Source organism: Trichomycterus rosablanca, chromosome 13 (assembly GCF_030014385.1).
Source record: "Trichomycterus rosablanca isolate fTriRos1 chromosome 13, fTriRos1.hap1, whole genome shotgun sequence".
In the NCBI taxonomy this organism is placed as follows: Eukaryota; Metazoa; Chordata; class Actinopteri; order Siluriformes; family Trichomycteridae; genus Trichomycterus; species Trichomycterus rosablanca.
Genome location: NC_086000.1, coordinates 16,990,055 through 17,051,002, shown reverse-complemented (window position 1 = coordinate 17,051,002; position 60,948 = coordinate 16,990,055). Strand labels below are relative to the sequence as shown.

The 60,948-nt window shown below is 37.8% G+C and overlaps 5 protein-coding genes and 1 non-coding gene across 8 annotated transcripts; 2 read left to right on the top strand and 4 right to left on the bottom strand.

Moving 5' to 3' along the window:
- The first annotated feature begins 2,711 nt into the window (after window positions 1-2,711).
- LOC134325424 (dr1-associated corepressor) lies at window positions 2,712-6,214 on the top strand. 2 transcript variants are annotated; one of them, XM_063007608.1, is made up of 7 exons: window positions 2,712-2,835; window positions 2,931-3,003; window positions 3,101-3,188; window positions 4,135-4,251; window positions 4,595-4,694; window positions 4,830-4,888; window positions 5,276-6,214. In XM_063007608.1, exons 1-6 carry the CDS (start codon window positions 2,794-2,796, stop codon window positions 4,869-4,871), a joined length of 462 nt encoding a protein of 153 aa, XP_062863678.1. In that variant the 5' UTR covers window positions 2,712-2,793; the 3' UTR covers window positions 4,872-4,888; window positions 5,276-6,214. The 2 variants fall into 2 exon arrangements, with proteins under 2 accessions (XP_062863678.1, XP_062863677.1); XM_063007607.1 differs by having other exon boundaries at window positions 3,095-3,188.
- Window positions 6,215-6,314: 100 nt separating this feature from the next.
- ahsa1b (AHA1, activator of heat shock protein ATPase homolog 1b) lies at window positions 6,315-17,360 on the bottom strand. 2 transcript variants are annotated; one of them, XM_063007606.1, is made up of 9 exons: window positions 17,095-17,360; window positions 13,507-13,697; window positions 12,125-12,207; window positions 11,889-12,006; window positions 11,221-11,309; window positions 10,945-11,070; window positions 10,742-10,843; window positions 10,279-10,330; window positions 6,315-7,077 (listed from the first exon to the last, which is right to left on the bottom strand). In XM_063007606.1, the coding sequence occupies exons 1-9, from the start codon at window positions 17,097-17,099 to the stop codon at window positions 6,905-6,907; spliced, it is 939 nt and encodes a 312-aa protein (XP_062863676.1). In that variant the 5' UTR covers window positions 17,100-17,360; the 3' UTR covers window positions 6,315-6,904. The 2 variants fall into 2 exon arrangements, with proteins under 2 accessions (XP_062863676.1, XP_062863675.1); XM_063007605.1 differs by lacking the exon at window positions 17,095-17,360 and adding an exon at window positions 14,685-14,948.
- gpr132a (G protein-coupled receptor 132a) lies at window positions 12,986-19,518 on the top strand. Its single transcript, XM_063007932.1, has 2 exons — window positions 12,986-13,016; window positions 18,413-19,518. The coding sequence occupies exon 2, from the start codon at window positions 18,418-18,420 to the stop codon at window positions 19,516-19,518; it is 1,101 nt and encodes a 366-aa protein (XP_062864002.1). The 5' UTR covers window positions 12,986-13,016; window positions 18,413-18,417.
- A 4,534-nt stretch (window positions 19,519-24,052) lies between these two features.
- si:dkey-229e3.2 (uncharacterized) lies at window positions 24,053-28,317 on the bottom strand. Its single transcript, XM_063007428.1, has 7 exons — window positions 28,261-28,317; window positions 27,124-27,231; window positions 26,291-26,994; window positions 25,285-25,442; window positions 24,677-24,815; window positions 24,400-24,468; window positions 24,053-24,289 (listed from the first exon to the last, which is right to left on the bottom strand). Exons 3-7 carry the CDS (start codon window positions 26,531-26,533, stop codon window positions 24,170-24,172), a joined length of 729 nt encoding a protein of 242 aa, XP_062863498.1. The 5' UTR covers window positions 26,534-26,994; window positions 27,124-27,231; window positions 28,261-28,317; the 3' UTR covers window positions 24,053-24,169.
- A 2,705-nt stretch (window positions 28,318-31,022) lies between these two features.
- Window positions 31,023-54,705, bottom strand: eprs1 (glutamyl-prolyl-tRNA synthetase 1). Its single transcript, XM_063007058.1, has 35 exons — window positions 54,581-54,705; window positions 53,301-53,385; window positions 52,484-52,583; window positions 52,224-52,380; window positions 51,910-52,052; window positions 51,653-51,753; window positions 51,426-51,552; window positions 51,137-51,329; window positions 50,834-51,005; window positions 49,339-49,572; window positions 49,154-49,238; window positions 48,996-49,055; window positions 43,832-43,942; window positions 43,428-43,564; window positions 43,015-43,222; window positions 41,081-41,193; window positions 40,783-40,900; window positions 39,667-39,801; window positions 39,356-39,568; window positions 38,298-38,510; window positions 37,620-37,832; window positions 36,618-36,848; window positions 36,149-36,417; window positions 35,558-35,609; window positions 35,230-35,439; window positions 35,069-35,141; window positions 34,900-34,979; window positions 33,958-34,059; window positions 33,711-33,866; window positions 33,349-33,546; window positions 33,013-33,186; window positions 32,739-32,899; window positions 32,553-32,631; window positions 32,398-32,462; window positions 31,023-31,558 (listed from the first exon to the last, which is right to left on the bottom strand). The coding sequence occupies exons 1-35, from the start codon at window positions 54,621-54,623 to the stop codon at window positions 31,408-31,410; spliced, it is 4,962 nt and encodes a 1,653-aa protein (XP_062863128.1). The 5' UTR covers window positions 54,624-54,705; the 3' UTR covers window positions 31,023-31,407.
- LOC134325888 (small nucleolar RNA SNORA47) lies at window positions 35,803-35,935 on the bottom strand. Its single transcript, XR_010014400.1, has one exon. It is a non-coding gene; the product is annotated as a small nucleolar RNA SNORA47 (small nucleolar RNA).
- Window positions 54,706-60,948: the final 6,243 nt, after the last annotated feature.

The window sequence follows — 60,948 nt, the reverse complement described above, 5'->3', positions numbered from 1 at the left end:
AGTTGCATTACGGCAGCTGCTGAATGTAACTAATAAAGTAACTTGTAATCTAACTTAGTTACTTTTAAAATCAAGTAATCAATAAAGTAACTAAGTTACTTTTAAAATCAAGTAATCAATAAAGTAACTAAGTTACTTTTTAAAGGTAACTATGCCATCACTGCTGGGCAGGTTTGCTGATTTGCCATAAGTTTCAGTTTGTTTATGTTTGTTTGTTTATTAGGATTTTTAACGTCATGTTTTACATTTTGGTTACATTCATGACAGAAACGGTAGTTTATATTGAACACAGTCCTGGACAATTTTGTATCTCCAATTCACCTCACTTGCATGTCTTTGGACTGTGGGAGAAAACCGGAGCACCCGGAGGAAACCCACGCAGACACGGGGAGAACATGCAAACTCCACACAGAAAGGACCCGGACCGCCCCACCTGGGGATCGAACCAAGGACGTTCTTGCTGTGAGGCGACTGTGCTAACCACCGAGCCACCTTGCCGCCCCAGGGGTTTGTTTATGAGTTCTTAATGTTTTAATCTTGTATCCAGACTTTGGTCTTGTATTACAAATTAGCTGTAGGTTTTAGGATATTAAAACCTACAACTATTATGTAGGGGTTAAATATTTGTGATATGACAGTATTAACTAAATATCCTGCTACCCTAAAATACTAAATTTTCTTAGGTCATTTGCGGCATTACTGAACTGATAAAGACTTTATTTAAGTCTAGATGTCGCTAGATGTCACTAATCCTGTATGTGTCATTTCACTGTAACACATTTCTGATTAACCGCTCACTGTAGTTATTCTGCCATCTGGCGTTAATAGGGCCAGTTGTAGCCTACTGGTTAAGGTACTAGACCAGTGATCAGAGGGTCGCTGGTTCAAGCCCCACCACTGCCAGGTTGCTGCTGTTGGGCCCTTGAGCAAGGCCCTTAACCCTCAATTGCTCAAACTATATACTGTAACTGTAATGTAAGTCGCTTTGGATAAAAGCGTCTGCTAAATGCTGAAAATGTAAATGTTAATTAGAAATCCGAGTTTGGGTTTGGTTGTCACTTTAAAAGTAACACAGATTTAGCACAATGTGTTTAGTGCTGAACACACAGGATATGCTGTGTATAATTAGCCATATCGCAACATTAATAAACTATACTTCGTGGAGCATTATGTAATGGCTGAAGGAAACAAGTGCATGTTACCATGTGGTCCAGGTACACCTTGGACAGGACACCAATCCATCACATGGTTTTAAAGTAATTCCTATTCAACCACATTTTATCACCTTTGCTATATAAAGTGACCTTGGGTTTAAAAAAGTCGATATATAAATCCAACTTATTATTATTATTACATTCAATTTGTGTCTTGATTCAGCAGTTAGCTATGTAGTATAAACTTATTAATATTTGAATCATAGTTTTACAATTTTTATTTTTACAGATACTTTGTCAGTAAGGATATTTTGTAGAGTCTGTACTGCAGAAAACAATTTTCTTGCTCTTAAAGCGTTACATTTCAACCTCTCTCGGCCCCACAGTGGATCATTCGTCTTCATTTTGCCCAGTCCTGAACATCCTCTTCTGTCACATCAACCACATTCATGTCCTCCCTCAATGTCTCCATAAACCTCCTCTTTGCCTTTCCTTTCCTCTTCCTGCCTGGTGGATTCATTCTCAGCACCCTTCTCCTGATATAACTCTCATCCCTTCTCTGCACTCGCACAAACAATTTCAATCTCTCCTTCCTATCTTTATCTCCTGCACTTCTTCCTATTCTTGTCCATGCTTGCCACCTCCTGTCTTTTTGTCAGTGCCACCAACTTCAAGCCATATAACACAGCAGGCCTCACTATGTAAATGCTACATTAACATTTTTGGCATTTAGCAGACGCTCTTATCCAGAGCGACTTACAGAAAGAAGTGCTTCCACAGTAAACATTTCCCTACTCTAGTTTAAGCAGACAACAGTACAATGAAACAAATCTGCTGAAATTGTTAGAACAAAGGTGTTGTTTTTTTTTTTTTTTAAATAAAGATGTTATAGAAGGTTAGTGGGGCAGCACAGTGGCTCAGTTGGTAGCACTGTGGCCTCACAGCAAAAAGGTCCTGGGTTCAATCCCCAGGTGGCAGGGATTGGGGTCTGGGTCCTTTGCATGTTCTCCCCGTGTCTGTGTGGGTTTCCTCCGGGAACTCTGGTTTCCTCCCACAGTCCAAAGACATGCAATGAGGTGAATTGGAGACACAATATTGTCCATGACTGTGTTTGAAATGAAAGACTTGTGAACTGATGAATTTTGTGTAACAAGTAACTACCGTTTCTGTCATGAATGTAACCAAAGTGTGTAAAACTTGACGTTAAAATCCTAATAAATAAATAACAAATAAATAGAAGGTTAGTAGGTGCATGTTACTGCTCAACCTAAGTGCTTAGTAAAGATGTACGTTTCATTTATGTGAGCACATTTGAATGAATTTAAACACTTTTAGTACACTAACCTTGTCGCCTTCTCATTGCACGTTTCACAAAATCACACTAAGTCACTTTATTCGTTTATGATAATAATATGATAATAAACCTGAACTGAAACGGTTCAGAATAGTTTACCATTGACGGCATGAGATGAGGGCGTGGTGTAGTGGGCGTGGTCTTTGTGCACCTCTACTTATCCGCTTTTTTCCTTACTTGAGCGGCACGACTTCCTGTCAAAGGTAAACAAATGGAACACCAAACTCCTCCGAACTGTCAGATTACTCAAAATGTAACCCGAAAACGGGGATTTAAAGGATCGAAATGCCTGGACAGAAAAGAAAGTACAACGTCCGATTTCCACCTGTGAGTAATGCGTGTAGTTTGTCGGTCATTTGTTGGTAAAGTTGATAGACAGTAGCGTCTGTGGTGCATCTCTTACTGAGTTGGTGTCTAAGCAGGGTCGCATTAAGAAAATCATGCAGAAGGATACAGAGGTCGGACGAATGGCCACTGCTGTTCCTGTTATCATATGTATCCTTTATTATTTACTGATAATCTACAGAAATGTAATTCAAAGTTAGGCTGTTCGGTGTACTGTAATGCTTCTTAACTTTAAGCTAAGCTAAAGCTCTGGAAATGTTCTTGATCTCATTGCTTACCAAAACCAGCTTAATCACCCAGTCCAAGAACAGCAGAGTCATTTCTATCAACCACATGTAAGTGCTGAATATTCGTTTAATTAAGTGTGATTTAAAAATTAAAGCAATTTAAGTCAGTGTGAAATTTTATCAGTAAAGCTATAATCAGTTAGTCTCTTCTAACTTTATCTGCACTTTACCACAGAAAAAAAGCATTTCACCCTAGTCCTCTAGTGCATAAAAAGATAGTCATCTCAAAAAGTCAAAGTAAAAGCCAAAATGCATGTTACATTCATTAAGAAAGATGTTATTATGTGACAATTTACTGCAAAGGTACAACCACTATTTAACAGTAGGGTTTTGTGATGCAAGTATTTACAAAAAAAAGTTATTGTCTTGCCCAACACTTTCATTATACTGTGAGTTTTAATTTAATATTTTTTCCCCTCTTTCTTTCTCCCAATTTTTATCCCCCAGTCTAGTCGTGTCCAGTTACCCTGAATGCGTCCTCTATACTGATTCGACCCTTCATCGCTGACTGAGGACGCCTCTCAACTGACATGCGCCCCCTCCGGTACGCACAGTCAGTACAGATAGTGCATTTTTCACCCGCACGAGTCGAGTTCATATACTTGACAGGCACTGTGCACGGAGGGCCACACCCCTATCAGCATTATTCCTCAGCCCTGTGCAGGCGCCATCAGTCAGCCAGCAGGGGCCGCAGTCGCACCAGTTATGAGGACCTACGATCCGACTTTCTTACCCCTAAGAACAACAGCCAATGGTTGTTCATACTGCCGCCCAGCCTAGTCGGAAAGGCAGAGCTGAGATTCGATACGATGTATTCGAAACCCCAACTCTGGTGAGCTAGCGTACTTTACCGCTGCGCCACCTGAGCGACTAGTTTTAATTTAATATTTAGTATTTTGGACATTACAACTGTTCGAAGTTTTACATAACTACTGTAACCAAATATGTGAAGAACCATCAAGTGTCCTTATTCAGTCTTGTATAATCTCAATAGGAAACAGTGCATTGAGTCTGAGAAGCTGTTTGATTTCCTGAAGGAGCTTGCAGAACAAGCCTCTGGCTCTTCAACAGCTACAGAGGTCAAAACCAAAGGGAAGTGTAATGAACACAGGTACAAACCCACACAGCAGCAGGAGAGCTTTGCCCGTGTATTTTTCTCCCCACAGCACAATGCATACTGGTCTTCTGAAGATGCAAACACAAGGGGTATGAAATACTGGTGATTTACACTACATCAGACTAATAAACAGAGGTTCTCAAACTGTAGGCTGTGACCCATGACCATATTATATGATTATACAATGATCAATATATTTGGTTTAGGAAACATGCTTTTGCTCACTGTCATAGTCCAGCTGATTTAGATGTTAAGAACTACTGCCGTGGATGTGCTTTTAGTATGTTTACCTTCATTCTAGAAAAAAGTGCTTTTAGTATGTTTAACTTCATTGTAGAAAAAAGTGGAACATGTCCATCAAAGCCAAGTCACCAGAGAAGCAGATGCTGTCCAGGAGACATAATGCTGAGCCTGAAATCAACAGTGACTCCTCTAGCGTAGGAAACCTTTTCATACCTTTTATTAGTAAATATCTTCATGTGATGATTATTCATGCTTTTCACGCTGTACAGGTGGGATAGGTTCAGTTTTGCCTCATTGTGAATGTGTAAATTTCTTTTTTTTTTCTTTAGGAGTCTGAGCTTGTCATTTGCTTGGAGACCCAGTCATCGTAATAATGGGTACTGGAATTGTAAGTTTCTTAATCTTAACAATTTCAACTACACTTTATGCTAATTAGGAATGACAGGTTTTACATTATCGTTAAGCCATCCCTGGAAGTTCCAAAATTATGTTTAGGTGGCTTTGGTAAAAATAAATTGGAAGACTAAAGTAATTTTGATGTAGCTGCTACTTCTGGTGGCCGTGTATTTGCTCTTAACTCAGGCTAATAGTCACAACACTACCAGTGGTGTTTAAGTGCACTTAACTCGTAATTATGCTACTTCCAACGGGACTTAAAGGCAAGTCACTTGATATGTTACACCCTTAATAGATATACAAATGCTTAAAACATGGCAACGGTGTTCATTATCACTGACCACATTTAATTGCTCATTTTTTGTTCATTTGCTCTTAGCTCACCTTATTGAAAACTGCAGCAATACTTATGAAGACCCAACAATTTTTTTTTTCTTTTAATATTTCCCACAGAAATAATTTTAATTTGGAAATTTATTTTTGCTACAAAGGCAGAATTAACATGTGAAGAAAACTAAAATGTAGAAAAAAAAGCAAGTTATTAAGTTTGTGGTCTTAACTGTCTTGTGTACCTAATTTTTTGCACTTTAAACTGTACATGGCAGGGGGTCCCCAAGATTGGATAGAAGAACCCCTGAAATTGATGATAGAAATTGTTATAAACATAGGTTTTTGTGAGTGCTGTGTAAAAAAATTGTGAATGACCATTTTAAATCCTTGTACAAGAGTGTTTACTTTCTAAGAGATAATTATATATTAAGAATAACTGCTGTCTTTTTTTTCTTTTTCTGTTGGATTCATAACTGTTGTTGAACATAAATGTTACAATGGCTGACATTTAATAATTTCACTATGACTCAAAGTTTATACATCTGTGTTAATTCACTAGAATCACCCCGATGTAATTCAGAGGAAATGTACACTTTGTTTATATGCACAGAGGTGAAGAGAGTTTTATACATGAATAAGTAATGTTTTAAGATTTAAAGTAAAAATGTTCTATGGGTGTTACAATGATCAATACAAGGAGATAAAACAGAAATTACAATTAGCTGTTGCAAATAAGAACAAGTAATACTGTTGCAATGGGCTTTATTTTAAGAAAGTGAATAGAACAGTTTCACCTGTATTTAACTGGTCTTAACGCAGAGGTAAAATAAATATCAGATTTCTAAAGGTTTAGGGTATATCATTGTTTAAACAACAATTTACTATTAATATTGTGAAATTATTTTGTGTACTTTAATGTTTCTATGTACTTTTGAATGTGATCTTGACAAAAAAACATTTGAATAAAGCCTGCAGCTGGGAAAATGAATGTAGTACTTAAAGCCTCTGTGGATACAAATGCAGTCGTATGAAAGAAATGCCCACTTGTGCCTTTTGACACATATTTCAATACAATGGTCTATTTTAAGCTTCCGTTGTCAAATAATAAAAGTATCAGTGAAAATTTACATTGTAATAACACAGATCATGATGTTGACAAACATACAGAAATTAAGCTTAAATTTACCAACAATTTTAACCATCACATCCAATCAAATAAAATCTGATTAATGTAGTGGTTTAACAGTTCATTCATTTTTTCTTAGTCCATACAATCATTACACCTTTGACATGAATCAGTTTGAGAAAACGGCCATAACATATCAACTCTCAAACCAAAAAAGCACCATTCTGTCTGCACGTCATTACAGGAAATTAAGAGTGCCAGATGGAATTATTATATTATCATGCTACAATAAAAACTCTCATTACACACATATGGAGGTAACACACAAAAAAAGCTTCAGACCTTTTCTCTCCTTCTCCATGTCAATTATTTTACCAGTTCTTTTTCTGTTCCGATGTTTGGATTTTAAAAACAGAAACCAGAAAAAAGACATGAAGATGAAGCAATACTAAGTCTGCTATTCAATAGAGTCAAGTTCCGGTCCTCTCATTTGTACATGTGAACAACAAAAAAAGTTAATGAAAAACAGCCAAAAATTGCAGTGGGTGAAACTCAGTAGAGTCGTGCACCATAGCCAAATGTCTGTTTAATGGCTTGGCAGTAGTACCTCTGCCAGCCTTCCCGTGTGCGGTCCTCTTCGCTCTCGGGCACGCCTCGACAATCGATCTTTAGCTCTGTCTCATTCACCTTGTCTGTAAAGGTCAGCGTCACTGTTGCGTAGTGCCCTGTTTTCCCAAACAGACATACATACAGAAAAAAAGAGAATAAGATACAGTGCTGTAAAATAAGTGACTGCCCATACTGTTTCTCTTTGTTACTGCAAATTTGTGACAAAATTAATGAATAACATTTAACAAAACATTTTACACAAGAGGCACTTTAGAGTAAAAGCACGGTGTTCTAAAATATAATTTAATTAAGGGACCAAGTTATGCCTATATTAGTCTTATGGAAAAAACTTGTTCTCTGTTCTTAAATCTTCTGTGCAGCCAGGGATTACTTCCTTTCACCCATCTTAAAAAATACAGTATCATCTGTGCAAAGTCATGCACTGCATGATTAGCCGCCCCCCCAGTGCAGTCAAGTCAACTGGCCAGCAGAGGTTGTGATTGCTGCAGTGACAAGGAACCATGCTTTGACCACTGTCCCTCCTCCTTTAAGTGTAAACAATATCTTACATCAGGGGTCCTCAAACTTTTTAACCAAAGGGCCAGATTACTGTTCTTCAGTGTTTCGGGGGGCCGGACCGCGGGTGAAATAGTAAACACACCCAAAAAAGCTATTTACTTTGTATACTGGATGTATTGTCTGTGCTTTGTATAATTGTAGTTCATAATGATAATGCAGAAATGTTATTTATTTTAATAATTTCCATTATCCTTCCTCATACAGTGTTTCCTTAACAAAATCAGTGTGAACTGTGTGCCTGCTTTTGCCTGACGAGAGTAAGCGTCAGGTTCCATATTTGTTACTGCCAGTCATAATACAACCCCTGGCAAAAATTATGGAATCACCACTCTTGGAAGATGTTCTGTCAATTGTTTAATTTTGTAGAAAAAAAATAAATCACAGACATGCCACAAAACTATCATTTTTCAAAATGTCAACCTTCTGGCATTAAGAAACAATAAAAAAAAGAAACAAATATAATAGTTGTGGTCAGTCACAATTGCTTTTTTTAGATCAAGTAGAGGAAAAAAATATGGAATCACTCAAATCTGAGGAAAAAATTATGGAATCACTCTGTAATTTGCAGTTTAAAAACAAAACATCTGCAGCAGATTAGATTTGCTAATTATTCTTCAGTTTAAAAAGAGTGCTTACACCTCGGAGAGCTGTTGCACAAAGCAGATTGGTTCCAACACAAGATATGTCAGTTGAAACAAATGAGAGGATTATAAAACTCCTTCAAGAAGATAAATCATTGTGGAATGTCGCAAAAGATGTTGGTTGTTCCCAGTAAGCTGTGTTTAAAATCTGGACCAAGTACAAACAAAATGGGAAGGTTGTAAAAGGGAAGCATACTGGTAGACCAAGTAAGACATCAAAGCATCAAGATAGAAAACTTAAAGCAATATGTCTTGAAAACAGAAAATGCACAACAAAACAAATGAGAAACAAGTGGCCGGAAAGTGGAGTCAATGTCTGTGACTGAACTGTAAGAAATCACCTAAAAGAAATGGGATTTACATACAGAAAAGCCAAACAAAAGCCATCATTAACACCTAAAAAGAAAAGAACAAGGTTAAAGTAGGCTAAAGAAAAGCAATCGTGGACTGTGGGTGACTGGATAAAAGTGATCTTCAGTGATGAATCGCGAATCTGCATTGGGCAAGGTGATGATGCTGGAACTTTTGTTTGGTGTCTGTCCAATGAAATTTATGAAGATAACTGCCTAAAAAAAACATGTTAATTTCCACAGTTGTTGATGATATGGGCCTGCATATCGGGTAAAGGCACAGGGGAGATGGTCTTCAATAAATGCCAAAGTCCACATTAAAATTTTGGACGCTTTTCTTATTCCATCAGTTGAAAGGATGTTTGGTGATGATGACTTCATTTTTCAAGATGATCATGCATCTTGCCATAGGGCAAAGGACGTGAAAACTTTCCTTCAAGAAAACATATAATGTCAATGGCATGGCCTGCAAATAGTCCGGATCTCAATCCATTTGAAAATCTCTGGTGGAAATTGAAGAAAATGGTCAATGACAAGGTTCCAACCTGCAAAGCTGATCTGGCAACAGCAAGAGACAGTTGAAGGCAGATTGATGAAGAATACTGTTTGTCATTAGTTAACTCCATGCCTCAGAGAGTTTAAACCATTATAAAAGCCAGAGGTGGTGCAACAAAGTAATAATGGTGCAGTGTTTTCTAATGATTCCATAATTTTTTCCTCAGATTTGAGTGATTCCATATTTTTTTCCTCTACTTGATCTAAAAAAAAAGCAATTGTGACTGACCACAACTATTATATTTGTTTCTTTTTTTTATTGTTTCTTAATGCCAGAAGGTTGACAGTTTGAGAAATGATAGTTTTGTGGCATGTCTGTGATTTATTTTTTTTCTACAAAATTAAACAATTGAAAGAACATCTTCCAAGAGTGGTGATTCCATAATTTTTGCCAGGGGTTGTAGCTAATAAATGTTGATCAGTGAGTCTGGATCTGGTTGGAGATTTAAGGTGTTTCAACTTCGAAAAAGTCTGCTCACAGATGTAGATGCTGTCGAAAACGGTAGTTACTTTGAGTGCATGTTTTATTGAGATCGGGGAGCTCACAATGGAAAGAGAAGCATAAAAATTAAACAATGTGCTTGAGTTTTGATTTTGGATGCATAAATGCGTTGATCTCCAGGAGCAGGTCGTTAAAACATTTCAAAACTCGCCCCGACTCAGCCAGCGGATCTCAGTAAAGCACATCTTCAGCTCAGACAAGAATTCCTGAAACTGCCTGTAGTTAAGAGCATTAGCTTTAATAAAATTAACACAGGACACGAGGATTTTCATAACGAAATCCCACTTAACTGCTTCGCAACACAGTTCAGTGGCTGCGGTCACTCATCTCTCTATTGATGCGCCAATCACTCCCCTCATGCTTGGAGCGCCACCCGTTGGATCGCTGCCGTATAATCTACTGAGACTCCGGGTGGCCAATTTTTGTTTCCTCGGTTATTTTTTCCCCCGTTATAATACTGTGAGTTCGAAGATGAACAGTGGCCAGACAACATGTATTGCTGCTGTGGTTAAAGGGGCCGGTCAAATTAAAGCATCGGGCCGTAGTTTGATGACCCCTGTCTTACATATTGTGTTTCATTGTTAAATAAGTTCTCTTTGTCTAATGTTTTGTTTAATGTTTGCACTGTATTTTATTTTGATTTGACTGAAAAATATAGGCATTAGTATACATTATGGATAAATTTCTTACCGCTCGGCCATGTGTTGTACCTCCATTTCATGACTATTTTCTCGTCAGAAACCTGTAGAAAAACATTTCCAGTTATTTATAAAGATTCACCAAAAATAGATATGGACAATACAAAATCATGTAAAAGTATATATACAATAAGTCACACTTAAGATGCTTTTATATTGTACTGTTCAAATCCACGTGCAAAAACTGATCACATAAAAATGTACATTTCTATTTTAGTTCATTATTATCTTCCCTGTTCATGGACAAAAGAAACAAGACATGGTCACACCAATTATGTTAAATCACTGAGTTTGACTGAGTGTGCATGAGAACACCAACAGCATGATCTTACACGTTCTTAATCACTGAACATACGTTGTGAAAATGACTGCAGACAGAGCAGCAATAACTATAGCAGTGTGTCCTTATTGTTATTCCTACTGTTTGAAGAAAATGTAAATGTAAGATGTCTCACCAGTTCCTGAAACTCCCCAAAGACGTTTCCATCCAATAAACGGAACTTGCCTCCTTTTTCTGGCTCAACCACAGCAGCTGTGTGTGTAAATGCCTGCACCATCTACACAGACAGACAGATTTATTACCTCAATATCTGTGTCTGATTGATTAAGCTGTAATACTTGACAGCTTTCAAGTAATACAGGATGAAACATGACTTACTTCTTGTTTGAGGAACACTCTGTAAAGCTCATCAGGGGAAGTAAGGAAAGTATCAGTCAGAGAGAACTTGCAAGTGGGAATCTTGACTCCTGTGCAGGGAGGAGGTGCTGTGCCACTGGAGCCAATCTGAACAGTTAAATCACAAAAAAAATACACTTATATAATCCATACTTGCCTAATCTTTCATATCATTATTTTTTTTATTATTGTTTTCTTATTATTCTGTATTTTTGTTGGTCAAAGGAACTAATGAATAGATATCAGTTTAGTGCTTACTTTAGTCTTGTCCATTTTGACATTTGCTTGAGCTATTGGTTGTTTAGTTACACCGTTGGCTGTGGGTAGGATCATACCCTGTGTAAACTCTGCAACAGAATACAAATAAAAGATCAGAAAAGTGCATCACAAATTTGCACACCTACACCATTAAACTGTAAAATGTTACATTACAAACTGCCAGTTTTAAACAACAGATTGTTGCACTACTTCATAAACTGATAGATTTATGTTGTCAAAAAATTCTTGACATTGTATTATTGGCTTCAAATCACAGCCACTGTTGGGCCACTAAGCAAGCCCTCTAGGTCCCTCTGCTTCAGGGGCGCTGTACAATGTCTACCCCTGTGCTCTGACCCCAGATTTTAAAGAGGCTGGTGCATGCAGGAAAAAAAACTATACTGTGCATGAATATATGTAAATATGACAAGGTCATTCCATCAACCCTGTATTGTCCTTACTATTTACTACTGCATCCAGTACTCAATCTGACTTTATTTATTGACCTCTAGTGGTTTTACTCTGTTACTGCAGTGTAAACATGTTCTACACTAATAGGAGTTTTTCAGACTAATAAGAGTTTTTTTAAATGTTACTTTTATGGGAATCAAATGATAAACCAACATAAAAACAAAACAATAAGCAACAACAACAAAAAAAAGGCTGACCTGATTTAAGAAGCCCAACGTAGCTGCTCAGTGCCTCACGGATTTTATTTGCCCCTTCCTTCCTCATGAGACTATAAAGTGGTGTGTCGGGCTCATCTTTACAAAGAGTCACATTGATCTGCGCCCCAACAAAAACAAAAAACATAGATTGATTATAATTACAATTATTTGAATGAATAATTAAACAAATAAAATCAGTCTTTAATTAAATAGATTTGTATTATTGGGTTACTCACATCAAGGTCCTTCATATCATTTTCATCTGACAGATTTGGAATTTCGACATTTCCTTTGTATTTGATTCCTGATTTTGAGGTCCCTACAAAAAACAAGTAATACAAATTAGATAATTATACTGCAAAATCTAACAGACACCTGGGTTTTAGCCCAGTAATCTGGCACTTGTATGCTGCTTATGCCTTTAATTTTAAAGCTGTAAAATATGCAGACTGGAACCATGAAAACATCATGAAACACCATGAAAACATGAATCATGAATATTAACTTGTTTATCAAATGATTACTAAAATCTGCAGTTCTTAGGTATATTTGTATATAAACACACTCCAATTAAAAAAGCCTGGATGAAATGTAAAAAAACACTGGTGTAATTCTATTGCTTGTCTGTTTACACCGATGGTTTCTAAATCATGAGAATATTTTCGCCCCCCCTCCCTCCCTACTCTGACACACAGGTCTTTTGCTTCCAAAACAGTGTATTCCGTACAAACAAAATTGAACACAAAATAAAGTAGCCAATTACTGTTACAGTGGAATTATCACAAGTGACATGCATTATGTATTTTACACCCCCCCCCTTTTCTCCCACTTTAGTGCATCCAATTTCTGCCCGTCAATCATCCTCTCACTAATGCTGGTCCCTGCTCCCGATTGGGGAGGACGAGGCTGCTCCACGCCCCCTCCGACACGTGCACAGCAATCGAACATCTTATCACCTACACTTGACGAGTGCAGTGCAGTACAGCGCTGTGTATGGAGAGCCACACCCTCTACCGCACTCCTTTCCCATCTCCGAGCAGGCGCCACCAACCAGCCAGCAGAGGTCATAATCGCACTACTCTGAGAGAGAGATCGTTGTTCATGTGGCCGCTCTGGTGAACAGTGTGTGTTTTTACCGCTGCGCCACCTGAGCGGCTGTATTTTAAATTTTGTGTAACAGCATTCATTGCTTTCAACATATTTTCAACAAACATTGCCAATATGCACAAAATGGCTTTAAAACTTAACCAGCTCCCTGAACAAATTACACCTTTCTAATCCCACATCGTTTTAGGGACTGGTGTGGGCTTTCTTTGTGATGCAGATTTTTTTTTTTTTAAATCAAGGTTGCAGCTGCGAGACCGCCACTCGTGATTCATTTTTGACGTCCAGCTTTAACCTGTATTTTTCTTTATTGAGGCCACTGCAGAATAACCTCTCTCACATAAGTTGCTGCGCACCCACCGTCAATAACTCCACATCTCCCCTTTGGGAACCACTGGTTTACACAAGTTCCAAATAAACAGAAAACCTGGAATATCTTTATTATAATGATCCAATTATTAAATTCTATTTAAACAAATTCAATTAGTCTAGGTTCATGAGCGCCCACTCTTACCTTTCCATATGGCCTTTAAATTCCACTCATAGAAGAATATAAGCTTTCCTTTCCGGTTGTTGATGGAAGCTTCGCCTTCTACACTGCTGACCTCTGTGACCTCACACTTGCCTTCATCGTTTTCTACGTTTAGCCCCATCATAAGCTCTTTTAATTTCTCTGAAGACCAGTTTGTAGCATCTCTCTCCGTCCTACCAGAAAAAAATAACAAAGATACCTGGCGTTATTAATCCAAATGACAGATTTCCAACTTTACACCTTGGAACACAGGCAGTTTTATTTAATTTAACACAAGAAATAAAACACCATTTAAATATTTAAAACACCTTATACATGGGTCCTATAAAATATAGCTGCTGCATTTAACAATGCTGCATGGCATCTTTATAGTTCCTTATGGGTGCCAACTTTTACATTAAATCTCTCCCAATACAGTCTGCCATAAAACATGCTTCAAGACTACTGCAACCCTCCAGATGTGCAACCGACTTCTCTGGGTTTAAGCTCATCTAATATGGACTGACCAAAAACATGGATAACCTGCACAGTGTTTTTGTCTTTACCATTCTTAGCTGTTTGTCAGTTTAATGCTTTAAGCAGTGAGGTTTCACACAACATCTGACCAAGTATCTGTCGGTATAAATGTAATTATATGTATAAGTATATGTTACAAGCCGATTTATGCTGCAAATATCGCGATTAAGCATCGTTTATTCACAGTCTCTTACAGTATAGTGAAATATATCGTCATATTTACAGCCGAACAAGCCAAAAAAAACGACAAAACAGTTAGCTCGCTTATAAAACATGGAAGCACAGTAATGTCGGTCTTATTCCCAATCAATATTAACACAGTGTTATTAGCTGTTTGTTAACAAAATGCATCGCCAACTGAGGTGAGGTGTCCTGATGCTCCGAACTGTCCATTCCTTTATTAATATATGTGTAGCTACGAAGCTATCTGCTAAGGCAACTGCCCAATAAAGCCACGTGTAGTAAATACACACAGATACCGTTATAAAGCATCATAGAAAGAGATTGGCTGATATGAAGTATACAGCTGACAGTTCGTTTTTTAAATCTCTGTGATAAGGTTACCGACTGATGGTAAAGCACGGTTAGCTAACATGGCTAACAGCAGCTCCACGCCGGCTTAGCTGTTTCTCCTCTCTGCTTACCAATGCCAGTTGTTCACATTAGTCGCATCCGCTCTCTCTTCAACAATCCACCGAGGATCTCCTTCTCCCCACTTAGCCATGATAATTCGGTTGAATTAAAACTGTACTACTAAAAATGAGGCAGAGAGGCAGAGAGATGAGCAACGCTACACCGGCTACACACTTCTGGAACTCTCCTCACACCAACCTCCGGTTTTGTTGCTCGTAGAAATGACTGGAAACGGAATTTCGCGTCACAATGAAAAAGCTCCGTGTGTACAGCATGGCTACTGCCACAGATTAACGTTCCCATCTCCAGTTTTAATGTAAACATTTTTACATTTACATTTTCAGCATTTAGCAGACGCTTTTATCCAAAGCGACTTACAGCACTGTGACAGTATACTGTCTAAGCAATTGAGGGTTAAGGGCCTTGCTCAAGGGCCCAACAGTGGAAACCTGGCAGTGGTGGGGCTTGAACCGGCAACCTTCTGGTTACTGGACCAGTACCTTAACCACTAGGCTACAGCTGCCCCTTTGTACAATAAATACAAATGTCATTTATTTTATTCACATTTCTGTTTTGTAACAGAAAAATAAATGAATAAATAGATAGATAATAGTAAATAGAAAAATAAAGAAAAATGTGGCCAGATTTAGATTGCAACAAGCAGGCTTTCTATCTAAAATACAAATAAAGGTAAACACTACCACTGGGATCCAGGGTTTGATCCAGGGTCTGTCAGCCAGTAGGGCATCTAAATACAAACATAATTGTCTGAGTAACATATTTATATAATAAACATGATCCAACAAAAATGTGTACTGATTATTTTCCATCTTTCACTGTGGGTATTTAAACAGCATGACTGTAGATTGTACAGAATACTATACTAGGGCTTAAAAGAAATACTATACTAGGGCGTTACCTAAAGGAAAGCGATGCGCACTATTGTGGTTTTGATTAGAGGAAGTTTGTGTGTTCCGCAACACTTTTTGCTAGTGTTAAAAATGAAAAGACAGTAGACTATCTACAGCACATGCTTCATTACAGTAAGTATTATTTTATTTACTATTAATACTAAATATTACTCAAGGATAACCTAAAACTAAACAAAACAGTGTAATTACTAAGTTTTTACATTGTGTAAACATTTTATAAGATATACATAAATACTTTTAATAACTAATTCTACTTACATTAGGAACATTTAGAGTTAGTCTTAATTGAGTGAAATTGCTACCAGCTATTTATGTTATTTTATTTTATAGTATACATTTTAATATTTACTCAAATATGTTCGGTGCATTAAGTAATCAGACTTCTAAATATTTTTATACTTCATTATTTCAGACTATTTTAGACACATTTGTTTTACTGTTGAGCCATAAACCAGTGTGCATTATATGCAAACAATGCTTCATTATTTACTGAAAATACAAGCGTCTAATTTATGCATTTATTTGTATTAGCAATCAAATTTATTAGACCAAGAAACTTATCTTTAATTTTTAAATAACTCTACATGCTTATTGTAGCCTCAGATTGGGCTGGAAGAGGTGAAATAAAATGTGGTCTGCGCTGGTTATTTAAGTTCAGTTTTCCTGTCAGCTTGAATCAGTCTGGGCCATTGTCATGTGTCTCTCATCATCAAGAGTGTTTGTACCTGCTAAACCTTTGCTCACTGGATGTTGTTTTGTGTCTTATATTCTGTGTAAACTCTAGAGACTGTTTTGATGAAAAATTAAAACGTTGGGATATAAACCAACCAAGTTTGTACTTAGATCAACCCAACTGGCACCAACAACCATGTCACAGTCAATTAGATTAATTTTCATATTTTGCTGTTTAAATGTTACCATTAACTAAAACTGACCTGAGTTTGTTTGATTTTAAGCATTACACGGCTGATTGGACAGTTACATGAATGAGCAGGTGTAAACATTCAAATATTCAGATATGCTCAAAATGTCCCCCAAATGTCACTTACTGCATACATAACAATATGACCAAAAGAAAAAAACACCCTTTATCAGGGGTGGGCAATTAAATTTTCGAAGGGGCCACATAAGAAACTGGGACTGTTGTGAAGGGCCGGACCAATAAGGTGAACTTAATTCTGCTCAATATTAATTTTATCTCTTTATTTACATTTTCAGCATTTAGCAGACACCTTTATCCAAAGTGACTTACAATAAAGTTACAGTACACAGTCTGAGCAATTGAGGGTTAAGGGCCAGCAGCAACCAGGCAGTGGTGGGGCTTGAACCAGCGACCTTCTGATTACTAGTCCAGTACCCTAACCACTAGGCTACGGCTTGTTACGTTAGTTTACTATTTAAACAAACAAATGCAAAAAAAACAAACAAAGAAAACAAATGTGAACAAAAGGTTTTTAAACTTTACACTATTTTTTTTTAGTATAATCACCTCATTTGCTGTTTTTCAGTCCTTTGTTATTGTTGAATATTCTTATTAAAATCACAAAGCTGGTCCTGACTGCTTCAGTTCTGGATGTGTTAAACTTTATCCTTGTTGCTTTTGCAGTTTAGTTAGTGAAGCTTCATGTATTTCTGAGTTTAGTACCATAACAGCGATTTAGAGCCTAAATTGTGATCGTTAACCAGCGTTACACCTGACTTCAGTAAATAAATACTTCAGAAGTTCGTGTCTTGTTAAAAACTCGGTGAACGGTGAAGCCCGATACACTCGCGCACACACGTAAAACGAAACTTGCGGATATTTAAAGACACAGCGCTCCCGTCAAAATCAATCCTGTTATATTGTATGTGTGATGTACTGTACATTTATTTATGTCTAATTTTTAATTGCCACGAACCTCATGCGGGCCGGTTAGGGATGTCTCGCGGGCCGGATGTGGTCTGCCCTTTATAATTAATGAGTTCATACTGTATGTTTTAGATGTGAACCCATGTTTAAATAAAATGAATGATGCTTCCAACTTTGTGGGAACCACTTCTCATCCAACATCAGTGCCTAAGCTTACAAGTGCTCTTTAACTGAATAAACACAAAATCCCACAGATACACTCCAAAATCTTCCCAAGCCTTTGCAAAAGAGTGTAAGCTATATTAATGTCTATATATTCAGAATAGGATGTCCAACAAGCTCATGGTCAGGTGTCTACATACTCTTGGCCACATGTTTTAGCACTACATGCCATCCACCACCCCAGCACACTGTTTTGTCAGAACTGAAACTGGCCAAAAATGGGTAATTTAAGTGAGTTCTTTCTGAAAAACGTTACTAAGCCAAAGGAAATGAGGTAAGACATCTATTGTAACACAGACGCTGGGGAGTTCCAACTTTGCCTCCAATCACTGTCTTTGAATTTGGCATGGTCTCTCTGTGTCTGTGTGGGTTGCTTCCGCCCTCCAAAACATAGCGGAGCTGGTTTGGCTACTCTAACTTGCCTTAAGTGCGAGTGAGTGCATGGTGTCGTATAATGAAAAGGTGTTCTGTTCACTTTGTATTTCAACTCCGGCCCTAATTAAACTAAAAATAAATGTTGTACAGGAGATACAAAAAAAAAGTTCCATAAGCAAATCATAACAGGCCTTTCAGATAAAACAAAAAAATCTTAATTTATTTTATTGCTGTTACGTTTATTACATCTAAATGTCACATTGAGAATGTTCTACATTCTAAATTAGGACTATTCACAACACAGATTACTAATTTACTCTCTGTTCTTTTGTGGCCTCTTGTTTAGGTCTCTAATGTTTAGTGACCATGGATGTGCTGAATGGATCCTCTTCAGTTCCATCAAACTCAACCAAAATCTGCATCCTTCCATTTGAAAATGACCAAATTCCTCTCCTGGTTTTGTACAGCATTGTTCTCATCGTGGGTTTACCTGCCAACATAATCACAGTCTACCTCACTTTTCTCCAAGTGAGGCAGAAGAATGTGTTGGGCGTTTTCCTTCTGAGTCTGACTGCATGTGACCTGATGTATCTAGGCACACTACCTTTATGGGCTATTTATGTAAACAGTGGTCATCGCTGGCACTTTAGCTCTTTGGCTTGTAAAGTCACAGGTTACATCTTCTTCAACAATATGTACATCAGCATCTTTCTCTTGTGCTGTGTGTCTGTGGACCGTTACCTGGCTGTGGTGTATTCAGTGGAATCTCGAGGTCTGAGGCAGAGAAAACGAGCTGTGATGGTCAGTTTCATAATTGTGATGGTAGTGGCACTGGGCCATATGCCAGTGTTTACTATGACAGAAGGTGAAACTGAGAACACAGATGAGAAACGTTGCTTTGAGCCCAGGCACAACACATTTACCTTGACTGGATTCAACTACGCTCGCTTTGTTGTTGGCTTCCTTATTCCTTTGTTTTTCCTGATGTTTACCAACCATGCTATTTTTGCTAAGGTGATGGCCAGCCATGGTTTGAGTGCAGAGCAGAAATGTAAAGTCCGTAACCTTGCTTTGGCAGTCATCTTGTTTTTCCTGGTCTGCTTTGCCCCCTACCACATCATCCTTTTGATACGGGCAATCAGTTTTCATTTCACTGACATTTTACAAAAGGACTGCAGCTTACACCAAGCCCTCTACACACCTTATAGTATCTCTTTAGGTCTGTCCACCATTAACAGTGCTATTAACCCCATTCTGTATGTGCTGGCCAGCGATAACATCCGCAAAGAGATTCACAGAAGCATGAGCAACCTTTGCAGTGGCATCTTAATTAAGAAGCGCAAAAAAAGCATAGAAACCACGGTCTCCGAAACTCCTGCAAATAAGCCATCGGCTGGACTGTTACAAGAGAATCCCAGTGGTGAGAATGATTCACATTACCGTTACCCTGAATTCACTCAGGTGTGATGCAACAGAGTGACCGGAAGTCATTTCTTTTTAATATTAGTTAAAGAAGTGGAGACACATGAGGCAAGAGAACTGAGACGAGATAAACTTTTGGCAAATGAAAACCTATGGAATAAGAGTTAAGAAAGATGGTCTTTCAGACACTTTGTTTTCCACAGTAAATTGTATTTATTTATACATTAGATAATTCATTGTAATTAACTGTGTAATTTACTCACTTTTTCACAACTAGGGGGAATTTAGTGTAGACAATTAATTTTAGCTTGTTTTTGCAAGGTGAGACCTAATCACAGTACCTTTGGAAACACACAACCACCCACACACAGGCAACACACTCACACAAAATATCAATATATAAAAAAACAATAATTCTATGTCTATGTTCTATGTTTAAGTTAATACAGTTATGTTTTATAACTGGCATTATTATGTCAGTAAAAAGAAATGCTCTAAATGATTTTTTGAAGATAGTCACTACTTGGCACAATGCTATTGTAGGTTTGTTGACCTAATTAAGGTTCCCAAAAACCCATGTTGCAACTTTCTAACAATAAAATAAATAAAAAGTAGCCTGTTAATTGCGAACACACTTTTACACCAGGACAAGCTGTATAAAAATATGAAAACACAAGTGTGGTGTTATGTATGTGCTTTGGAAAAACGCACCACTGGCCAGTATACAGACGTGGTTGGCGGCTTCACACAAATTAGTCACACAGAATTAGTTACACAAACATTAGTAACAAACTTCCTCTTCCCATAAGAACAAACCAAAATTTGTTCATGACAAGACCTTGCTAAATAGCTGATTACTACTCAGTAATATACAGTAAATACCATGTAAAATTTAGCAGCACACTGAAAAGCAAAAGTTGCACGTTTTGTTCTTTCTTCAAACTAACCACTGTTCAGTTTGATAAGGAAATGTGGTTGAAAGCTTTGGGCTTAAAGTTGTGCTTTGAAACACGTACACAGTATAATTCTGCACTGACATGCAGATCTACACAACTATAAATGCATTACTGTCCAAGTTTTAAAACACCTATCAAAAATCTGAATGTTGTGCTAGTGCTTTACACTGTATTTACAGTTTTCCCACCCAGTTTTTAAAATATAACTTCATTACATAACTATATGACTTTAGTGCATCTACTTTCAATTTTTAACTTTGTTCTTAAACAAAAAGTATGTACTGTATTTATAAACATAAACAAAAAAATATATAAAGGGAAAACATTGTGACCATATTCAAATGAATATATGTACATTTCACATACATGTTACTGGTCCACCTGCCACATAGAGAGGCAGTGGTGTGAATGGTAGTATCACATTCACCTGACATCCATCAGGACTTGCAGGGGGCATGGAGGTGTTCATTGAATCAAATGCCTCAGCGCTTTATAAAAATCCCTGTTTTTGGTCTTTTTTCTTGAAAGTCTGAATCGCTGTAATGGTGGATTGAGTAGCTGGTATTGGTGGTGCTTAGGATTCTGTTCTTTTCCGTTTATCAATACTTTTTTTTAGCAAGGGTTATATTTAGCGTTTTCCTTCCACAGCCCAAAGACTAGGTATGTGTGTGACTGTGCCTACATGGTGATGCAGGTGCTGTTCAGGGCTGTAATCAGCTGCATCCCACATGACAAAAAACAGAATGGTTATGGGAAAAGCTGTTTATATTTCTGTCAACAATAAAATTGTTTTGACTCGATGTTAAACCTTATCAGTCTGTCAGTTCAGACTGGAGGAATATACTATTCTACTTCATCTTTGTAATCCAGATTTTCTCAGAAAGAATTAATGTCTGCAAAACAATAAAATTTACAAGACTTTTGTGGGAAAATGGAAAACATGTGAAACTGTTTCATAAAAGGAATACGTGTTTGTGGTTTGGGGGTTTTCAAACATGTATGTGTCTTTGTTCATTTATTTATTATAACTGCCCTGTAAATCACAACATATTCAAACACTAAAAAACTAAAAAACAAGGTGCCAGTTGACCTGGGTTTAAATCTCACATCCAGTTAGTGTCTCAGAATTTTTTAGATGTTCTCCTTATGTTTAAGTGGGTTTACATCCTGGTCCTCTGGATTTCACCCATTTTCCCAAAACATGCTGGTAGGTGGATGGGCTAGTGTAATTTGCTCCTAGGTTGTAAACTATGACAAATGGGGGAGTGGTGCCCTGTGACAGACTGGCACTCTGTCCAGAGAGTATTTCTGCCTGCAATAAATAAATTAATAAATAGACGGACAGTGTAAATATGTAGGGTCTTTATTCATAATTTAAAACATTTTTAAAAAGTGTCATAGTGTCACACTAATAAAATACATTTTATACTACACTATACTACAAATGTATTAGCTTTGCAAAAATTAAGAAGTCAAGTGATAAATAAACAAATCAATTTGCTTGCATAATTTATTTTCCCTTATTAGCTGAAAATATTAAGGCACTTCAACAATATAACATTTACGCATATATTTTATTCTTTATTAAATCTTAAATACATTTAAGTTAGACTGCTGTACTGTATAGTTTAAAACAAACAATTGCTTAAAGCAACATTAAACAAATCTTCATATAAAACCTTATAACACAGCAGGTGTGCATCAATTCCTTATAACAGGACTCCCTTAACTGCTTGGATTGTATTCTGCCCAAGTTTCAAGTTGCTTTAAATAATATTTTCTGCCAAATGTCTGAATGTAAAAGTGTAAGTTTATAAAGGTAATAAAAGAAAGAAAAGTCAGGGGAAACAAAACAAAACAATAAAAACACTGACAGTGTGTGCAAACCAACCAAAAAAACCCCCCCAACTCATTTAATTATAAGCAATTTAACAACCAACCAAATTATTCATTTTAACATTTTCAATCTCAGTTTTATAATTTTTTTATACTTATAACACAGACCTTGATGAATCTTATATTGTCATCAGAGCTTTTTATGGGTTAAATGTGTTTTGTAAAGGAAAGCAATGCCAATAAATCAAGCAAATACAAAGTGGGAGCCTCTAATCCCATAATGATGTTAGATGGTGTCACCTATATTTCAGCAGCTATATTTGATGGTTCTTGTATCAGTCTTAATGTAAGACAGTTTTAATCCTACTAACACTGGAATGAGACCACACGTACGTTTGAATGGGTGCAGTTAAACTATCACTATTTACATGGGCACCACTGGTAAGGCTATAGTCAGTCACTATAACAAGAAAATAAGGTTTAGTTTAAGGTTAAAAACATTGCAGAACTACCAAATCAGAAATCCCAGTTCCCTTATGTATAGTTTTGACAGGCTTTAAAAAAAATTATTATGTATGTATTTTCTGGACAAAGTATTGTCATTCAGTCAAAAAAAAGAAAGAACAGTTACTGGTGCCCAGGTGGCACAGCGGGATATTCTGCTGGCACACCAGCATCGATTTTTTTTAACTCCTCGGTTCGAAACTCAGTTTTGGCACCGGTCGGCTGGGCGCCATCTGGCGGGCATAATTGGCAGTGCCTGCAGCAAATACTAATTGGCAACCGTATCTGCAAGGTGGGGTCCGGACTATGTGTGGGTGGGTGGGTCTTCATATACTGTGTAAGGACCCTGATTGGCAGAAGAGACGCCTGTGCAGAATGCAGGGGTAAGAAGAGGAGGGCTGTGCACGTGTCGGAAGAGGCGTGTACAGCGACGTGCTCTCCTCAGATGCAATCTGGTATCTCTCAGCAGTGGAAGACAAAATTGTTGGGAGAAAAATGGGGAGAAAATGCAGAAAAAAAGAACAGTTGCCAAGTATTTTTTTAATTTTTTAATTTTTACCCCTTTTTCTCCCCTTTTTAGCGCATCCAATTGTTCAATTAGCATCGTGCTTCCTCTCTGTCTATGCCGAACACTGCCCTGACGGAGGTGATTGAAGCTAACCCGTATCCCCTCCGAAACACGAGCAGCAGCCAGATGCATCTTTGCCACCCACACATTGACGAGTTTGGCGCCACCTAGCGTTGCATGCGGAGAGACACACCCTAAGGGCACCCTCTCCCATCTCTGTGTAAGCGCCTCCAATCAGCCGGCAGAGAACGCAGTCGCATTCTGACAGAGAGAGACCCACATCCGGTTCCTTGTCCCACCCCCCACATGAGCAACCGGCCAATCGTTGCTCATATAGCCACTCAGCTTCGAACCGGTAAAGCAAGGCTGGATTCGATACCACGCTCTCAGAATCCAGCCCTTGTTGCAGCGCGTTTCATTTTACCGCTGCGCCACCTGAGCGGCTAAGTGTGTATTATTTTGATGTTACAATCATGAGACAACAATACTACAAATTTTCTTGTTTATACCACTATGTCCTTTCTCTTATGATTTACTATCCATGCTTTTGTATCTTCATTTTTGGCTATGAGATGAAGGTCAGCTTCACAGGTCAAATGAATAATAACAGTCATACAATGTTCCTGCCCCAATAGATTCCACACAAATCTATTCCAGCCAGGGAACATCTAGTTTCAGACACTGAAAATTTGATACTAGTGTCTCATTTACAGTCTTGTGTACAAACTGTGGTTTATTGCTGCAATATTGGATGGATAAACAGAGTGAATCTAATCTAAGTTCAGTAACAGCCAGTTCTACTGGAATAGTATAAGTGTGCGTGTGTTTATTGTTACAGCAGGTCTTTCTTGTCCTGGTGATTTTGTAATTTTACATTGTGGTGGCTGAGCCACTGGCGAGATATCTGGTAGAAAACTCCTGGTGTGTTCTGACACCACGTGGGTGCTGTTAGCTACAAACAGAAATTCAGGGTCAGAGTGTGGTAAAAAGATACAAATACTTTATCGTTACGTCTTTAACCAGACTAAATGTTTTTCTTTTCCAAGCAAGTCATTTGCCTACCTTAGTCTGGATGAGCGCAGCAGGGTTACTTTCAAGCTCCTCAATACCCAAGTCACAAAGATCAGAGTTCTGAAAACATTGACACCAAGCAAGTCATTTTCATGAATCATTTTGCGCCCTCCAGTGGGCAAACACGAATCAATTTTATGCAACCATTATATAGTTACATTTGCAATACAGTAAGTGACTAATTTGTTTCTATCAGTGTACTGCAATAAGTTGATGCTTTTTTATGAATGTAAAGTCAAAAGACAGACAGTAATATATGTTTACTTACTTGTGACTCAATTATATCTGAATGCTTGAGCTGAAGTAAGTCGATTAGTTGCTTTTGTGAATACAAGCTGTGCTTGGCACCATAGCGGGTCAAAGATTTTGGCTCACACAACACATGATGATAAAGGCTGGCACCCTCCCTGAACAGACAGACATAGATTACTCTATTTGGCAGGGACACATTCACCACCAACAAAACACAGACAAATAAGACAAATTACAAATAGCATAGCTGAAGAAATAATTTATGTTGTTAATGTAAACATTAAAACAAGTTTATGCAGTGTGTTTGTGGGAATTTGTGCCCATTTAGTGAAAAGAGCATTTGGTAGGCCAGGCACTGATGTTGGATGAAGAATATTCCAGTTCACTGGGGTTAAGATTAAAGTGTCAGCAATACTAACATAAGGGCAATATGATAGAGATCTTTATGTGTATTATGGAAACAAGAATTTTACACATCAGAGATTGTTGTGTTAAATTAAACCACAGTCTTTTCCTAAGTACCAAAAGCAAATCAAAGTGAATTACCCATAACAAACCATAAAACAAGCATTACATTTAATACAAATATATTTTAGATTATACTGTCAACATTTACAATCCTACCTGGATATAACTGCAGGGTGATTAGGTATTGATGTGGGGTTGTGTAGTAGCTGTGACAGTGGTGGTATCTCCGTCGTTTCTGTGTCTTTCAATGTCTCTTCAACATGGAAGCATTCATGGAACACAGTCCAGGGATTTACCTCATCTTCACTGTCCACCTGCACAAAGTTTTTTAATGGCTTTAGTGAATCAAAATATTGCAGATAATCATTGAGCCACATTTTGATAACTAAGAAAAACACCATGTTTAAAATAGTTGTGTGTCTTTTCTATACACTTAATTCAAGTTACCTCGAATGGAGCAGTTGTTAGATTTGTATGTACTGTTTTAATTCTATCAATATTTTAATGGACCTAAAAGTAGTTTTGAATTTTTGAAATTACATGCATTGAATTTACATTATAATGTTTTCTATTTTAAAAAATATATAAATATATAAAAATATATACTTTTTTTTTACAATAATGCCATCAGTTGTCATGACAATGTTTATTATTATTAATATTGTTTCATTATTATATACACAATTAAAAATGTACAATTTGCAACATTTTACTTATTTAATGCACAATGATGCCACAGCAGAAAATTACACATTTGTTTAGGACCTAAGGTTCAAGTGTTTTGAAGAATGCATGTGTTGGTAGGGTTGGTAGTTTTATGTGAAAATACACAGTTGCTTTAACATGTTTTGATGTCTACATTTTATGAATTTTATGAGTACTGATTTACACATTTACACCTTAAATTGTAGCCAAATTTACCTCTATTTGCTATATGTCTAGTGTGGCCCTACAGTGTCATGTGGGCATAGAAGACTTTCTTTAACATCGAACTGTCAATGGACTTTCTTCTAAAACTCAAAATACATACTGTATATTACTGATTTTCTAATAAAATTGTAAATGTGAGAATTATTTTAATGATCAGTTATACATGATAAAAAAAACCATATCTAGTTAAGTGTGTTTCAGTTCTTGTTAAATGAACCCTTGAAAAACGTACCTTATGTTCAAAGCCAGAAGTATCTCCTTCCTGAGGTGACAGTGGTACAAACTCAGCCTCTTCAACAAGACACCCATTAAAGGTAGTCCAGTCTCCAAAGCAGCTGCTGTCCTTGTTATTCTCCTCCTGGTGTACAGAGCTGAATGTGGACCACTCCTCAAACTGCTCACACCCATCTGAACCATCGTCACTGATGTTCTTCTCCACCACACATTCATTTATCAAAGATGTACCACTCTGCATAGCTGTATATGAGCAAAAATGCTGTTTTCGGTGACATACGATCTCCAGTTGTTCTCAAGCTTTAGTAACAATAATTGAAGTCATATCTCCTTGCTATCTTCTTGTCATCTTATTCACTAAAACATTGATAGACGTACAAACTTGCAGTTTTCTATCAAAGCTTCTCATTGTGGCTAGGAGGACTTCTCTTCTCAACATAAATACACAGTTACTCTTTCTGTTGCTGCGGTTAGATATTGTAGGAAGTTGAATCTTATTTGACCGATGTGAAAACAGGAAGTTTCCATTGTGTTTCAACTGGAAACATAAAGACAAACTCTTCCTTCCTTTGGTTGTATGATTATTGATATTCAGTCTTCTGTTTACACTGGATTTCCAGGAATAGAGGATTTAAAAAGCCAAAATGTGTGAATGAAAATTATGTAAATGCTAATTCTGTACTGATGCAGAAACCCTTTCAGCTAGTGAAGACATAAAAGACAAAAAAACATAGATCAATAACATAGTTTACATTATTATGTAACTGTGCTTTTTTCTCCTTTTTTTTTCTCCTGTCGAAAGTCAGGAGCATCATAAGTGACTCCACTCACCCCTGTCACAGACTGGTTACCCTTTTGTCCTCGGGTAAAAGGTACAGTAGTCTACGCTGCAACACGGACCGTTTTAGAAGTAGTTTCTACCCGACTGCAATCAGACTTCTGAACAGAACAAATGAACCCAAATCTGACACATATTTCATCTATGGGTATAACATGTGCAATATCCTTATATCTTAACATGCAATAACGAAATGTGCAATATCATTATGTATAACCACTGTGAATTTTTCTACATGTGCAATACTTAATAACTATGTGCAATTTTCCTAATGTCAATATTATTACATTTAACTTTTGATGTACCTCTTTTAATCCTACGTATTTTTATATATATATATATATTATTTTTTTTTTCCATCACTATTTTATATATATTTTCTACTTTAAACCTGCAGTGTTTTTAGCATGAACCAATGCACGTAATTTAGTTTTTTCTGTACACTTTGGTGTACAGTGAAATAACAATAAAGTAAATCTTGAATCTTAACACAACATTAATATATATTTAACAATAATAGTTATTAAACATTAGAAACAGGCAGCCACACTACTTGATGACTACCTACCCTAAATATATGACAGATATCTTAATCAGGTAAAATATATGTGATCACATTAAAATTGGCATTGTTAACCTACAAATGTTAGGTTATAAACCATCTGACCTTACATACAGAAAGTGAATATGCAGAGGGCATTACTGTTCCTTTTTAGATAGTGAAGACAAATAATCACTATTTTAATCAAGAAAATCTATTTAACCTTGGATTTGTGTGTGTTTGGCTTGCCTGTTGTGATTTATTACAATGTCTTAATGCTAAATTAATAAAAATGATTTAAAATTTAAAATGTTGTACCTTAATACACACTAATAGTTAACATTTACCTTTATGTAAACAAAGTGTTCTACCTGTAACAGTTTATTATTCTTTTGTTTAATTTAAAACATTATACATCAAGTAATTAAATACATCTACCTGTACATTTTAACACATTGTGTACCTGAAACACCTTGTGTTTAAAGTCACATTTGCTGTGTCAGACAACACTGCTTGTTTAAAAATAGCAACATTTTTAACAACTTGATCTAAAAAGTCTGTAGGAACTTCCATTCATTTTCTTACTTACCAGAATCTAAACAGTAGCATCTTACTGATTCAAACCGAGATTTGTTATAAATAAAATGTAAAAACTCTAATATATAATCAAAATTACAATTAAAAACTTACATCTACGCACTAGCACGACACAAAAGTGTCAAAAAATAGCAAAAATAGCAAATACAGGTTTGTTTAGATTTGAATAGGTGTTAAATACCTGTAGAGCTGAAGAGAGTAAACACTTCCGCAGCGCAGTGAGAAGCTCTGACGCTGTACAGGAGGAGCGAATCCACACCGCCATTCAGCAGAACTACTGTATTTACAGCCATTGTTAATACAGACAGCTAGAGAGTGCTGTAAAACCAGTAAAGTGGCGTGTTTTAACAAGGTGGGTCGTAAATTATAGTTTTAAATGATAATGGTTTATACTTAACTATAACCAACGGGCGTCTAATACATCTAATACCAGGAAAACGAAATAAAAGTATTTACATGAACACTCAACACACCTGTTAGCTATGCAATAAAGGCAAAAAAGAAATGGAAAAGACATCATGTCACTGAGCACACACACATATTCAATGTCTTTTGTGAAATCTTTTCATTTCATGATGGTGAATCCGGTTCCAGCTGGATCCACTGGGCGCAAGCCAGGAATACCCTGGACACGGCTACAATCCTCCGCCTCAGGGTCATGTTAGCATCTGACCGACTCAGTTTCTTTCAGGCTTATTTTCGTACATATTCCACCTGAAGGACATACCCAGTTTTTTTATTTATTTTCCCCCTCTTTCCCCCCCCCAATTTTTATCACCCAGTCTAGTCGTGTCCAATTACCCTGAATGCATCGTCTATACTGGACATACGCCCCCTCCGGCACGTAGTCAGTACGGACTGCATTTTTCACCTGCACAAGTCGAGTTCATACATTGACGGGCACTGTGCATGGAGGGCCACACCCCCATCAGCATTATTCCTCAGCCCTGTGCAGGCGCCATCAGTCAACCAGCAGGGGCCGCAGTTGCACCAGTTATGAGGACCTATGATCCAACTTTCTTACCCTCTAATCCCTAAACAACAGCCAATAATTGTTCATACAATCGCCCAGCCTAGTTGGAAAGGCAGAGCTGAGATTCGATACTGTATTTGAAACCCCAACTCTGGTGAGCTAGCGTACTTTACCGCTGCGCCACCTGAGCGGCCTTTTTGAGGGTTTTTATACTTATTTATTTAAAGCAAAATCTGCTTGTTTGGTATTGATACAGTAGTCTTGTAATAGCACAAAAAATTTAAACTTATTAGAATGTACATTTTTTTTCAAGGTAACATAAATAAAATAAGCTAAATTGTTTAAAAATATGCATTCTGAGCTTCCAAATGGTACTTTGAATACTGAGGCTGTATATGTTAATGATACAGAAATAACCCTAATTTGCAAAGTAATGGAGCTAACATGCAGGTTTCAAACTTCCCCCAAAGCGTAGTTTTCATGCTGCTGACTGGTTGATGTAGAAAGTTAACAATCATGATTGGCTCAGGATTCAGGAAAACCCGCCTCTTCATTCAGCTTCTTGCAGCAATTACAATAAAACACAGATTATTACTATTTAAAACAGTATCTGTTGCTCATAACACGTCTACGAATAATAGTGCACTTTTTCGCATTTATGTATTAATACATTTGGTCGCTGGACAAAACGGCACTGGTCGCTGTTATTGTCGGAATATTAAAGACAGCAGCCTAGTTATTTAGACCAGGTATTCCAAAAACTATCAACAGTGCGTAGATGTCAAATAATTACAAATAAAAAAACAATACAAATATTAATTCTGTTAAAACAGAACTTGACATGTAGCATTTTTGTGTTTTGCAATCTCGCACATAAATCCCCCCCTTAACAACCAACTAAATTATAATCCTTAGATATCACCCCTCATTATATTCCATGTTATTTGCTTTTTGGTCAATTTAAACACACCAAATTGTAATAATAATTTCACAAACAACAAAAAGAAAAGGTAAGTTAAGTTAGTTTCTTAGAACAGAAGCTTTTTCAGTACAGTACATTTTACATTAAACAGTCGCAGGGAGAAATATTGGCACCACTTTTCCCAAAAATTGTCACAATTACAAATGCTTTGTTACTTAAATCAACCATGTGTGAGGTTCTGACACCTCTCTACTGGAATTTTGGACCGCTCTTCTTTGCCCAAATATTCCAGGTCTCTCATATTTGAAGGGTACATATTCTGGCATAGCGTACTAAACTCTGCACATAGTAACTGGAGGACCGTATAAAAACCTGTTTGTAACAGAGGAGGATGTTCTGGACAGCACAAGATGGAGACAAATGATCTGCTGTGGCAACACCTAACATGAACAGCCAAAAAAAGGAAGAAGGGGAAAAACTCAACTCAGCTGATCAGTTACATTTTTGAGCTTACAACTAATAACAATTAATATGCATGTCTGCAGGATTTAACATGTATACATGTAATCCAAGTAACTGCTTCATCCTGATCAGTCTAGTGTATCCACTGTCTATTCTGAAAATGGAGGGTGAGAGGCCACCAGCTTACTCAACAAACCACTCAATTTCCTCACTCTTATGAGCAATTTCAAGTAGCTAACAGACAGACTGTAATTAGAGGTATGAATCATACCAAGGTCAGCAAAACCCAGGAGCTGTACACTAACACTACCTGCTACACCAGGGTTAAAACATCCTTTCTGTAAACTCTACATTACTAATATATTATTATTATAAAAAAGCAATCAGGACTCAGTGATAGAAAGTTAGAATCCCTTTATTATAGACAAGACTGAGTCAGAATGAGTTTGACCTGAATGATAAATGTTATGACAACTACTTATGACAGATGTACATGGTTAAAATTTTTAGCAGAACTTAAAACACTGCAACAGATACAAACCAAGGCCCTATGCCTTGATGTCCCACAATGCAACAGTAAATGTGTACATGTATGTGCATTAGTCCTGAGAATAACCAGACAGAAGAACAGATGAACATCAGAGGACTGCAGTGTGCTCATGGATGGATGATAATGGTGTGAGAAATTATAGGTGTCTGCTGTTCCCATTAGCGCATTAACAATTTTAAGATGCATTAGACTCTAATTTAGCTTGTACTAGTTTAAACGATGCCCTTCATGCTCAGTAGCTGCGGCCGAATAAGGTGTAGAACTGAGCTGGCTCTTTGCCACTGACGCACATCTGGCCAGGCTGGAGGTTCTTCAAGGGCTGGAAGGGGATGCACAGGCTCTTGGCTCCCATAGATGGTGCACCTGGCTCTAGGTCCTGATCCCTATAGACAGGCAAAATGTAGAGTTAAATCCAGAGTGAAATTAAGCATTTCTGTCCATTAGGATTTAGTTGGCATGTGAAGTGTGTTTATTTTAGCTACCTAGCTAGCAACAGTGCCAAACAAAGGACTGCAGAGTCTAAGATTCTGTGTGAAAAGTGCTTTGAGAATGGAGCTGAAAATCCTTTCTAGCTTATATTAACCATCTATCATGTAGCTTGTCCTCTTCCAATCCCAAAGGGCAAGCATTAACATAAAAATACTGTTGAGCAGAGAGTACCAACACAAACATAATGCTATGCAATACAGTAACATTACCAAGCCAGCCAGCTAATTTTAGAGGTACTATTTTTAATCTAACGAGTTTGCTCTGTCACTTAGCACTTAGTCATTAACATACTAGAGATGCTAATGGCAGTATCAAATAATTTGATTTCTTTAAATGAAAGGATTTAACACAGCTTCTATTAATAGTGGATTTGCTCTTTCACATTAATGTGCACAGTGACCTATCTATTTTGCTCTTTAATACTGATAATACAATAACAGTACCAAAAATAAGTTAATTGTTTCATAACAACTTGGTCAGCGACCCAAATCACTTGCTAGTGTACGAAACTGACAGTAAGCTAAGCATTGGTATCATTGTTCTTTAGGTATACACACTGATGAGACAAAACATTGGGACCCATCCCCAAAAAGGGATATGAGCCAACAAGTTACTTAAGTTTTGAATTTAGAAAGGTTTCTTAATTAGGCCAAACAAAACATGATTACAGTTGTGATAATTTTAAAATTAAAATAAAGCCAAGATAATAGAATTTAAAATAGCAGTTTCTTACTTGGCTGTTGTCTTCTTTATCCATTCCTCGCACTCAATGCCACCACAGAAGGGGATCTGCACAATCTATAAAGCATCAAAAAATACAGTTTTTATTACACACCGCTCAGACGTGTCCACTGCTTTTGCATAAATAATACTGTTTAACATGCACACCTTTCCCTGGTCCAGCTCTTTCTGGAACTGCTCCATCGTGTCTACTGCCACCATGTGAGTTTTCAGATCAGTAGAAGCCCTAACAGAAGGACATCATAGCATTATTACAACAAACCATTATCAGATAAGGTGCTGATGTTACTGTAACTATTATGTAGTTTGCTGACACATATGTACTGTACATACCGTTTAAAGAGGTTGTCCTGGATCTCCTCAAGCAGAAGTTTTATTCTCTTCTCGACTTCACCATCTGGAATGATGATCTTTTCTCCTGTGTCTCTTCTCACTGCTACACACTGGCCCTGCTTTAGATCCTTAGGCCCAACCTCCAGGCGAATTGGCACACCCTGAGTTCAAGAAATAGAACAATACCTCGATGGAATTCAGTGTAAGATTTAGTGTAAAGGTAATAGTGGCACAGACATCACTGCTGAGGTTTATGCTTAAAGGACAACAGTACCTTCAGCTCCCAGTGGTTGAACTTCCAGCCGGGTGAGTAGTTATCTCGAAGGTCAGATTTCACCCTGACTTCAGTCTTTTGCAGCCTGGAGAGATAGTTTGTACACTGAGCCAACAGCAACTCCTTGTCAGCATCAGACAGAGATGCTGTAATACCGCAAGGAATGACGATCACCTGAGAAAACATGTCATAGTAAGTAGAAACCAAAGTTCAGAAATACTAAGCCTTTGAATGAATTAGAACTTCTATCCAATTAATAAATTCTTTGGTTCTTCAACCAGAGAAAGTGCAGCACTGTTCTTAGAAGGGTCTGCTGGGTTCCTGATCAATTCCTACCTGCAGACAGGCGACTCTGGGTGGCAGCACTAGACCCATGTTGTCTCCGTGTACCATGGTCAGTACTCCGATGGTACGTGTGGTGATGCCCCATGAGTTCTGATAAGCCAGTTGTTTCTCACCAGGCATCTTAGGATCTTCAAACATGATCTCAAACATCCTGGAGAAGTTCTGGCCTAAGTGGTGCGACGTGGCACCCTAAACGACAAAACAAATAAGAAGATTTATGCTCATGATCTCTTTAAGAATATCATACAAAAGTGTCTTTTTATTTTTAGCAGCAACTATGTTGGAAATATCAATCAGACTAATCAATCAGATCAATGGAACCCAAATGTTGAGTTTTGTGTGTTATTACACACCTGAATAGCTCTACCACTGGCTGAGATGAAGGCCTCGACTGTTGTGGTGTAGTCCCCTCCTGCAAACTTCTCCTTCTCTGTTTTTTTACCTTTTACCACAGGGATGGCCATAAGCTCCTCGTACACACGTGCATACAGGTCCAGAATCTGAAGTACCTGTTCACACACACACAAATATACAGAGTATGGGGGACTTGCACTCAAACTGCAAATTGTAGCAACATACTGTATTTAACTTCAGTCTAACCTCCTCTGTGGCTTCCTCCCTGGTGGCAAAGGCAGTGTGTCCCTCTTGCCAGAGAAACTCTCTGGTCCTAAGGAAGGGCTGAGGGTGTTTGAACTCCCAGCGCTAGGAGAAAAGAGTTGAAAGAATGTATTACCAGATGTGAATTTTATTGTGGTCCAGTATAGGAAACATATTTTAGATTTAACACTAATTAGTTCCAATATGGAATCTGAATAATTACTCTCATAAATGCACAACACACAATTAACAGATGTACAGCTATAAGTCAGTTTTGAAATTTCAGTGATTTACTGCATGGCAGCCTCTAAATTAGTGCTTCCTTCACAGGTACAGTCACACATGCTTGGCAGACCCGTATGCGGTGTTTCTTAAATTATATTTGACCACCTGAACAAATTTTATTCTCAGCATAAGTTGACAGTTAGTTTTTTTTCCCCGAACCTTGACATGAAACCTTAATTGGAGCAGCCAAACCAGTCAATACCATTAATGATATAAAATAAATTACATGCTTTCAATATTGTGACAACAGTTTGGACAAGGCCCTTTCCAGTTCCAGCATAACTGTGACAAGATACACAAAGTGAGGTCTATAGAGATGTTGGTTTGGTGTGGAAGAACTCCCGTGGTTGCACAGAGCCATGAGCTTAAACACACTGAATATTTTTGGAATGAACTGGACCACTGATTGTAAATGAGGCCCTCTCAGACCAAACATCTGTGTCTTACCTCACAAAGACCTTTTTTTTAATTAATGGGCATGAGTTTCTACAGACATACTGACATACAAGCCTACAATCAGGTGTCCACATAATTCATATAATTCAATCAATCATTCATAAAAAAATGAAAGTACATTTGCATAAAAACAAGAAATTGTAAATTGTATTTTGTACATTTGTTTAATGACACTATTTATGTAATTTAAACCCAAGGGCTTACCACAACGTTGCACCACTGGTTGAGTTTTATTGGCAGATCTCTGTGCGACTGAACCCACTTAGCATAGGCAGGGTACATTACTGAAGAAAAAAAAAAAGAATTGCAATGATGTATTTTATGTATTAAGCTGTACTAGATTATGTGACAGTGGCTTGGCAGTGAACCTTACCTGTCTCACTAGTAGGACGCACAGCAACGGGCTCAGCTAGCTCAGTTTTTCCTGATCTAGTTACCCACGCAACCTAGACAGAGAGAAAAGAACAGGATGTAAGTCTTCTTTTAAACTCTTCTGCATTACCAGCTCTTGCACATCTAAAGTTCTGTACAAACCTCAGGAGCAAAATCAGCGATGTGGGTCTTTTCCTTCTCCAAAGCAGCCTGAGATACAAACATGGGGAAGTAGCAGTTCTCCACTCCCAGCTTCTTGATCTCCCGGTCAAAAAAGTCTTTGATACTCTCCCAGATAGCGAAGGCCCAAGGTCTGAGCACGTAACAGCCACTTACATCATAATACTCAATCATCTCTGACTTGGTGATCACCTGGAGACACAGTGCAATTTAGCATATTTGAAGGAACCACACATTTCTGACAACAAATGTTATAGAAAATAAATGATATGCGACCAGGAAGCCTATTATTTTTCAAACACCACATTACCTGCGAGTACCAGTCTGCCAGATTTTCCTCCTTCTGTGCCTCCAGTCCTAACCTAAATAAAAATATCAACAAAAGTTTAACCTGTTGAAGTTAATTGACCAAACTAACTTGAGGTAAACCAATAGGAACTTGCAATTTTTAGGATATTCTATGGCAGTGGCTGTGAACTGGTCTTGCCAATGACCATCATTGAATCCAGTTCTAAATGCAGATCAGGTGTTTTTTGATACTTTTTATAGTTCTCTGGAATGTACTCAAACACGTCTCATTATCTGAATGAAAAAGTCAGATATGAATGTAGTGATTGAGATTTGATTTTGGAGGATATAACCAGTTATGACTGTATTAAACAAACAGCAGAACTTTCTCAAGCCTCCATTATCATAGCCATACTCAAGGCTTATTTGACAAAATATTAAAACCTTTGCTCATTAAATACTTTTCAGCTACCAGATAGGTGTGCCGTCTGGCACAACAATACAATTAGTTTAAAAAAAACATTATTAATACACACCAGTTGCTTTTATTTTTGTATGAATTCACACACTATGTCTATTATCAGTCTTGCATTTATTGCTTGCTGTGACATACCGTGTTTGTTTTTTTGGTCCTTGGCCCTCTCCCGCTCCTCCGAGCCCACTGTCCTGACCCTGTTGAGACTTCTCCACTCCTTTCTGTGACTTTTTGCCTCCTCCTCCTCGTTTCTCAGATGCGTTCTCATGTTCTTTGCGGTTCTTATTCTCTGATCCAGTGTTCCCGGGAGCTCCTGTGGCACTTACTGGCTTGTACTCCTCTCCAGTGAGAGCTTTGTACTGGCCCTTAAGCTCCAGCAGGGTCTTCACTGCCATGTCCACCTGCTCCTATACAAAGAAAAACAAACATCTTGCTTGTTGCTTCTCCCAACAACTTATGTAGAGAGCAATGACACTGGATTATTATTTACAGTTTCCTTCATATGTATTGGCACCCCTGGTAAAGTTTTACAAAAAGGGCTACAATAAATTCACATTTTGGTGAACTATCATGTATGCATGTTTTTTGCTGATTGTCCACAAGTTACCTTCGGAGCATTCTCTGCTTTAAACTTCCTCACTTGTTCTGCTTGCTGAGCAACCTGAGCATAGAGTGCCTTAGCCTGTGGAGACGAGCTTGACTGAGGGGGAGCATGGCTGGCATGCTGAGGTGCAGGAGCAGCACTGGGAGCAACACCTGGTTTATAATCTTGACCAGTTTGCTTTTTATACTCAGCCTTTAGATCCAGGAGTTGTTTCACAGCAGCATCCACTTGATCCTTAAAAAGTAAAAATCATAGTTTTGTAGTATTTAGTGTAACTAACAAGCAGCATATTTAATTATAAAGACAGAATTTGATGCCTGCAGCATATTAAAAAAAAAAGTTAGGACAAGAACGTTTACCATGTTTTACATCATATTTCTTAGTAATGACACTTTTTTTTTTTTTGATGTTTGGGAACTGAAAACACTAATTGCTGCTGTTTTGCATTTCTTTTTATACAGGCAGTTTTTCCCCCCTCTTTTTTCCCCCAATTTTTATCCCCCCCGTCTAGTCGTGTCCAATTACCCTGAATGCGTCCTCTATACTGATTCGACCCTTCACCACTGACTAAGTATGCCTCTCAACTGACATGCCCCCTCCGGTACGCAGTCAGGACAGATAGTGCATTTTTCACCTGCACGAGTCACGTTCATATACTTGACAGGCACTGTGCACGGAGGGTCACACCCCCATCAGCATTATTCCTCAGCCCTGTGCAGGCGCCATCAGTCAGCCAGCAGGGGCCGCAGTCGCACCAGTTATGAGGACCTACGATCCGACTTTCTTACCCCTAAGAACAACAGCCAATCATTGTTCATACTGCCGCCCAGCCTAGTTGGAAAGGCAGAGCTGAGATTCGATACGATGTATTCGAAACCCCAACTCTGGTGAGCTAGCGTACTTTACCGGCTCTAAACAGACAGTTTTCTATTATTATTATTATTATGGAAATTATTAACAAAGTAGTTGAGTATGTGTGCAGTGTAAATAGATCTAAAGCCATACCTGTGGTGCTTTCTCTGCCTTCAGTTTTCTAACCACCTCTCCCTGCTGTGACACTGATGCGTAGATGTCAGCAGCTGAAGGAGTTGATGAGGGGGCTGAATGTGTGTTAGAAGCAGCGGGAGGAACCATGCCTGGTTTAAACTCCTGACCTGTGAGCTGCTTAAGCTCAGATTTTAGAGCCAGGAGTTCTTTGACAGCTGCATCTATTTGTTCCTGTAAATAAAAAACAGAAAAACACAGTTTGGTTATTAAAACATAATTAGGCAAACACACCCCTTGGGTGCTTTCTCTGCCTTTATTTTCAGTACAACCTCCCCTTGCTTAGCAAGTTGTGTATAAGGACATGATGTACATTTAAAAAAAGTTGGGACAAGGATGTTTACAACTGTGTTACATCATATATCCCAGTAATGACACTTTGTTGATGTTTGGGAATTGAGGACACTAATTGTTGCAGTTTTGCATGTGTTATTTTTGCCCATTCTTGCTTGATACGAGACTTTAGCTGCTCAACAGTCTGTGGTTACCGTTGTCTGATTCTCCTCTTCAAAATGCACCTCTATACATTCAACATACTGGACTGAACGGAGGACTGGCAAGAATGCTTATGCAGATTGCATCTTTAGCTCTAAATACACAAATCTGGCAAATCAATAAAGAACAATCAAAAGCACCAACCTTTGGAGCTTTCTCTGTTTTCAGCTTCCTCACAACATCACCTTGCTGTGTCACTCGCTTGTAAATGTCCATGTCATTCTTGTCGGAAGAGTTGGTTGCGGCGGGAGCAGGTGTAGTGGAAGCAGGTAAAACTTGTTTATACTCCTGACCTGTCACCTGCTTATATTCTTGCTTCAGAGTCAGCAGCTGTTTCACAGCATTATCAGTTTGATCCTGTAAAGGAAAACAGAAAGGCAGAGATGTAAACGTTTCATTTTTAGGGTTTTACCTTTTAGTATAGTAAAATTATAAATAATCCATCTCATTTGAACCACGCACATAGCAGATTTCCAGCTATTCAAGCTAACCACATACAAAGTTTGGCAAACAAGAAAGGACTCGAACTAACTTTGTTCTATGCAAATTTTCAGATGCAGACATGATGCTTAAACAGTGATTGTTATTAGTATCTGTTACTAACAGGCATCACTGTGTGATAGAAAAAGTCAGAAAAGTACCTAAAGAAATAGAGCTTTAGGGATTAAAAAGGGAACTAAATAAATAAAAATACATTTGTATTTTACAAATAAGTGGTGGGGATTCCCAACTGGTTTACTTGCTGTGAGATTGTGGTACAGATTCATCTTTAAACGAACACTATTTTTTTTTTAATTGCCGGTATTGACTGATGTAGAAATGTATGCAAGTGCAATAAAATAAACACAACAATATAAAGCATTTCTGTTCCTCACATAAAATCTACTGTAGTGTACTTACACATCAAAACTGTGCACAAGTGAAAGTACATTGCAAGGGAAAAGCAGTTGAAACGAGTTGCTTACCGTTTTTTATACTGTTATAAAGTTAATCTAAAAATGTTGCTGTCACAAACATAAGGATGAGTGATAGACAAGTGTAACTGAGATCCTTGGTGGGAAGCAGAAAGTGAAAGCCTAAATGTCTAATTTTACTAATACAAATTAAATTTTTTTTACAGGCAATTTAATATTATTATTATGGAAAAATAATCAACAAAGTATTTGAGTATGTGTGCAGTGTAAATAGATCTAAAGCCATACCTTTGGTGCTTTCTCTGCCTTCAGTTTTCTAACCACCTCTCCCTGCTGTGACACTAATGCGTAGATGTCGGCAGCTGAAGGGGTCGATGAGGGGGCTGACTGTGTGTGAACAGCAGGAGGAGGAACCATGCCTGGTTTATACTCCTGACCTGTGAGCTGCTTAAACTCAGATTTTAGAGCCAGGAGTTCTTTGACAGCTGCATCTATTTGTTCCTGTAAAACACAAAAATATGGTAAAAAAACCAACCAAAAAAAAAAACCCTAAAGAACAGACCATTTGGTTATTAGAACATAATTAGGCAAACACAGACCTTGGGTGCTTTCTCTGCCTTTAGTTTCTGCACTACCCCCCCTTGCTCAGCAACTTGTGTATAAGGGCACGATGAAGAGGTGCTCAGGCTTTTGGATGCAGGGGCTGCTACAGAAGCTGCAGGCTCAGCTTTTACCTGAGTTCACAGAAAAAACATTATTTAACAGTTATTAGATAAACAAAATATTATGCACCTTTTTTGCATGTTGTCCTGATTGATTTGTGTTGGAATGTTGGAACGCTCTTAAAGAATCTCTTAAAAGAAAGAATGAGGTGGGGAATCAGTTTGCAGTATTCCCTCCAGACTTTGGCATACATCATTTTAAAATCTGGTGATTAGAAGGCCATGGAAGGAGTTTGGCTTCACTGTGGTGCTTATCAAGCCTTTTTTGAAAGCCCTTTTTAGTGGTATGCAAAGGGTATTATCATTTTGGAAAATTACAATATTAGCAGAAAATGTGTTTGCAAATGAGCATGTAAAACATTTGCTGGCTGTTATAATCTGTAATAAATAATCACTGGTTTTAATGATTTCCAGCAGATGTAGCCAAAGGCTGTCCATACCATCTGGTATCCGCCATTGTACTAAAAAGTTGGCAGCAGACATAGTAGGCTGAAGGCATTCCTCAGCTTCCTCCAAACAGCAGAAGTATATTTAGAACAACATATAATGAATCTGAGTCTGAATCAGAATTCCTTCAAAACATTATTTTCCAGTAGTTGTGACTGCAATTTGCCACCAACTGCTTGGTCTTATCTACCTTTTTGTTGCCTTATGCTGCCTTTAAAATCTCACACATCTAAGGACATATTAGCCTAACACTTTTGTAGCTAGTACTTGCTGCTCTCCTCTTTTTTGTGGTGCCACCCATACATGAAGGGTGTGATGGAAGGGCAGTTGTAGCCTAGTGGTTAAGGTACTGGTCCCGTAATCAGAAGGTTGCTGGTTCAAGCCTCACCACTGCCAGGTTGCCACTGTTGGGCCCTTAAGCAAGGCCCTTAACCCTCAATTGCTTAGATTGTATACTGTCACAGTACAGTAAGTCGCTTTGGGTAAAAGCGTCTGCTAAATGCCAAAAATGTAAATGTAAATGTAAATGGTAGACTCTACACTCACAGGCTGTTCACTTGGCTGGCTCTTGCTTTTATCCTTTGAGCCAGAAGTGGGCATCTCCTTGGTGTGGCCATCTGGGATGTAAAACAGGACACATGGACTTTCCTTACAGCTGTGAGGACTGGAAATTGAGTAAAAGAAATTAGTTTAGTACAGATGAAATTCAGAACACATAATTATGAGTTGAACAGAAAACAGTTGAACAGAAAACAGTTTACTAAAGATGTAGATGTATTCATTGACTGTAGTTTCTAAAACAGCCAAATACAAATGCTTTAAAGACAGAATTACTAGTATTAACCTGATTGGTTCATAGGGCTGGTCACAGATGTAGAAGCCCCTCCTCTGTAGCTGAATGATATCACCCTTCTTTAAGTCCTTCAGACATGGGTCTCCCAGCATCATCTCTTCTATCTAAAAACACAACAGAACACAGCAGCAATCAACACCCCGAGTCTGCATGTGTTAACTACTCACTGTGCAGTTAATGAGCACTTTCTGATCTTTTCCCAAATCAGCCCCGCTTGGCATAAAAGTGGCTAGGTCTTGCTTGAGGTCTGGTTTGGGTCTCTTTTTAGATGGGCACAACAGAGAAAAATAGGCACTATTGCTAGTAAGCTCTGTATTAAGCAGCTTTCCAATTTAAGGTGTAAATGATTGTAGACAAGGCCTGAGTGATACAATGATAATGATTACTGTATTTATCTGTTCACGATTAATAAACATTATTTACACTCTCTCGCTTGCAAGAAAGACAACTGGTCAAAAACAGCCTTGCCATTGGAAGATGCACTTGCCAGTGCACACTCAGTGCTGGTCCCAAGCCTGGATAAAAATTGGAGGGTTGTGCCAGAAAGGGGATCTGGCATAATTACTATGCCAAGTCTGGTATGAGGACGGGATCCAGTGTGACAACTAGGGATGCACCGATCCGATATTAAGATCGGATATCGGTCCCTATATTACCAAAATGAGATGGATCGGATATCGGATAATTAAACCGATCCATGGGGCCGATATACGTTCACTTTAGTTCGTTTGCGACGCATGCTAAGTCCATACAGGACGTGCTGCTGACGTATGGCGTATAACACAAACAAAAAGAGCAACATGGAGCGAGCCAAAGAGTCAGCTGCATGGAGGTATTTCACGCTTGCTATGCTAACAAGTTCGATGGCAACATGTTTATTACTCATGTTTAGCTGCTATATTTTATTTTGAATTACTGTTTGCACTAAATATTTACGGATAAGTTTATTTGAAAAAGTTATTTAAGCTACTACTGTTTTTCTCATTGTCAGCAGCCACATTATGGGTGTGTTCGAAAACCTAAGGAGCTGCCTTGCTGTCTTACTGTCTACATAAGCGGCTGCCTCAGTAGAGAGGATTCTAATAAGTCATCAACTCATAAATGAGGTTATTCGAACGCGTTACATACACAGCGATTCCATCAGGTTTAGCATTTAGCATCTTGCCAGTAAAAACAATAAACTGAGGTAGCACAGCGCTAACGCTAACGTCAATATAACATTTCCCTTCATGTACCGATAACCGTTACATTTCCTGACAAGCTCGAACTTGCAAATAAAAACACTCGGTATAAGTTTATACAAGTTAAAAATCAGTAATATTTTATTTACGTTTGATAATAACTCTATTCGTTTCTCCGCCCCTTTCAGCTATGTTTATTTTTCTGCAATGAATGCTGGGATTGATTTGGTCACCAAGGCAGCGTCGGATGCTTACTCGTCGAGTGAAAATAAAACTGAAATATTAAGATGCCTGTTTATTATTTTATTGACAAATAAATAGCAGTTCAGTACATTTATATCTGTGTTAATTATATTTTGTTTTGCAAACTTAGTAATGTTTAAGTCGATCCTGATGCCTTAAGTCTTTCCCACATAATAAAGTATACGGTTTATTAATTCAACAATGGTATCGGATGGGTATCGGCCGATATGCAAAGTATATGTATCGGATCGTTATCGGGTATCGGCCGATATGCAAAGTATATGTATCGGATCGGTATCGGCCGATATGCAAAGTATATGTATCGGATCGGTATCGGAACTGAAAAAGTTGGATCGGTGCATCCCTAGTGACAACCCTTAAATAAGGGAGCAGCCAAAATGGAAAAAGTGTGTAATTTCACTTTATGTATTTAAATAAGTTAAACGCCTGTACATGATTAGAAATGGAATGAGTCTACTCCAAAAAACAGCTGCCACTCACCTTGCTGTTTTTGTTAATGTAGTCCTTGAAGTTATCATCCTTGGCCAGCACAGGTTTAGTGATAAGGTGATGGTAGTTGACACACACAGTTGGGGTGAGGGGGGCTTTAGAGGTGTCAGTCAGCCAGGTGATTTTAGTGGTTTTTTTGTAGTCTGTGTTCTCCAGGTTTAAACGACCTTCCAGAGAAGAGATGGCACCATTGCTGTTTCTGCAGAATCCAGAGCACAAGGACAATGTTAGAGTCCTTGATTTGAAATCAGTGAAAACAAGGAAACAGCAGGCTAAAATAATACAATACATGTACATGCACTGGTAATGGTAGAGCTTATGGATGATAACAACCAATAAAAACCAAATCACAAGTTCATTTAATACTGTATGTGAATACTTGGCAGATGCCTTAAAGAATTTACTTGTGAATTTTAGTGATGATGATGTTTCCCCAGTTGATGAAGGTGACAGTCTCTCCCTCAGTAAACGTCTCAGCATCAGCTCCCTCGACAAACACCTTTGAGCCATACCAAATCTGCTTCATGCCCACATCAGCATTCTATATGAGGCAGGGAAAAAAATATTACTATTGTCTGTACATTTACAGCATAAAGCAGACGCTTCATATCCAAAGTCACTTACAACTGTGACTGAATACAAGGCAAGCAACTTAGGGTTAAAGAGCAGTGGCTAAATGACAGTGATGGGACTTGAACCAGCGACCTTCCAATCACGTAACCAATGAGCTAGCACAATAATGGATTAGGATTTGATGTAACAAGCTGTCACAATCTCGGACATAAAAACACTTGTTTCTGCTAGTTACCTTAGGGTGTTTGGCAACCTCCTTCATTTCCTCTTTGGCTTCAGAAATCAAGATGGGAACAACCTGTGAGCTTAGCAAGGCAGTGAACCTGGGCGCCACTGGGTCAATCACCTGCAGCACACATAAAATAGTAATAAATATATGAATGACAGAAAAACAAGACAACGTAGGACTGGACTACCAACACAATCACAAAAAACGAATAAAAAATAGAAAAAAGGTAACAAAATGAAGGGGGTTAAAAGACACTAAATAAAAGAGATGGATTGCAATTAACTATCATGTCTTTTCTACGTATCTACACAGGTAAATGGTCTTGGTTTACAGGGCTACAAAAGCAGTGTACATTCAGTATTCATCCAAAGGCAACCTGTTTTTAATACCTGTTTTAACAACTGCACAAAAGCGAAACATTTATAGAAGCCATTAGTAGTAGCAAATTAACTGAATCATGTCATGATTTGGAACAGTCTGTAGATAATCTGCCAGGAGCTGTATGAAGGAAAGCAGCCAAAAACCAAGCAAACGCACAAACATAATGCCTGCAGAACAAACAGTGCCAGATCTCATCATTGCAAAAACGGTTGAAGGATTTCTGCAGCGAGAAATAATGAATAAATCATAATTGTGGCTTATCAACAAAGAAAGTGAACAAACGTTTTAAATTTAGAGGTGATACATTCCTGCCAGATACTTTGTCTTCTGTGATAGATAGATCACAGAAGAAATTACACGGATAAGCATGAAGAAATGAAGAAAAACAGCAGGGGAATATGGACAAAGATAAGCAGGAGTACCTTTTTACAGCTAACTGGCAGCTTGAAAACAGAAGATTAAGATTCACTTTAATGCAGAACACGCGACATTGAGTTCAAGAGGTTACAGACAGGTCAGGTATAATAGAATTTTAGAATGTTTGTCAAGAATGTTTGATCTGCTAAATGTGTGTTCTCAAACGTTAAAAGACATGGAACTGGTAATTACTATCATTCAGCTGTACTAGGGGCCTTCTGATACATGTCTTAATCAGGAGTTTAAAAGCACCAACCAAACCATCCATCTACTAGCTAAATCGTGTTCAATTATTTGAATGCAAAAAAACCAAAATAAATAAATAAAAGCAAGGGTAGGATACAGGATACTAAAAACTTTATGAAATAAAATGACCTTATCAGAGATAAAAATGCAAACAATTAAAAACTAAACTAATGGTAGGTACACAGTCAGAAGTTAGAGCTGCGTTCCCTCATCATGCACAACGCGTCATGTTAATCATCCTCTAGTTCTTTATCACTGAACACTTTCTGATCACAACACGCTGTTGGCTTTATATTTTTGGTTGGAGCACAGCTCTCCTCCCAGCACAGACACTGCATCACTAAAGTATTTCAACAACACTTCTACACCCGATCCGCTCATACCAGTACAACACACTACCACTTTATAACTATGTTAGGGTCACTGCAGTGCTGAGAATGGTCCACCACCCAAATAAATGAATGAAATAGGGAACAGGGGTGACAAAGTTTAAAAAGCAGCAGATGAGCTACAGTCAGTAATTGTCTATCCACAAAGTTCATCTCTATGATAGGTCTAGCTTATAAAATCAGCAATAAATGTACAAAGCAGATAGCTGTGCCTAATAAAGTGCACAGTAAGTACACACACACACACACACACACACACACACACACACACACACACACAGACACACACAGACACACACAGACACACACAGACAGACAGTGGCAGCAAGTCTGAGACCACCAGTGCAAATACTTCTGCAAATTAAAAAAAAATTTAATCTGAATTTTTAACTACAAATCATATAATTGGCAAAAGAATTGAAGGATTAAGTTGAATTCGCTTTGAATTTGGCACTACTGAAAAAGACACATATGGATTATGTTTACTCATCTGAAGCTTGTTTAAATTAATACATTTGCAATATTTTTTTTTACTATTTTAAATAGGGTTGGACTTCAGGGTTTTTGCAGAAAATATACAGAGTAGTAACTGTGAAAGTGGGAATATGTCAAAACTGGATCATTTGTACTCTTACCACAATCAGAAACAACAAAAGGAATAGTAGCACTCACTAAACCTCTCAGCAAGGTAACAAGGCTAATCAGGGTAAGACATATAAACATTTCACAGTAGATGAGTGGAAAAAAATATATGTTTATCTCTGGAACCTTAAAGTTTAGCTTTGGTATTGGAAAAAAACAATAATTGTCTGACTACAATCAGAGTTCGTTGCATCTTGAAGCATAAGTCAGGTTCAAACACTGAGTGAGCAGACCATTTAAGCCTACAGCATGCTTTGGATGTGAAATGAGAATGCAAAACACTTCTAAGTATGTTCTAGTTCCTTACTGCCTATATGACAGATATGATAAGGTTAGAATTAGACCGGTTACATGGGTGGAATGCTGAACTAAAAAGGTAAACAAAACATAGCGCTGCCAAAGAAAGACAAGGCAAGCAAAAAGAGCCATGCTCATAAGACCAGGCCTGAATTAAGCACTGAAAGAACATAGATTTCTTTTAAAGGTTGATGGGCAGCTACAAACACATGGTTTTGCAAGCAAAATTGACTTTTTAAAGTATCCTTCTTGCTATTAAACACACCTATGGAATATGGGCAGTTACCATGGGTAATAAAATATACTACTACTAGAAAACTAGTACTGAATAAAGTATAAAAGAGGTTCTAGAAAAGAGGTGGCTGCTACAACATACTGCCACTGTCCTCTTGCACTATGGTCCTCTTGGTTTGTTGCACTTCCATTTATGGAGTAAACATTCTAACCCTTGAAACATTCTTATGTAAATCTTTTATACAAATAATTTAAAATCTGCAATTATGTTTACCTAAAGTAAAAAATTTATACTGACAAACGACATTTGACTTCTTTGACACATGCGTGGCCCTCGCTTTTCATAGTATAGTTTCAGTTTGCATTCCTTGATGCAGTAACAGACTGTGTTAAGTGACAACAATTTTCTGAAGTACCCTAAAACCCATGTGGCCATATCAATCACAGTAGCATGATGGATTCCAATGCAATGCCATTTGAGGGCCAAAAGCTTACATGCATTCAACAGAGGTTTCTGGCCTTGCCTACACAGACATGGTCAGTTGAATAAAGATTCAACAGAATCAAGGGGAAAAACACAGATTCTTGTTTTAATTGCATTTTACAAAATTTCCAAACATCTATGGAAATTTTTGTTGTTTTAAAGCAGAGAAAACATCTAAGGAGATTGCTGAAACTACTAAAACTGGGTTAAGAACTTAAGAAAACCACTTGTCAGTGAGGCTAACCGGCAAAAACGGCTTCAATTTGCTAGGGAGCATAAAGATTGGACTCTGGAGCAATGGAAGAAGATCATGAGGTCTGATGAGTCCAGATTTACCCTGTTCCAGAGTGATGGGCGCATCAGGGTAAGAAGAGAGGCGGCTGAAGTGATGCACCCATCATGCCTAGTGCCTACCGTACAAGCCTGTGGGGGCAGTGCTATGATCTGGGGTTGCTGCAGTTGGTCAGGTCTAGGTTCAGCAACGTTATGTGCCCAAAGAATGAGGTCAGCTGACTACCTGAATATACTGAACGACCAGGTTATTCCATCAATGGATTTTTTCTTCCCTGATGGCACGGACATATTCCAAGATGACAATGCCAGGATTCATCGGGCTCAAATTGTGAAAGAGTGGTTCAGGGAGCACGAGACATCATTTTCACACATGGATTGGCCACCACAGAGTCCAGACCTTTGCACAGTGGTCCAAATCTCGCATCATCAATACAAGATATTGGGGAAAAATTTATGCAACTCATGACAGAACAAATGTTGTGACTAGGGATGCATCGATACCATTTTTTCCCAACCGAGTACGAGTACAAGTACATGTATTTTTGTTAGAGATGCATGAGTACCGATACTAGTATCGGGTATTAGCCCGATACCGCGCTCATTAAACGTCCATTAATAAACGCACGTAATTAACGTTGTGCACATCATACATGCGATGCTATTCTGCTGATTGAAATATTTACTTTAAAAAGATAATACAGTCCGATCCCATCTGAGCCGATTCTATCAGCACATACATTCGTGGTTCACCTCGGTAAATCGTAAACGACTCCGAGTCGGCTCCCGCTCTGTGGTAATAACCAGTATAATTAAGCCTGAGCTTTATAATGTAAGCGAGTCACACAAAATGTTCTGTAGTATTTGGTGTTTATTTACAACCGCATCATTCATTATAACAGTAAACACGGAGAGATGACTGAGAAAAGAAACTGCGCTTAAAATGAGTCGACTCCTGAATCACTTGTATCGACACTGTGAACAGAGTATTAAAGACACAAACACGTCCTATAACAGCGGTCGCTGCTTTTGTAACCGGTTATCTTCGCTGTTAGCTCTATTTTGAAGGTTTGTTGTTTTTTTTCAAACGGAACTAAATAACATTAAACGTGCGTGTGAGCGTGGTCAGTGAGAATAATTCAATCCCCCCATACTAGTATCGGTACTCATGCATCTCTAGTTGTGACATTGCAGAAGCTTGTGGAAACGATGCCGCAGCGAATGCGTGCCGTAATCAAAGCTAAAGGCGGTCCAACAAAATATTAGAGTGTGTGACCTTTTTTTTGGCCAGGCAGTGTATTTTGCCTGTCTTTAAATCTAGCTGTCATTCTCTCAGACTGTTTAACAAGCCATTAAAGCCAGCAACCACCCAGATTATACCTAAACACAAGCTGTAGAATCAGGACCCATGAGCCTCATTACTATATTGAGGTACCCCTCACCAGACCAACTGCAAGCCTTATTTAAAACAGTTACTAAAAATAAATCAAGAATGTATAGTGGTATGAGCAGCTAATACCACTTGATACATGTATTAAAATGATTGTGGTAATTGCCCATGTGCTGCAAGTGTGTTAGAGAGTATGTGAATAAGAGTAAAAAAAGGTCTAAAATAAGTCTTTAAAAATATTAAACATAAAAAAGATGCAGGTTAGCTGTTAGACTGAATGTTGACAAATGACCAAGGGTCATTACTACTCCGAATCCTTACTGCAGACACAAATAAGCAACCAAACAGAATGGTCAAGTGGAACAACTAATGTAACTTTCAAAACTGCAGGGTTTGCACCTTTTTGTTAAATGACCAGATCTTATCCCACTCCATGTTGACCACAGACCTGGAACCTCCCTGTGTGGAGGGAAAACATAAAGAAAACAGTTTTAATGAATTAATTAATTAAAGAAAAAACAAACCTAATGACTGCAATTTTAGAAAGGAACACATACCTGAGCAGCAATAAACTGTTTGAGCCCTTCAACGGTCATTCCCCTGCGCAGGACTCCTCTGACAGTGGGGAACCGTGGGTCATCCCTGGTGAAGACCAAAACATGATTTATTTTTCAATATAAACTAAACCTTTACTTCAAGGCAAAAATGTCCTAAAATAGCAAAATGCCTTGGACCAACTTACCAGCCATCTACGTAGCCTTCATTTACGAACCACGTGAGCTTTCTCTTGGAAAGCAGAGTGTTGTTGAGATTGAGCCGAGCATACTCCCAGATGTAGGGCTTCCGCAGTCCCAGAGCATTTATAATCCAATAGAACTGCTCATCTCTGTCGTGATACTCGGTTGTGCGGAGAGCGTGAGTCACACCCTCGATGCTGTCTACGATGGGACAGGCAAAGTCGTATGTGGGGTAAATACTAAAAAAAAAAAAAAAAAAAAATCATCAAAATATGTTTGTATGTTAATAAAACAAGTGAATTACACAGTGGACTTATTTTAGACATTAATTCATTATTTGATCTTTTCTAACAGCTTCATCCTGGCCTTACATTTGAAGCCTATCCTGCAAACAACGGGCAAAAAGTCTGACCATTTCCTGACATGAAGTCATTACATTAAGTGGCATCTTTTTCATTACTGTGCCACCCCTAATTTTAAACACTGGCTTGAAATGCTATATAGTGTTCAGATTGTATTAAATTTGTGATGGACCCAAATGATTAGAGTTCATCTATTTTAAGGATAACAATCATGAGCCATATTAATAATTAGTACTAATATTTACATTTACATTTTCAGCATTTAGCAGACACTTTAATCCAAAGCGACTTACACAATGAGTGGAACACGATGAGCAATTGAGGGTTAAGGGCCTTGCTCAAGGACCCAACAGTGGCAACTTGGTGGTGGCAGGGCTTGAACCAGCAACCTTCTGTTTACTAGTCCAGTACCTTAACCACTGAGCCGTCACTGTCCCACTAATAGTCATTAAAACAAAAGCTTAACTGACAAAAGTCATTTTTGAACAATGCTCTTGATTAAAAGGGGCATTAAAATGTGTTTACAGCATCTAACAGATTTATATTTCAATTGAGAATGGAGTTAAAAGTAGATGGGCATCACACATCTACTAGAGAGAGAATGCAAGCAGTTTGCACAATTTGAAACCACTAATCTTACAGTGAGCAAAATGAATGTATAGATGAATTTATTTCATATTTAAATTTTATTGTCTCCTTCTGTGGCTAATTTTACTCCCCCCATATAGATTTCTCTATTCCCCAAAACACTAGCACTTCTTGCTCAGCCCAAGTAAAATTCCTTACTTTTCAGTTGAATGTTAGTGAAACAAAATGCAAATTATGGTATACTGGTTGCAGTATTTGCATTTCATGTATATCAAGGACAAATGCACTGGTGCTTGTTTCCATACAGCTGTACCTCAAGTTAACCCAAAAGTTCAAAATCAAGCCTGGACTATAAATAATTAAGTAGTTTGTTTAATAAGTTTAATAAGAGAGAAAAAGTACAATATATGTACAAAATGGTACAAAGCATACAATAAATCACAGCATACAATACATGCAGAATTATCATAACTCCATAACCCCCACACAAACATATTTCAACAAATAAAAGAATTGGGTAAAACCATAATCTGTGAAACAGCATACTTACTTGTATGTGCTGCCGGTGCGGGGGTGGGGGGCATTCTTGCAGCGATACAGTGTGGGATCACGCATGCAGCCATTATTAGAGTTCATGTCAATTTTGGCTCTCATGCAACACGTCTGACCATACTCTGTTCCTGCCTTCATTTCCTTCCACATCTGCATGTTCTTCTCAACAGCTGGAGACAAACAGAGAAAGAAAGGTGAGGACTTACTTGGAAACCTCATGTGCCTAATCGTACGTAGACACTTAAAAAGAGGTGATATTTGACATTAAATAACACTGCACAAAACAGAGATGACTACTCACAGTTGTTTCGGTGTTGTGATGCAATCCTCTGCTCTCTCTCCTGCTTCATGGCATCAGGGGGTGTGTCGTCAACGTAAGCCTTACCCTCCTGCAGCATCTGCTCGGCCATCTTTTGGATGGTGGGAAAGTGGTCGCTGGTGTAGGTAAACTGGTCTGGCTTGATTTGCAGCATGGCCACATCCTCGAGAATCACCTAAAGTACACAACAGCAGCTTCTTAATTTTAAACATGTTCTAAGCTACATGGAAAGACAGCAATCAAATGCTGACAAAGATGTAGTGGTACACACCTTCTCAAAGTCCTCCTTCTCCTTCTCAGGATTCGTGTCATCAAAGCGCATGATCAGCTTGCCCTTAAAGGTGACCTGGTAGTGCTGGTTGAGAAGCGCTGCCTTGGCATGGCCAATGTGCAGGTACCTGCAGACACAAGTGGAAATACAGCCTCTTCAGAATTGCAAAACTTAGTTTAAAAGCTTATCTCAGCAGTTTGCTCAATGCAATCTTTAGTGCAGCTTACCCGCTGGCCTCTGGAGGAAAACGTACCACAACTTTGCCAACCTCAGCACCAGGCAGGTCCACAAACTTGCCCAGATCCTGCTTCTTCTCTTTTTCCACTGGCTAAAAATAAACAAACACAGAAAAAGCAGTTTTAAAAAAAAATCGTTACAAATAAACGAAATAAATTTATTAACTGCGCCAGTATCTCAAATGACTATGTACACTGACAACAGCATGTAATTTGGAAAAGACACAATGGGGTGTCACAAGACTTACAGCTGCATGGTTGGCAGTGATCTTGCCGGCCCACTTGGCACCCACATTGCTGAAGGGCACCTGAGAGCTCAGAAAAGAGAACCAGCGGCACACATGAGGGAACGAACCTGGCTTAGCTTGCACTGCCTGCCACTCCCCACTTCCTGTACAGCAGGAAAAACACAAACTTTATCATTCTTGGTTACTTGATTTACAATGTGCACAAAGCAGCCCTGTCTATTACCAAAAGAACCAGATTAGAAAAAAGCCACTTAATTTGTGAAGTATGCTATAATTTGTATGGCAAAAAGATCCAGTCAGTCACAAAGTCTCACCTTTGAGAGCAGCCCACACACAGATGTCAGCCAGGGTCAGGGAATGGCCTACTAGAAAGGTTCGTAATGCAAGTGCAGCATCCAGCTCTTTCAAAGCAGGATTCAAACCAGACCGCCCATTGAGTTGTCTGGCACTGAACTCCAGCCAGTGGTCCACCTAGTGAGACAAAGAAAGGTTTCTAGAAAATTATCTTTTATTTAACATTTATGGATTATATTGTTTTAGGTTAGCGGTGTATGAAGTAAAGACATTCTCTGACCTCAGTCTGTTCCATCATGTTGGAGCCATACAGACCCAGACTGGGAGCTACACGTGCAAGGTACCGTGAGATAGAATTCACGTCATTGAATTGCACCTGACTAAAGATAAGATTGAATAAACATAACAGTCATCAAACAATGGAAAAAAAGAGATTGTACATATAATATTAATAACATAATAAGCAGACTGAAGATGAAGGAGGGTTTTAAAATGAGTCTATTAATAGACTCCTTATACATTTACATTTGCAGCATTTAGCAGACGCTTTTATCCAAAGCACCTTAAAATTATGACTGAATACAATTGAGGGTTAAGGGCCTCGGTTGGGGCTTGAACAGGCAACCTTGTGATTAGTGGTCCAGTATCTTAACCGCCGAGCTTCCACTGCCCAACCATGGTAAACTAGGGACGATATTTTTGATAAACTCAACAAATTTAAAAATGAACCTGAGTAATGAGTAACAGGCAACTTGTATCATCTTTAAACTTTTTTTTTTTTTTTTTTTTTTTTTTTTTACATTTTACTCAAGCAGTTATTTGGAGAATTTTGAAATTTGTTTATTTTAATGTCATTTTTTAAATGTAGTTATTTTATTTAAGTCAAGTTTTCACTCTTTCAGCAATCTGTAAGTAATCCAAAACTAGAATACTTTTTGATATTGGCTTGTTCAAAAAACATGCCCATCCTCTTTAAAAGCTGCTGAGACTTGGTGTTCAAGAGTTACATAGACAAATTTCTTTAAGTATACCAATCTAACCCATTGAGATTATTTTAGCTTATACTCCTTTGTATGCATGCCCACAAAAACACTTACTCAGAAACTTGAAGCTTCGTGTCCTTTCCTTCCTCCACAGAGACCCTGATGCTGTCCTTCACATGCTCTGCTGCCAATAGTGCCCCTGCAACACGACAATAGCAGTCAGTTTTGAATATTTTGTAAGAATGCAATTTTTCACGAATTATATGGCCAAAATCAATCAAAAAATTGAAAACCATAGATTATGTCTCCCAGCAGTTTCATGAAACTCTTGCTTAGCCACATCTAGTTTGGCATTACATTTAGACTTATGACACATAACCAGGTTTACATCCTTTCTCACAAGAAACCCAGTCAAGAAAAAGTAAAAACAATTTTGGGTCCTATGTGGGTCCATATGAGCACTACTGCAGGAATGCATGTTTGAAATACACCAAAGGACACACTCTTAAAGAACTGGCCTTAAGTTACCATTTACATTTACGTAGACTTACTCCATCTGCATCATATAATGCGTATGAATAAAACTGTTAATTCAGATTTTTTTTTTTTTATACTGTGGCCTTATGGTACATCAAAAGTATAAAAAATTTATCTAAGCAACTGAGTCAGAGAAGGTAAGGATATTAAAAAAACTGACCAGATATGGGCCATCACCCAAAATCACCCATAACTGCATTAAAAACACCCAAGGTGACAGGTTGGTCAGAGGGCCCAAGTCTATGGATTAATCAGCTTGACACTTGAGGTCTGTCCAGAATAATGTTTGCCCTCATGCCAGATGAATATTAATGCATTTTTATGACAATTTACCCAATTAGCCACTGTTATTTCTGTTTGATTGCATCAGCCAGTAATACCGTTTCTCAACAATGGGTGGCATCACTGGTAAATACAACTGGTTCACTCTGCAAGACTGACAACTGCATGAAGTACAGCTTACACTGCAGCTAGCTGACAAACAGAAAGTGCTACAAATGCGTATTCATACACAATATTTGTAAAAGAACAGCCTGAACAGCATCTCACCATACTTCATGTTTCCATGTCAAACTACGTATTGAGCCAACACGAAATAAGCATGCCACATCAAACACAGTTAACTGAAACACCAGTTCAGATCATTTACTCGTGTATTAGCCAAACTGTCAGTACCACATAAATACATTAGTAAGTAAACTGAGTGTGAACTAGCACTTTCAGTTTTGAGTTTGAGACGAAATGCAGCTAGCATGACACGACAGCACTTATGATACCCAGCAGTCGCCACAAATAAACACTTAGCCGAATTTCCACAGATGATATAAACAAAATAATGTAACCAGGTGAAGTCTTACCTAACGGTGGGTTGCTGGAATTGATTATAAGATTTAAAGCCATGCTGTTCCTCCTGTTGTGCTGCTACTGATGCTTTAATCACGCTGCCAGCAGCTTATCTCCTCAACCAAGCGCCACGAAGTGCCCTGCAGAGAAACAGCCTTATTTTCCCACCTGTTTTAGACATAGCCCTTCCTTTGTGCTATGATTGGATAGAAGAGTATCCTCGCGATTAGTTCGCCAACTTTCAACCAATTGTTGAGAGGAAGGCGGGACTGTTTCCCGAATTCAGGCGAGGAAAGAAATAACTCTAGTAGAGGAACACAAAACAGTTTCCGGTTAAATTGTGAGTGAAGATTGTCTAAATAAAAGCCCCCAAAAGTCCCAAAAATGGGACAAAATTAACACATGACAGTTTGTTTGGTTTTTATTTTAACAGTAGCAAAACTCTGATATTTTTTTGATAATTTGATAATTTTTGAGACACTCTTTCTTTTGGTCATGGTGGTGTTCTCCAGAGAAAGTTGTAATTGGACAACTGGATATGATATATTGGGGGTAAAGGAAAAAATTCAAAAAAGTAATTATTTTATTCTTTTTAATTGCATTCTTTTGTAATAAAACAACAAACCGTTCTTGAAAATGTTATATGAATAAATATTGGTACAGCAAGAGTACAGCTTTGTACATTTTGCTTGTCAAGGTCTAATGGCGATAAGACCTTGACAAACATATGCAAATACAAATTACATATGCAGATTTTTTACATTTAAAATGATCACTTAGTTTCCATACAGTTGACCTTATTTGTGTGATAAACAAAAGATAAAATAAGGCAGAATTTGCAGTTGTATTTGTAAGTTTTTAACTTGGATATATCTAATACAAAAAAACATTATAACATGGTTATCCGGCGCTCAGGTGGTGCCGTGGTAAAATACACTAGCACACCAGAGCTGACATCTCAAACTCGAAAGTTCGAATCTCAGATCTGCTACCGGCATGCTGGGCGCCTACATGAACAATGATTGGCTGGTTTGTAATAACTGATGCTATTACGACCTCTCCTGGCTGATTGATGTTGCCTGCACAGAGGCGAGGCATGATAAAGATCAGTGCGTGACTATCCGTGCGTGAAACTGAGGCACATATAAACTTGTTTTGTGCAGGTAAAAAGATGCAGTCGGCTACAGCACATGTGTCGGAGGGGGTGTGTGTTAGTCACGTATCAGTGGAGAAGAAGCGAAATGCATTCGGGATATGACCTGATTGGGAGGAAAATTGGGGGAAACATGCATCCAAGTGTATAGGTTACACATTATGATTTGTTTTGTGATCATTTTTCTAGCGTAATAAATTTACAAATACATCATGGTATATTTGGAGAAACTTACTGGGATTCTAATCTCAGCAGTTCTATTGGCCATATGGATGTCTATATGGCTAAAGCCCTGCAAGTGATTGGTGCCCTGGCCAGGGTATTACTGCCTTGTGCCCAGTGTTTCCCGGTGGAACCCTACCCACCATGACCCTGATCAGGATAAATCGGTTGATGAAAATGATATAAACCATATATTTAAGGGCACATAACTAACTGTTGCAAAACTGCAACAGTTTAATCAGTTACCAAACAATTAAAAAGTGCAAATGGTCAGTACAATGATACAAATCTTTTCTTTCCAGCTTTTATTATTTAAATGAAGATTCAAAAATATTGACAGTTAACAGACTCGTGTTTATTGCATTTTACAAAATGTCCCAACCTTTCTGGAAATAAGGTTTGTATATTCAACCAGTAACATTCTCTAGTTTAATGTCTTTTATGCTCCTATAAAATCTCCTATGCAAGGATGCTTATGTAACTACTTCGTTTATAGAGTTGACTTCCTGTGGGTTAGATATGGTGTGGCTGAGAATCTTGGAATTGCATTCAATAAAATCTACATTTTAAATTAAAAATGCAAGAATATTGTTTTTGAAACACCAATAAGACATTGAAATGGTTGTTTGTACATACCTTTAGTACCATGAAAGCTTTAATGTGTATCAACAACAAAGCAGGGGAAGATGCCTTTTGCATGAGATATAGCACATTGAACATGGTGTTGATGCTGAACAGTTCCAGCACATAACTTGCTTTCTGTGTGTGGGTTTCTTCCAGGTAGTCCAGTTTCCTCTTACCTCCCAACATGCTGGAAGGTGGACTGGCCAGTCTTCATTGATCCTTGTTATGATGCCAGTGTTTCCACCACACTCACGACCAGGAATGTTGGTTATCAAAGATAAATAAATGAAACTTATTTGCATGTGATGAATGATATTGTATTTAATATATCACAAGAAAGATTTATACAGCCCAGAATCTAACACTTATAAATACAGATTTCTAAAGAAAAATACAGAGACAACAGCGTACTTGAATTACCTTCCCAGTTACCAGATCTGATTCTTATAGTCAGAGTCAGTCAGAGTCAGAGTCAGAGAGGTTTTATTGTCATTTCAGCTACATACAAGTACATATTGAAACGAAACAGCGTTCCTCTAGGATCACGGTGTAACACGGTACAAAAAGTGCAAGACAATACAAAACAGTGTAAAATACAACAATAAATACAAAAAATCCTATAATAAATAACTACAAAAGATATTCCTAATTATCCCTAATATAAACAAGTAATTAGAAGACAGGACTAAGGACAAGTGTTAGTACATGATGGTGAATAGATGGTACAATGGTTCATGAGGTAGTGACATGTACATTAGCAGCGTAAAATTGGCAATGCCGATAAGGTGCCTAAAAAGTAAATAAGGTGCAAAAATTACTTGTTCAGTTCCAGGAGTTAGTGCAGCTTTGTTGTGTTTTAGAACAGGAGATACTAAACTGACTTTTCTGAGAGCAAAGTAGGTTCTGGAGAACATGTCCATAGTGAGCATGGGCATGGGTGTAACCGGTGTGCCAGTCCATACAAGGAACAATATCTAATTTGTACTTACTTACACTTAGAGTTAATTTACAGGAACTAGAGTACAGCATTTTGTGTGCATTTTGTGTGAAGCAAAACCAGAGTGCCAAATAAATATGTAACCATTGCCATCCTCCATTTAACCAGGAGTCATTTGTCATAAAGTGGCCAATTTAGATTATTGCTTCAATTAACTGTAATTCATTTTGTATTCAGTACTGTTGTGCTAGTTTTTGTGGGCATGTTATTAGATAATGACACAAATTGCAACATTTATTTTGGGTTGTAGGTCATGTAGCCTCTTGCTATGTCAGCCATAAAAGCCCTGCAGAATTAACAATATAATAGCATTTAACTTAAAAATTGAAATGGCACTCAGATGTCCCATTGCATGTTTTTATTTCAAATAATAGCGGCATAAAACCTAATTATGCCTGACGGTTTAGCATAACTTAGTATGTATACCTCAGTCTGATGAAATATGGAAACACTTTTTTTGTCTGAGCCTTTTAACTTAAAAACATTCATTGTTTCCTTAAACCTTTCTTATATGAAATCACAGAAGCAGAAGAAAACAAAAGAACACTACAGGAGCTGTTCCTAATTGTATTTATAAAGAATCTATGGAGCATAACAATTGAAAAAAAGTGTGATAAAAGCCCAGTTTGAATTAAAGGGGCTATTAGCCAGCAGAGTCCAGTTCTGATTCACATATACTGTGGCAGCACGACAATGATCCCCCACCCCCATTTTCCTAGCTTAACAACACTCTGTAACACATTGTTTCCTATGAGTTTATAAAGGCAAATTATGCATACATATTTCTGATATTGTCTGTGTGAATTCTTTGTTAGATTTATGAAAAACTCTTTCAAAACTCAAAGCATGTCAGTAAAACCAGTTCAAATTTGGAAAAACAAAAACACCCACAGAGTCTAAAATATGTCCACACTTACCCATAAAAGGTTTCCCCATAATTAAACCTTTTAATAGCTATAGAAAGTGTACTCCTGGTGGTTACTGTAGCAGTCAACCATGTCAGTTTTAACAAGCGCACATTGGAAAAATTAAAGAAAGTCTTATATTCCAAATTAAAAAAGGGAGGCAAAACATGTATAAGTGCACATAAGGCCAGTGCCACACCATGAATGCTGTTAATGCCTAATAATTAAAATTAATACTGGTATGCTAATAACACCTGTTAAATTAATTATACATACATCAATGTTCTTTTACTATTTTTTATTTGATTAAAGCCCAATGCTAAAATGGCAAAAACAGCTTTCTATGTAGCACAAAATTTAGAAAGAAATTAGACAAAAGTGATCTGAACCTTTTACAAGCATTAATCTTTTAGTAAATAATTGCTCAGCATAATTAAGATTCCAACATGTCCTTCATACATTTGCCAACAGGTGCTAATGTTTGAATTGAGATGAAAGAAAATCATGTCAGTTCTTCAGAATAATTTGTTGACCTAAAGGTGATATCTAATTATAGATTTGGAAACTTAGTGACCCTTTGTTAATAACATTTTTTGTAAATCTTCAAATTTAATTCAAAATATTTACTTATTAAACATAATTCTCCCTGTGCTTCAAGGCATAACTCATATACCATTCTCATTCAGGCAGATTCATCGCAGTTTTTATTTATTACCCTTACAGTTTGTCTAGGCATTGTCAGGTGAGTTGATATTCCTGTATAGCCAATACAAGATTAATGAAGATCAACACACTTTTAATTATATTGAAGATCACTTTTAATTTTAATGATCAACACGTGTAATTTTATTTGTGAGTTCTTTAAATATTCACATCAATAAATCTTTTTCATGTTTACTGTGGGAATTTGATATAATGAGTCGATCCCCAGGTGAGGTGGACCAAGTCCCTTCTGTGTGGAGTTTGCATGTTCTCCCTGTGTCTGCGTGGGTTTCCTCTGGGTGCTCCGGTTTCCTCCCACAGTCCAAAGACATGCAAGTGAAGTGAATTGGAGATACAAAATTGTCAATGACTGTGTTTGGTATAACCTTGTGAACTGATAAATCTTGTGTAACAAATAACTAACATGTCTGTCATGAATGTAACCAGAGTGTAAAACATGACATTAAAATCCTAATAAACGCTGGCTGAAGGCTGTCAGGTTGTTCAGGTGGGCGGGACTAAGCAGGATATGGGTCTCTCTTTGTCAGACTGGTGCAATTACGACCTCTGCTGGCTTATTTGAGGTGCTTGCACAGAGATTAGGAAGGAGTGCTCTTAGGGTCTGTCTTTCCATACACAACGCTAGGTGGCACAACAGTCGTCAATGTGTGGGTGATAAGATGCATGCGCTTGCTGCCCACAGGCGTGGGTTAGCTTCAATCTCCGGTCAGAGCAGGGATCGGCATAGGCAGAGAGAAACACGATGTAATTGGACAATTGGACGCGCTAAAGGGGGAGAAAAAGGGGAGAAAATGCATGAAAAAAAAATCCTAATAAACAAAAGTAAGTCTTGAAAATATATTAGTAATTTGTCTTCCTAAAAAATTTATAACTGCTTTTTAGTGTAGAATTACTTAAAAACATCGTTTCATGACCTTTTCAAAAACATTTTTATCAAGGGTGTCTGTGATGTGCCCTCTAGCCAGCATTATTTTAAAGCTTTTTCATGTCAAAGCTGTGCTGTTATAGAAAATCTATTAAGACCTCCTGACCAAATGGTGAATATGGTGTGCTGTGGTATGATGTTTTTATATTGAACATGGATCAAAACACTTTGCTTTCTGAAGCATTAAAAGGTTGGACACATCATTTGTACACTCCCACCAGTGTGATTTCATGCTAAATGTATGTCAGCAACTTTTATTCTCAAGGACAGTCAGGACAAGCTGACCTTAAAAATCTCGCCTTGGGCAGTTTTGTGATTAATACCCTCTCATTAGAATTTGTTTCCTAAAATATATATTATAATTATAAAAACATTTCATTTCAACATTAGATCAGTCACTTTGTAACACTTGTAATTATCTGACAGCAGCTCTCAATCTTTTAGATTTTTATCATTTCTATGTGTTGTCTTTCTCTCCCAGTTTAACATAATGGGACTTGTCCATAGTAAACACAGGGGTAGGTAATTGTAGGAATCGTTTTTCACTCAATCATTTTGTGTAGTAATTTTTTGTCACCTCACAAAGATGGAAAGAAAGATAAATTGGTTGGGACATTTACACTTTACTGCTGTGGGCACCATCTGTAAGAAGTTTGCCATGTTCTCTATATGTCCACGTGGGTTTCCTCTGGTTTTCAGCTACCTCACTTAACTAAGCCATACAAACACATTGCAAAACAATGCCTATGATGCAAACAGTCTTTAGTTATTTTAGTCTTTATTTAATTTCGAAGAACATTGTTTTAAAATGTCTCAATTCCTATCTATTTGGA

Excerpts from the sequence above, each read along its gene's own strand:
- LOC134325424 (XM_063007607.1), top strand. The coding sequence starts at position 2,794 with ATGCCTGGACAGAAAAGAAAGTACAACGTCCGATTTCCACCT. Across the intron at positions 3,004-3,094 it reads TGCTGTTCCTGTTATCATAT|CTAAAGCTCTGGAAATGTTC; the intron begins GTATCCTTTATT and ends CTTTAAGCTAAG. Across the intron at positions 4,695-4,829 it reads TCAACAGTGACTCCTCTAGC|GAGTCTGAGCTTGTCATTTG; the intron begins GTAGGAAACCTT and ends TTTTTTCTTTAG.
- ahsa1b (XM_063007605.1), bottom strand. The coding sequence starts at position 14,764 with ATGGCTAAGTGGGGAGAAGGAGATCCTCGGTGGATTGTTGAAGAGAGA. Across the intron at positions 12,007-12,124 it reads ATGATATGAAGGACCTTGAT|ATCAATGTGACTCTTTGTAA; the intron begins GTGAGTAACCCA and ends GTTGGGGCGCAG. Across the intron at positions 11,310-11,888 it reads CGTTGGGCTTCTTAAATCAG|AGTTTACACAGGGTATGATC; the intron begins GTCAGCCTTTTT and ends ATTCTGTTGCAG.
- gpr132a (XM_063007932.1), top strand. The coding sequence starts at position 18,418 with ATGGATGTGCTGAATGGATCCTCTTCAGTTCCATCAAACTCAACCAAA.
- si:dkey-229e3.2 (XM_063007428.1), bottom strand. The coding sequence starts at position 26,533 with ATGCAGAGTGGTACATCTTTGATAAATGAATGTGTGGTGGAGAAGAAC. Across the intron at positions 25,443-26,290 it reads CTTCTGGCTTTGAACATAAG|GTGGACAGTGAAGATGAGGT; the intron begins GTACGTTTTTCA and ends AACTTTGTGCAG. Across the intron at positions 24,816-25,284 it reads CACCCTGCAGTTATATCCAG|GGAGGGTGCCAGCCTTTATC; the intron begins GTAGGATTGTAA and ends CTGTCTGTTCAG.
- eprs1 (XM_063007058.1), bottom strand. The coding sequence starts at position 54,623 with ATGGCTTTAAATCTTATAATCAATTCCAGCAACCCACCGTTAG. Across the intron at positions 35,610-36,148 it reads GGACCAAAAAAACAAACACG|GTTAGGACTGGAGGCACAGA; the intron begins GTATGTCACAGC and ends ATTTTTATTTAG. Across the intron at positions 33,187-33,348 it reads CCAGAGTCGCCTGTCTGCAG|GTGATCGTCATTCCTTGCGG; the intron begins GTAGGAATTGAT and ends ATGTTTTCTCAG.